At 42.2% G+C, this 72,089-nt stretch overlaps 3 non-coding genes across 3 annotated transcripts; 1 reads left to right on the top strand and 2 right to left on the bottom strand.

Moving 5' to 3' along the window:
- Positions 1–7,669: 7,669 nt before the first annotated feature.
- On the bottom strand, positions 7,670–7,776 carry LOC112089430. The gene has a single exon (XR_002901068.1). It is a non-coding gene; the product is annotated as a small nucleolar RNA R71 (small nucleolar RNA).
- A 44,826-nt stretch (positions 7,777–52,602) lies between these two features.
- LOC112089465 lies at positions 52,603–52,709 on the top strand. Its single transcript, XR_002901103.1, has one exon. It is a non-coding gene; the product is annotated as a small nucleolar RNA R71 (small nucleolar RNA).
- An 18,564-nt stretch (positions 52,710–71,273) lies between these two features.
- Positions 71,274–71,380, bottom strand: LOC112089564. The gene has a single exon (XR_002901200.1). It is a non-coding gene; the product is annotated as a small nucleolar RNA R71 (small nucleolar RNA).
- Positions 71,381–72,089: the final 709 nt, after the last annotated feature.

Below are 72,089 nucleotides of genomic sequence, written 5' to 3'. Positions count from 1 at the left end.
CCAAACTAGTCCATTAATCCGTCATGCAAAAATCTACACACTTAGATCTAACTTCCAGTCAACTAGCTCTCTACATTCATTAAGTGTAATGGTGAATTCTCATCAAAGACATTATTCAGGATAGACGGCGTTTGGCATTAAGGGCTATTTAAGTGGTGGAGTTTAAGTGTTTCGGGTTACCTGAAGAATCTGGAGGGTGCAAGATATTATGCAAACCGCAAGAGAGAGAAGGACCTGGTGGTGATTGCTAATTTTCAGTCACTTCTCCTTTGCCAAATGTTGTTGCATAATCTTCCTCCTTTGTTGTAAATAGCTGTTCTCCCAGACTTAGATATTTTCCGGGAATCAGAAAGATAATCTCCAAAACTCCAAATAATTCAAATCAAGTTGCCTCAAGTATAAAATTCGATCCTCTTAGACTCTCTAAGGTTTTTAATTTCCTTTCCCTTCTATTTTTTTTTTGTTTTTAGGAATGGGGAAACAACCTTTTATAGAGAGGGAGTCTAAGGGACGAAAATTTACCAAGATTTTGAAGTTTTTCCAAGGCAAACTGAGTTTTCTCCTTTTTTTGAATCATTCCGGTAATATCACAGGTCTTCGTTCAATGACTGAAAACCGCGTTGATCCTCTTTCTCTCCGACATTTTTGCACATATCTGCATATAGGACAATGAAAAACAAGAGTGCATGTGGTTTGAAAGAGGTTAGGTTCGGTGGGGAACTAGCTAATGATGAACTAGCCATACAGGATCAACAAAGAGTGGTAAAAGGGTAAAGGAGTCCTGAATGTATGATTCGTTTCCCTGATCTAAGGCTTCAATGAGAAAATTAAGTCAAAATTAAGTCCAGATAAAATGAGCTAGTATATCCTGTCAGAAAGAATCTCCATGAATAGAAGTCCTCTGGTGGGATTTCGTAATGCAAGTACTTAGCTACCGCCTAGTCTAGGCCTAAATCACAAAAAGAGCAAAAAACGAGGAAATAGCGTAGAATCACACTGGTCTAAATCATCATAGTATTGTTTATTATGTTCCTGGTTTGAAAACGTTTTTAAAAACATTTTGAAAACGATTTTTGAAAAAGTTTATGAAAAAGTTGCCCGGAAAACATTTTATGTAAAACATTTTAAAAAACTTTTTGAAAAATTTTATGTGTCCAAAACAAACTCAAAACAAATCAAATTTCATTAGTAACGGATGAACATTCTCCCCTAGACTTATTTCACATTGTCTTCAGTGTGATAAATCTTGGAAAGAATGGTAAAGAAAATAGAAAAGTTGAAATGTTTAAGAGTACTTATCGTGCTGGAGAGTGCTGCTCGTCTTTTGTGTTTGTTCTTCCTTATTAAAAACCTGAAATTAAATGAAGCAGAAACAAAGCAATGGAAATAGAAAATAAAGGTCAAAAGGAAATAGATAAAATACCAAGTGGGTTGCCTCCCACAAAGCGCTTGTTTTAAGTCATTAGCTTGACATTGTTGCTCGATTAGACTTATCTGGGGTTGTGACACTCCTTGAGCTCATCATTGGCCGATGATGGATCAATCAAAAACATCACTTCTCTTTCGTCTTCTTCAGCCAGATATGGCTTGACGCGTTGTCCATTCACTGTGAATGAGTTTCCGTTTTTGTCCCATAGGACGATGGCTCCGTATGGTTTGACTTCCTTTATCGTGAAGGGTCCGGACCATCTTGAACGTAATTTTCCTAGAAAAAGCTTAAGACGATAATTAAAAAGAAGAATCTTATCGTTAGGAGCAAAAGTTCTATGAATAATCTTCTTATCATGATATGCTTTAGTCCTCTCTTTGTAGATCTTCGAGTTTTCGTAAGCATTGTGTCGGATTTCTTCTAACTCATGAAGTTGAATTAGTCTTCTTTCTCCAGGTGTTTTGTGTTCATGTTCATCTCCTTGATAGCCAATTGTGCTTTATACTCGAGTTCTACTGGAAGGTGACATGCTTTTCCGTAAACTAGGTTGAATGGTGTTGTTCCTAATAGTGTCTTGAATGCTGTTCGATATGCCCATAATGCGTCGCAAGCTTTGTAGACCAATCCTTGCGATGAACTGCAGTTGTTTTCTGCAAAATGGACTTGATTTCTCTGTTTGAGATCTCAACTTGACCGCTGGTTTGAGGATGGTATGGAGAAGCAACCTTATGCGTAACTCCATTCTTTCTAAGAAGATTATCGGAAACTCTGTTGATGAAATGTGATCCCCCGTCATTTATCACAATTCTAGGAACTCCAAAATGTGGGAATATTACAGACTTAAACAGCTTCATGACAACTTTCGCATCATTGGTGGGACTAGCGACAACTTCAACCCACTTAGAGACGTAGTCTACTGCTACTAAGATGTATTGGTTTCCGAAAGAAGTAGGAAATGGTCTCTTAAAATCTATTCCCCAGACATCAAAAATATTGACTTTGAGAATAAAAATTTGAGGCATCTCATTCCTTTTGCTTATGTTACCCATCCTTTGGAATTTATCGCATCGTGATATATAAGTTTGAGTATCTTTGAAAAAAGTAAGCCACCCAAAACCTGCTTGTAAGATCTTTGAAGCAGTTTTGAAGGTTGCGAAGTGTCCTGCGTAAGACGAGCTATGGCATCCGAATAAAATTCCTTCCATCTGTTCTTCAGCCACGTATCTTCGGAATAACCCATCAGCACATCTCTTGTAGAGATAGGCCTCATCCCAAAAATAATGTCTTACGTCTTTCAGAAACTTTTTCTTCCTATAACCAAAAAATTACGGTGGTTCTACATCAGCTGCAAGGTAATTTTCTATGTGCCTAAACCATGGGGTGTTGAAAGCATCTGATCTTCGCATGAGTTGCCTTGGTGATGCGGTATTGGCATTGCTGGGGGTAGTATCTATTGCATAGATGTTTTCTTCTGGCAAACTATCATTTAAATGCAATCTTTCTTCAACTCGAATTCATGAAAGATGGTCTGCAACTCCATTATCTGCGCTTTTCCGATCACAAATTTCGATGTCGAATCCTTGCTGTAGGAGGATCCATCTTATCAACCTTGGTTTAGCGTCTTTCTTAGACATCAAATACTTGATCGCAACATGATCAGTATGAACTATAACCTTAGATCCTACGAGATAAGAACAGAATTTGTCAAATGCAAATACGACAGCTAGAAGTTCTTTCTCTGTTGTTGCATAATTGCATTGAGCTCGTCAAGAGTTCTGCTTGCATAGTAGATTACGTGCAGTTTCTTATCTTTTCGTTGGCCAAGCACTGCTCCGACTGCATAGTCACTTGCATCGCACATGATTTCGATTGGTAGTTCCCAATCAGGTGCTTGCACGACTGGAGCGGAGACAAGAGCGTCTTTGATCTTATGAAACATGGCTAAGCACTCATCATCGAACTCGAAGTTCGTTTCCTTGAAAAGCAAACGCGTAAGAGGTCTGGCTATTTGAGAAAAATCTTTTATGAAGCACCTATAGAATCCTGCATGTCCTAAGAAACTACAGATGCCCTTAACGTTTGTGGGAGGTTGTAGGCTTGTTATGACTTCAATTTTAGCTTTGTCAACTTCAATTCCTTTTCCCGAAATTCTGTGCCCAACCACGATTCCGTCTTGTACCATGGAAGTGCTTATCTTCACATATTTGCAGAACTTTACCAAGTTGCCTAGATATTTTTCAAAAGAAGATCCATAGACGGAGAAATCATCCACGAATACTTCCATGAAGTCCTCAATAAAATCTGTGAAGATCGACATCATGCATCGCTGGAAGGTAGCAGGTGCATTACACAATCCAAAAGGCATACGTCGGTAAGCGAACGTGCCATATGAACAAGTAAATGTCGTTTTTTCTTGATCGTCCGTTCGAATAGGAATTTGGAAGAATGTGGAGTATCCATCAAGGAAGCAATAGTAGGGGTGATTAGCTAACCTTTCTAGCATTTGATCTATGAAGGGAAGTGGAAAATGATCTTTCCTAGTTACTGCATTCAGTTTCCGGTAATCGATGCACATATGATGTCGAGTTACTGTTCTTGTAGCGATCATCTCATCTTTATCATTTTGAATGACAGTGACTCATCCTTTCTTCGGGACAACATGAACTGGGTTAACCCAGCTTCTAAAAGCTTCATAATCTCTTTCTTGACAACATCCATAAGATTAAGGATCAGTCTCCTTTAACTTTCGATTGAGTTTTTAGCATTATCCTCTAGATTTATCTTGTGCATACAAAGATCTGGAGAGATTCCAGGTATGTCATCAAGTGAATATCCTAAGGCTTTTCTATGCTTTCTCAGTTCAGACAACAGCATTGTGGTTTATTCTTCTGTCAAAGCAGAGTTTATAATGACAGGATAAGTAGAATTTGGTCCAAACAAAAGCGTACTTAAGTCTGACGGGAAGAGGTTTAAGCTCGACTTTAGGGGCTTTAAGCTCGCTCCAAGGATCATTTAAAGCTGCAGCAGTGTCTTTAGGAGGTGTAGGAAGGTTTGTTTGGTCCTTGAGATCTAGATAGTTTAGAGGTTTTGTATAAGTTTCGGAGTTATCAAGCATACGTGCGCACTCACTTGAAATTTCTTCAAGAAAATTGCGTTCATCTTTTGCGGGTGAAAGCGTGACACTTAAAGGGTCGTCGAGAAGTAGATCATCATAGACTTTCTAAATAATTCTATCTAACTCATCAATCCAACAAATTTTGCCATCCAAAGTCGGTTTACCAAAACTTTTGTTCATGTCAAATTGCATAACTAGACTGGCTAGATGAAGGTCAATTTCTCTTTCTAGTTCTAAAAATACGAAATCTGTTGGTATGGAACGTTTTTCGATTTCGACGGGAACATCTATTAAGATACCTACGAGTTGTCTAACGGAGCGATCAACTAATACTAAAGAAATTTTGGTGGGCTGGAAAGTGTGATTTCCTAAACGTTTTGCTACTGAAAGAGGCATCATGTTTATGCTAGATCCTAAATCACAGATAGCACGCTCAAAAGCTACATCATTGATGGTGCATGAAAGTACGAAGCTTCCAGGATCGTTTTTCTTTTCAGGGATTCGGCTTTGCAAGATAGAAATACATTCATGGGTTATCATCATAACGCCTTCGTGAAGAGTTAAAGAATTTGTTAGAATACCCTTCATGTATTTTCTTAAAGCAGGAATTAGATTGAACAGCCCAGATTGGTTCGGAAGATGGTTTCCCGCGGCCATAAGGCTCGCGACCGTGGTGAAACAGGTCTTGGCCGCGGTCAGAACAGACATAACCATGAAATTTATTTTGTTGAACTAAATGGATATAGAGTACCTTGATTTCGGTTTTGCCATCCTCTGGTAAGGCTGGTTGAATAGCTCTTCGATCTCCCATGAACTTTTCGAGTGAATCAAAACTTCCAATCAGTTCATCATGATCATCATGTTTTACCGATCCGATTAGCTCATTGTCATTATAGATCGGTTCTTCAAACTCATCAAAAGTCAGGTCATCGTCGCTTGGATCACCATCCACACGATATGGTGGATCACCAAGAGTCCCAGGAACATGTTCCCAGTCTCCCATTGTAGAGAAATCTGAAAATTCAAAAGAAAAAGTAAAAGTAAACAAGTGTTCTAATGGATCTAAGCTGGTATTCGCAACCATTATTATCTCCATAATGCGTCCTGGTTGTGCGAGTTTAAGAGAAGGAAGCCTGAGCAGCACAAACATTCGCTGTTTACACCTAGATAGGCATGCGGCTGAGGCTAAGGGATTTATGGCGCACAAGGCTGCTTCTATGGCTGTGCGACTTGGGTATGCGACTTGGGAAGCACCTGACCATGTCGCACACTTGAGACATGACCCATTTGAAGCCGGGTCAGTACCCAGTTTGTCCTGGGCTGACCCGGTCTGCAAGAGACACTATATATGCTTTCTAGGGTTTTTTCCAAGACTTAAGCTTTGTTTTCTCTTGTTTCTCTTTCCCCTTTTGTTAAAAAACGAGTTTGTTAAGAGATATCTCAAGGATTTAATCATTCTAAGTCTGTTTCTTATCATCTCATCTTCTTATCTTTGCTTCTAATCATGATTAACATTACTTCTTGCAAAGGAAATGGTGTGTTCATCATGATTAGTGAGTAGTCTTCTTTTAAGCTTCTAGGTGTGTAGATTAGGGTGCTTTGATGTTTGATTTATGATGTTTAGGTTCTAGATTCTCATTTCCTCTCCTTAGTTAGCTGCTCTTAATGCTAGATCTCTCATTATAAGCTTGATCTAGAACTTAGGCATTTCTCCACCCACAAGGTGTTTGATGAAATGCCTGAATAAGCTAACTTAAGGGTTTATGCCTTTTTCATCATGGGAATAATTGTTAAATGCATGAATGACATATTAGAACTGTTTCTTAATGCTCATTGATTCATATTTCACAAATGATGATTTGGTTTGAAAATTGATTAGTGTAGAGGTTAATGCCTTCATGAGAGGATTAATCTAGATTAGAGTTCTAAGTTAATTATAATTTGAGATCATATGATGCTTGCTTTATCTTTCTGTATAAGATTCAGTCTTTCTTAGCTCTTATATTGATGCACAAAGAGGCTGTCTGGTCATTTTAGACTTGGAACCTTATGCTTGTTGATTGCTTATTCATCTAATGGGAATTAGTCTTGATTAGGTAATTAACAAAGAGATTTTTGTCATGAGAATGAATTAATCTGATTGGGAAGTCTAGACTAAAGAATTGCAAGTGTTGCATTGTTTGCTTAGCATCATGAATTCACATTTAAAGCACCCTGATCAATGATCACATCTAGAGGTTTAGCTTTCTCTTATTTTGAATTTGAGTCTTTGTTTTGTTTGTCTAGTTTGCTTGATAAATTCTTAATTATTGCTTGTTCTTGTTTGCTTTATGGTTTTTTAGATCAACTTGTTACCAACTCATCTGCTTATTAGACTTAAATTAAGAATTGATCTTCATAGTCTTAGTGCCTAGAATCTCCCCATTTGGATTGATACCTCAAGTGCTACAATGACATGAGTAGTTGAGGAATTGATCAAGGATTGAAAAATTCCTACTATCAATTTGGCGCCATTGCCAATTGGAGATTCATTCTAGCATTAGGACTTTGCATCTTCGTGAGATCAAGTCATTTTCTTTTGTTTTACTGATTACCTTTCAAGTGCTGTCTTTGTTTTCAGGTGTATGAACACCAGAAGTCAAGCAAGGAGACAAAGAGAAAGAGCTGAGCACATTGAGAGATTGGGTATGGATCAAGGGCAACAGGCTCATGGTGGTAATGGAAACCACCAAGCTCAGCAAGAGGGTCCAGCACCACGTCCAAGAATAGTTGTGGGAGCTGTTGATGAGGCCAATACTCAGGGTCAGAGATATGGGATTCAAGCTCCTACACCTGAAAACGATTTTGAGATCAAATCTGGCTTGATCAACATGGTGCAATCAAACAGGTTCCATGGCTTGGCATTAGAAGACCCATTAGATCACATTGACAACTTTGATAGAGTTTGTGATCTAACTAAGATGAATGGAGTGAGTGAGGACAGTTTCAAGTTGAGGCTATTCCCTTTTTCTCTAGGAGACAAAGCTCGTCAGTGGGAAAAGTCTATACCTCAAGGATCAGTCACAACTTGGGAGCAATGCAAAAGAGCATTTCTAACCAAGTTCTTCTCTTCATCAAGAACAGCAAGGTTAAAAAATGAAATCTCAAGTTTCATTCAGAAGAACCATGAATCATTTTGTGAGGCTTGGGAAAGATTTAGAGGTTATACCATGCAATGCCCTCACCATGGATTCTCAGATTGTCAACTGCTAAGTACCTTCTACAGAGGTGCTTTACCAAAGGTTAGACTTCTCTTGGACACAGCTTCAAATGGTAATTTCATGACCAAGGAAGTCAATGATGCCATGACCCTAGTGGAGAATGTAGCTCAGAGTGATGAGCTTTATGGATCAGACTTTGAAAGGAATTCAAGAGGAGCTGTGAGTGCTGAAGAGGAAAGGACAAGGAAAGACATCAAGTCTCTCAATGAGAAGCTAGACACACTTCTCTTAGCTTCTCATCAGTCAGCCAACTTTGTTAGAGATGTGAATCATGTGTTTCAAGACACATTTCAAAGGGAAGACATCACAGCTGAGGTGAACTTTGTAGGTGGCCAACAAGGTTACCAAAAGGGCTTTACCTACTACAAGAATCCCCCAAACCAGAAATCTATCCTCAAAACACTCAACAACAAGGTTTTGTCTCTCCCCAACAACAAAGTCTCCAACAGAACTCGGAGAATAAGGATCAAGAAGTGCAGAACCTGCTCCAGCAAATCCTCAAAGGTCAAGCAAGTGGTGCCATAGACTTCAACAAGAAAATGGCAGAGATTAACAACAAGGTGGATTGCACTTATTCTGATCTTCTAACTCAACTTTCAACCTTGGCTTCCAAAGTCAAGACTCTAGAGAAAAACAAGGGCCACTGCAGTTCTCAAGCTCAAAGATCTTTACCAGGGACATCAATTGCACATCAAACAGAATACTGCAATGCAATCCTCTCAAATGATGAGAATCATGCTGCTGTCCAAGAAATTGAGGACCTTCTCAATGGCAATGTCTCAAGTGAAAAATGCCTGACGAAAGATGATGAGAACGCCATCATAGATGAGTTTGAGTTCCTGTTCTATGATCTCAATGAGGACATTGAGAAAGAAGGTGGGGAGGCAGCTTGTTTTGATATGAAAAAGAATGATTCTGAGATTGCTGAAGGAAAGGATCAGAGAATGGTTCAAGGAAGGACATATGATGGAGTCTCTAGCACTGGCTCAACAAGGGTGAAACCCAAATCTATTCCCAAGCTAGGCAACCCAGGAAAGTTCTCTATCTCATGCTCTCTTGGAAATTTGAAAGTGGACAATGCTTTGTGTGATTCTGGATCAAGCATCAGTGTAATGTATTTAGACATGGTGGAGAGACTAGCGATCAAGAGTCTTAAGCATCACCCCATGTCAATCACCTTTGGAGATTCATCATCAAAGAAGCCATATGCAATCCTTGAAGATTACCCAATGAAGATTGGTAAATGCACTGTTCTAACTGATTTTGTAGTCATGAAGATGAAAAAGACCAAAGAGCTACCTCTTCTGCTTGGAACTCCATTTCTGAACACCACAGGAGTAAGGATGGACTTTGATACTCAAAGAGTGGTGCTTACTAAGGTAGATGATGAAGTATCTTATCCCTTAAACCTCCTCTTGCTGGATTTTGTGGGGTTATATCTGATGATTCTGATGATTTGAAACACTATGAGATGAAGTATGTGGGGAGTATTGGAACTATAGAAGAAGCTCAACCCCTTGCATCAGTTGAGAAGAAGAAAGAATCCTTAGTAAGACCTGATCTTGAGTTTGAAGGAGATTTCTTTAGTGATGATGAAGCTTGCTTGGAATCTTTTTCTCCCACACCAAGTGAGAAGGAGGTCAGCAGCAACAAAAGCAACGGTTCAGGGTCTCAAGACAAGAACCCAACAAGCACCAAATCATTCACTCTTGGGTCGTCTTCTCAAGTCTTAACTCTCACTCCATGGAAGTTTGATGGTGGAGCTGTGGAATACAAGGTTAAAGGCATTGGAGGATCAAAACCTTTTGCAAAAGTCAGGGCAATCCTCACACAAGAGCTCATAGACAAAGGGTCATCTGGTGTTCAAGAGCTGATGAACAGGGACCTAATGCTTGAATTCATGGACAAGACAAGGAGCATCAAAGCTCCTCCTCTCACTTACTAAGAAAAGAGTATGAAAAGTCAAACTTAGTGACTTAAAACAAAGTGCTCTTGGGAGACACCCCAAGCTTATCCTTGTGCACAACTCTTTTTATTTTTTTCTCTTCTTTTTCATGTTTTAGGATATTTTGATGGGTTTTGTGAAGTGTTTTCAGGTCTAAGGTAACTTAGGGATGTTGTGGTCCAATGACAAAGTGAAAAGGAGTGTGAGAACAAGCTGAGGAAGGTCTTAAGGAATGAAAACTGGTGAGCCGCCTGGTGTGCTACTTGGGTGTGCGAGTTGGACAAGGTCAGGTCCCATCTAGCACACCTGTTCGCAAATCACACCTACATGGGTGTGCGAGTCAGTTCTCCCCTGGTCCAAGTAGCACACCTGTTCGCAAATTACACCTACATGTGTGTGCGAGTCAGTTCTCCCCTGATCCAAGTAGCACACCTGTTCGCAAATCACACCTACATGGGTGTGCGGGTTGGTGCCTTCTAGGGCCATGTAGCAGCAACAGAGAAGGCCAGAACTTTCAAGAAGCTTTATGTGCGACTTGGGTGTGCGAGATAGGAAGGAGAGCAGCCCATGTCGGATAACTGCAGAACACCAAGCTTTATGTGCGACTTGGGTGTGCGAGTTGGTCCAAGACAAGTCCATGCCGTACAAGGGAGTTCAGGCCAAGCCAAACTCATCTCCAGTGATGTCTGGCCTCATCTGATGCAGATACTCACTCCCCTTTTGCATAAGAACCACACCAGGTATCACTCCAAACACTTGTAAATGAGCATTTAGCATTTTTCTTTATCTTTTGCATTTCATGTTTGATTTTTCCTCTTTCTCATGCGTTTATAACACAAGGGACTGTGTTATTTAAGTGTGGGGGAGAGGCTTTGTGTTTACTAATCATGTTTTATATGTTCTTATTTTTTCTTTTGCCTTTTTGAGTCTCATTTGATCATGCATAGCATTTAGTGCATATAAAAAATAAAATAAAAACCAAAAAAATTGAAATATCTGAAAATTTTAACACAAAAAATGATAATGTAGTTGCATTTCACATTTTTAGGATTGAGTCTAGTTGCATCATATAGGTTGCATTGTGCATAGGAGTAATGATAGTTTTTTTTCTTGAGAGTACATCACTTTGAGAATTTGGATTAAATGCTTGTGAAATGACTTCTGTGCTTGCAAGGCTTGAAATGATTTGAATCTGAGAAGCAAGTTTGAATTGAACTCAACTCTAATAAGTGAAAAACCTGAACTTGACTTGAAATTATCATTTGGTGCATTGTTTGAACAAGCTTGTGGATACCAATATACATATTGGAGCTAGAATCCTGTTTTTACCATCCTCTTCCTTAGCTCAAATAGCTGAATCTGCATAATAGATCAGTTTTCCTCACCCTGAACCCATCCTTCTTTCAAGCCAATTGTTTGTGTGTGATTGGGAGGCCACTTGGACCAAAATTAGCAGAAAGTATTAGGTTTAGGGCGACAAGGGCAAGTCTCATTGAGTGCTAAGTTCCATCATTAAGGAGCTGAGAGATTTGGTAAGAACTAGTGTGGGGGAATACTTGTTGGTGAGTGGAAAAAGGAGAGATGAGTGGAAATAAAAGGAGAATGGTGAGAACTAGGGGATAGAAAAAGGAAAGAAATCAGTCTTGGAGTTTTGAGTCAAAGAAAGTGAGCTCAAGTGTTTTGAAAAGAAAGAGTCTAGCCTCTAAGTGAAAAGAAAAGAAAAGAAGCCAAAGAGCTCAAATGTTTTAAAAAGAAAGAAAAAGAGGCTAGAGGTTACAAAAGAAAGTGAAAAATAGCTATGGAAAGCTTGAACTTCAAGACTTGTGTATGAAAAGGAAAAGTGAATCCCCTAGTGAGAGAAGAAGGAGTGTGAAAAGTAAGCAAGTGAGGAAACTTTGAGTAGAGTGTGGGGTGGGATGAGTTCTTGCCCTTGTATGCATAGGTTGCCTTTTACCTTTAGCATTCTGCTAAATTTTGGTCATTCATAGAGAGATCCTTTTGCTGCATTGAACCCACTCAGGCATTGATGAGATAATTTTAGTCTCATAACCTTACCCTAGCCAAACTCTGTTTGTTTAAACAATGCATCATTTGGTCCACTTGGTAAAAAGCTTAATGAATGTTAAAGAGTTGAGGAATAAGATGACTTGTGGAGATTACTGTTGAGTTGATACACCAAAGTATGGTTTTGCATTGCATATTGAGCATGAACTTGAATTCTCTTAGTGGTCACTTCTCTCAAAGGAAATATAAACTCCCATGCATTCAACCTCTCTCTATCATTTGTTCTTGTTTGCTTGAGGACAAGCAAAGGACAAGTGTGGAGGAGTTGATATCTTCATGAAGAATCAAGAGCGTCGAGTCTAGTTTCCAGAACACTTTAGATCGTCCTATTTGCAGTTTTGTGCCGAACGTTACGGCGATAAGAAGCAGTACATGTCTCGGAGCGGATAAAGGACCAAAGCAACGCGCATCAAAGAACCGGTGGAACGGAGCCCTTGCCGACGTCACCTGAACCCGAACCCTTCACCAAAGTTGGAGATGATCGAGTCACTGTCCCAGAACAGGTCGAATCAATGGATTTGGAGTCGTTAGATGAGATTTAAGCTCACCGGAAGATATACCTTTCTCGCGACAGTTTCAGGACCGACCCGATGAGCTCTGAAGATTGCGAAGGACGATGCGCTTCAGACCGATTCAGTCTACAGGTCCGTCATGAAGATTTGAGATATTTTAGTCCTCTTTAAAATTCAGTTGAAATCATGCCATTTGGATCCATATCCTGGAAGTTACTCTCCCATGAATGCAAAGTGGTCCGAGAAGGCTTAGGTTGTGCGATACGGTACTGCGACTTGATTAATTCGCACCCATGAATGTTCAACGCTCTGGAAACAAGTTGAGACTTTAGAGATGAGTGGAAGGAGACTCTGAGCAAGGTAGAGACTTCCAGAATCAAATCTGACTAAGTCCACAATGCTGTGCGAGATAGGCCTGCGAGTCGGACATGAAGTGGAACCATGTAGAATATGTGTTCGCAATTTACACCGACTTGGGCCTGCAACTTGGGACTAAAGATGACCAACTCGCACACATATTATCTCCATAATGCGTCCTGGTTGTGTGAGTTGAAGAGAAGGAAGCCTGAGCAGTACAAACATTCGCTATTTACACCTAGATAGGCATGCGGCTGAGGCTGAGGGATTTATGGCGCACGAGGCTGCTTCTATGGCTGTGTGACTTGGGCCTGCGACTTGGGAAGCACCTGACCATGTCGCACACTTGAGACATGACCCATTTGAAGCCGGGTCAGTACCCAGTTTGTCATGGGCTGACCCGGTCCGCAAGAGACACTATATATGCTTTTTAGGGTTTTTTCCAAGACTTAAGCTTTGTTTTCTCTTGTTTCTGTTTCCCCTTTTGTTAAAAAACGAGTTTGTTAAGAGATATCTCAAGGATTTAATCAATCTAAGTCTGTTTCTTATCATCTCATCTTCTTATCTTTGCTTCTAATCATGATTAACATCACTTCTTGCAAAGGAAATGGTGTGTTCATCATGATTAGTGAGTAGTCTTCTTTTAAGCTTCTAGGTGTGTAGATTAGGGTGATTTGATGTTTGATTTATGATGTTTAGGTTCTAGATTCTCATTTCCTTTCCTTAGTTAGCTGCTCTTAATGCTAGATCTCTCATTATAAGCTTGATCTAGAACTTAGGCATTTCTCCACCCACAAGGTGTTTGATGAAATGCCTGAATGAGCTAACTTAAGGGTTTATGCCTTTTTCATCATGGGAATGATTGTTAAATGCATGAATAACATATTAGAACTGTTTTTAATGCTCATTGATTCATATTTCACAAATGATGATTTGGTTTGAAAATGGATTAGTGTAGAGGTTAATGCCATCATGAGAGGATTAATCTAGATTAGAGTTCTAAGTTAATTGGAACTTGAGATCATATGATGCTGGCTTTATCTTTCGGTATAAGATTCAGTCTTTCTTAGCTCTTATTTCGATGCACAAAGAGGCTGTCTGGTTATTTTAGACTTGGAACCTTATGCTTGTTGATTGCTTATTCATCTAATGGGAATTAGTCTTGATTTGGTAATTAACAAAGGGATTTTTGTCATAAGAATGAATTAATCTGATTGGGAAGTCTAGACTAAAGAATTGCAAGTGTTGCATTGTTTGCTTAGCATCATGAATTCACATTTAAAGCACCCTGTTCAATGATCACATCTAGAGGTTTAGCTTTCTCTTATTTTGAATTTGAGTCTTTGTTTTGTTTGTCTAGTTTGCTTGATCAATTCTTAATTACTGCTTGTTCTTGTTTGCTTTATGTTTTTTTTAGATCACCTTGTTACCAACTCATCTGCTTATTAGACTTGAATTAAGAATTGATCCTCATAGTCTTAGTGCCTAGAATCTCTCCATTTGGATTGATACCTCAAGTGTTACAATGACATGAGTAGTTGAGGAATTGATCAAGGATTGAAAAATTTCTACTATCAAGATGTCGGAAAATATCCCATGAAATCTATTTTACAAACATCAAAAACTTCAGCTTCTACGATGAAGTGATGTGACATCTCATTTTTTTGCTTATGTTCCCATTCTTTTGATAAGCATCAGACTTTAAGATAAAAAACTTGGGAATCCAAGATTTTAATTATGGCTTGAGTGTCTAACTAGTGAAGCCAAATGCCTTCCAAACGTTCGTGCTCACTTATCGCCATTGATCTTACACTCAAGTTTGTGGGCATACTTCATAGCTTCAAAGATCGTCTTAGGTTGGAGATACTCATCTTTATTCTGCAAACTGCCAGTTAGTCCTGCCATAACTGCTGATCTTCGGTCAGTCTTGTTTGTCGTCCCAAGCATATTTTCAAACTAATTGCAATACACATTTACCATCTGTTGTTGATGTGTGCCTTAGAATGGACAACTCTTCCACAAACTGTTATTGTGTCCTGCACAAAACTGCCACAATTATTGAAATAGTCTTGTTTGCCGTCCCAAACTGCGAGCAAGTCACTGTTCTTATTACCCTTCGACAATGGATTTTTTTCTCCAATCGTCTTATTCAACACATCTATTCTAGCGAGTGTCTTCTGTGTTGCTTTTATTACGATTTGTTCTGCCTCTAGGGTCTTTCGATCATAATTCTACTTGTTCTTCACAAAATTCTGTTTCAGTGGTCAATTTTTGGGCTTCTCAAATCTATGTCCAACTCCCTATTAGTATGATATTGTCTGTTTTGAGCCTAAATGACAAAGCCCACACGGATTTGCTTTTGGATTCCTTTCTAAAAGCCTCATACTAATTAGTTTTGGATATGACCTATATACTAGACCATTTGGTCTAAACTTCCGATATGGGACTTTGATTGATATCCCAACAATCCTTCCCTCAAAGCAAGAACAACACAAACTCGTCGCCTCCCAACCTCCTGCGAAACTTGGCACCCATCTTGTACCACCGTATGCACCAATGGAACTCTTCTCCTAATCTTTATGCAACCGTTAGGAAGACTTTCAATACAAGGCACCAGCACCCCAATCGCAAGGTCTCCTTGAGGATTCTCTTTCCCATATCGAACACACAGACCAAACCCACTTTTCTAGGTCCATCTTTTCCAGAACCTTGCTTTGATTCCAATTGTTTGGATAACAATCCAAGTCCCACATCAGAAGTTTAGACCAAAATGGTCTAGTATATACGTCATGTCCAAAATTAATTAGTATGCGGCCTTTTGGAAAGGAACCCAAAACAAATCCGTGCGGGCTTTGCCACCTGGGCCCAAAGTGGAAAATAACATACTAATAGAGAGTTTGATATGGGTTTGAAAACACAACAGGCTCCACATCCGTATGCCCGATATACGATGGAGGATCTCTTCGTCCAACCGGGTCGGGAAAACTTAGCGAGGTTGGTCCCGACCCAACCACTTCAAACGTATTGGTTCGTAATTATTTTAAAATCATATTTATCGTAATTATAGATACTTTTTGAGTTAAAAATCAACTTTTAACTTAAAATTGATTTGTAGGTTCGACATTGATTCTTGCATTTCACGGAGTATTGCTGACATTATCAAGAGCTACTTCATGGAACGGCATTACAACTGGAGGCGTGTTTCACAACAGATTTGCAAGACTTAGTTCAAGTGCTTTGTGGTAATCTTTTTTTTTATTGCTATTTATTCTTATTTATTTCATATATATCAGAAATAATAATATATATTTAATGTTTTCTATATTTTTTTGTGTTTACAGCAAAAGTAGAACTGGGACCCCGAGATTACTGAGACGGTGAAGACAGCTTTCAAGAAGAAGGCGATGAAGCGTCTCGTCAACATCGTCTCAGACTGGAAGCACAAGTGCGAGGTTTTGGGTGATGACGCCAAGCCCAGTGCCATATCTACAACATGTTGGAACGGGCTGAAGGCATACTGGATTGACCTGCACGCACAGAACACAGCCGCCATATGTTCGGTGGTTTGGAACAAAGTTGGACCAGATGGTCAGAAGAGGGTTACACCCATACCTCTGGCCAGACTTCTTTTGCAGAAAGACGCCTGATGATGGTAAGTTAATTAATTTTTCTTTGAAATTAATAATTATCTTTATATGATTATCTAATTTTGATATATTTTTTTCAGGCTGAAGCAAACGTAGGAGAACTTCCTCCTATGACCAAGGTCTTCGAAGAGACTCACCGGAAGAAAGACGGCTCTTTCGTGGATGCTCGATCGGAGCAGGTCTATAACGAGGCAATGGCACGAATCGCGGAGCGTCAAACTTAAGTCTCACCAGACGTTCCTTTGACCGTCCTCGAGCAAGATGAGATATTCGAAGAGGTATAATTTCCTTTTTAAATTTTTTAAAATATTTTAATTAAATTTTTTCAATTCTATAACATTAATTACAAATTTCCATAGGTTTCTCCGAGGAAGAAGGGCCGGATTTTAGGGATGGACTCAATCCAAGATTGCCCGGTCGCATTGTCTGGACGGATTCACGAGGATCCGATGGTCTTGCGGCAACAGCTCGAGGTCGCCAACACGGAGATCACGAACTTGCGGGCTGAGCAACTTGTCGAGATGAACAACCTATTCAATATTAACGCAGCCATTGATGCCACATTGAAGGAGAAGGAAAGACGTAAGCTGGAGGAGCACGAGCAGCAACAGCAGCAACAGCAGCATTAGGCGTCTTCTTAGGCTCCACGGAGTGGTACCGGCGAGGAGCAGACACCGTCTACCATCAATGTTGACAGGAATATTAGTATTGATGATTTTGTATTGTAAATTTTAAAATATTATTTTTGAATTAATTTTATTATTTTAAAATTTTTTATAAAATAATGATTTTTTAAACCGACGTAAAATCGTTGTAATTTTCCAACCACTTTACATCAAAATATTTACGTTGACTTTCGTCGATCTGATTTACATCGAATTCCACTCGATTATTTACGACAATTTTACATCGATCCTAAATATATAATTTATTATTCTCGGTTTATTAATTATCAGAAATCGATGTAAATTTACATCAAATTTACGTTCGGTTTTTATGGAACATAATCATCGTAAAATCAACGTAAACGCTGCATCACGTTTACGACAATTTCGTTGCATCGAATTTACGTCGATTTTGGGTCGTCGCTAATTTACGTGGAATTTACGACGATCCTGGATTTACGACGCTCGATTTACAACAGACCAGAAATCAATGGTAATTTGATGCAAAGGCCTATTTGCGACAAATTTACATCGATTTCGGCCGACGTAAAACTGCTATTGTCTTGTAGTTCTAGTATATACGTCATGTCCAAAAGTAATTAGTATGAGGCCTTTTGGGAAGGAACTTAAAAGAAATCCGTGCGGGCTTTGCCACTTGGGCCCAAATCGGACAATATCATATTAATAGGGAGTTGAATATGGGTTTGAAAAGCCCAACAATTGGTATCAGAGCCACGGCAATAGAAAACCCTAAAAAAAAAATACTCAAAGAGATAAAAGAAGAGAATAAATGATGGGGAAAACGATGGTGACAACAATGATTGTTGAAATGCAGCTACAGAAGGCGTTGCAGGTGGGTCGATGGTAACAGATGAGGCAATGTTGTCACCGTTATATCTCCATCCTTCAGATAGACCAGGAGACTTGATCACGGCGGTTCAATAAGATGGGAAAACTACAAAGATTGGCTAATCATGTGCGGAACGCCTTGCGTTCGAGAAAAAGTTAGGTTTTATTGAAGGTACCTTGAAGAAACCTACTGCAGCGAAAGAGCTTGAGCAGTGGGAGGTGGTGAACTCGATGTTGGTGGTGTGGATTATGAACATAATCGAGCCGAATCTTAAGATCTCGATCTCGATGGTGGATGAAGTCAAGGATCTGTGGGATGATCTAAAACTGCAGTTTTCAGTTGGAAACGGGCCGCGCATCAGCGAGCTTAGAGCAGACATCTCTAACTGCCGACAGGATGGAGACTCTGTCATGGTGTATTTTGGAAAATTTAAGAAGTGCGGGATGAGTTGGCGATATACAAGCCGATAAGAACATGCTCTTGTGGGGAACTTAAAGCACAGCTGGTGGAAGATTGTGAAGAAGAATGGACGAACACGTTTCTCACGGGACTAGATGCAAACAGGTTTGGGACAGAGCGCTCTACTATTTGAAGCTTGGAGCCACTTCCTAAGCTCTCTCAGGTCTATCAACACATTGTGCGCGAAGAGAGACAACTGATGATGACAAAAAATAAAGAGACTACTATGTGAGCCAAAACTCGCACAACCAAAATTTTTTAAGTAACTTCTAATGGATCGGAAATCTCAAGGGTTTTTTTTTTGACAGAACTCAAGATCAAAAGGGGATTTACAGCTGTTAAAGTGTTTAAGTGTTATTGCTCTAGGGTTGCAAATGTTACATTACAAATAACATAGATTGACTATTTATACAAGTTTTGTAAACCGCCTAAATCTCGGGAGAGATTCACGAAATATTTCCTTATCTCCTTGCGCGGCCTCTGCCTTAACGTTTTGCCAAGGGTTTTTGCATGGGCTTCATCCTCCGTGGCTAGGCCTGCTAGACTTAGCATCAGCTCGACCCACACGTCTTGTGATGCAGCTCGCCTACATTTCCTTTCAAGCTCAGCACACTGTCCCTTTCACACGGCTCAGCCCAACTCACACCTTAGTAAGGCTCGGCCCACTTGCTCGTTCTCACGGCTCGGCCCAACTTGCCCCTAAACGGGGTTCAACCCATCAAAAAGGGGGCCCAGCTCGGATCGGGCATAGCTAGTCATAATATTTCAAACACTTAGTCTTTCTTAGAGGTGGGTAAACTTGCTGGGGTAGAAAATGACCCCAACTGTTAGCCCCTTAGCTCGTTAGCTTTGAAAACGAAGATGACGAGATCTGTTTCAAGTTTAGCCATTGATCCGAGCCGTTACGAAGCAGCTCGTGCCTAAGCGCTACCGAATCGTGAAGAAATGTAAAAATTCTCGAGGCTCACCGGTTTCATGTTTGTTTTGTTTTTTATTATTGGCCGAGGGGCTTTCATGAAGGACTATGGTGAGGTGTTTTAAATGAGGTAAGGGAGAGGCGTTTCGGTTGATAATGCCAAGCCGTTTCATGACGAGGCGCCCATTGTGCCGCGGTGCCCAGAAAAATTGATGTAAATGCATTTCCAGAAACTATAATTTCGTGGTGTGTGTTTATGCCGAGACGTGCGAAGGGCGACTAACACCAAGGCGTGTATACAGAGATTAATGCTGAAGCATTTTTTATATGGGATATAACGCCGAGGCGTGTGCAAGATGACCAACGCCGAAGCGTGTGTTGGGAGAATAACACAGAGGCGTTTTCATGGGATGTAATGCTGAGGCGTGTAGAACATGACCAACGCCGAGGCGTAACGTCGAGGCGTGTACTAGATGATCAACGCCGAGGCGTGCGTAGAGAGATTAACGCCGAAGCGTTTTTCATCGGATATAAAGTAAAGGCGTGTGCTGAGAGAATAACGCCGAGGCGTGTATTATTTCTTCTTAATATTCTGTTTTTAGGGAGAGTTTTCAGCCTGAAGTTTGTCGGCGGGACGTGTTTTGCGAATGACTCGTTCTTCAATAAGTGACCGTTGCGGATTTCACGCGTAATTAATATTTTGCTATTTCCCGAGGCTCACGCAGACCCCATGCACCTCAAAAGTTCTATATAATTGGAAATTTCCCTTTGCTTATCTCTTGTTTCTCTCTCTAATTTATTTATTATCCGACTAGGGTTTTTTTCGTCGCCGACGAATCTCCGCCAAACCGTAAATATTTCACGGCGACCCAAAACGCGCCACCGCCCCTTTCTCCTCTCCAATTTTGTTGAGCTGTAACTTCAGTAACTCCCATAACCACATGTAAATTATGTCGAGCCATTCAGTTAGTATGTTGGATATTTTATTCAATTATGAGATGTTTCGCCGAAGCGACGAGGCGTTGACATCAACGAGTCCCCAAAATCCTTCTAACAAAGAAGACAAGGCGCTGAATTCGCCAAACTCCCGTGACAGCGCCACCGGGGTTGACGAGGCGTTAAACCACCATGACGACTTCATTGGGGACGATGAGGCGCATGCTTTGACGAGCTCTTCTTGCGGTCCCATTGATAACTAAGAATTTTTAGGTTCTTAACGGGTTATCAATTCCTTCGCTGTTGCAGCATAAAGGGTATCAATCCAAATGTGTGGTAGTTAGGCACTAGTTTATGTGATAAACTCTTAAGTCAAGTGATCAAAGATGAGTTTTGGTGTGAACAAAGTAACAAGAAAGCATAAAACAAGAAACAAGAAAAGAAATGATTAATAAACTAAACAAGGCAACAAAACAAGATGATGGTGCTTAAGCAAATGATGGAAGATAAGCCTCTAGGTGTGATCATTGATTAGGATGCTTTCAATGCAAACTAATGATGCTAAACAACAATGCAACACTTGCTATTCTTTGCAAATCACTTAATTAAGTCTAACAACCATTAGAGATAACCAAGCAATCAACAAGCATAATGTTCCAAGCCTAATTAGTGACCAAAAAAAGAAAGACTGAATCTTATACAGAAAGACATAGCAAGCAATCACATGATGTCTTATCCAATCAACTTAGAGTTTAAAGCTATACTAATCCTCTCATGGAGGTATTAATCTCTATACTAATCCATTTTCAAACCAAATTCCCATTTGTGAAATATGAACTAGTAAGTATTAAGAATCAACTCTAATATGTCATTTATGCAATTAACAAACATCATCATGGCATTAATGCATAAACCCTTAGTTAGCTTTCATTCAGGCATTTCATCAAACACTTTTGGTGCATGAAAAAAAACAGATTCTAGATCCAAGTGATATGCAAGGATCTAGCATTAGGATCACCTAACTAAGGAAAGGAGAGGAGAATCTAAGCCTAAATAAGCATTAATCTACATCTAAGCACCCTAAATCTACACACCTAGATGCTTAAAGAGAGACTACTCACTAATCATGTTGAACACACCATTTCCTTTGCAAGAGGTGATGTTAATCATGATTAGAAGTTAAGATGAGATTAAGAAAAGATAAAAAAATAGTTTTAAGATGATTAAATCTGCTAGATATCTCTTTATCAAACTCGTTTTTACACTAAAGAGGCAAAGAAAACAAGAGAGAATAAAGCTTAAGTCTTGGAAAAAACCCTAAAAAGCATATATAGTGTCTCTTGCGGACCGGGTCAGCCCAGGACAAACTGGATACTGACCCGGCTTCAAATGGGTCATGTCTCAATTGTGCAACATGGTCAGGTGCTTCCCAAGTCACAAGCCCAAGTCGCACAGCTATAGAAACAGCCTTGTGCACCTTATATCCTTCAGCCCCAGCCGCATGCCTATCTAGGTGTAAACTGCGAATGTTTGTGCTGCTCAGGCTTTCTTCTCTTCAACTCGCACAACCAAAACGCATTCTGGAGATAATATGTGTGCGAGTTGGTCCTCCTTTAGTCCCAAGTCGCAGGCCCAAGTCGCACAGCCATAGAAACAGCTTTGTGCACCTTAAATCCTTCAGCCCAGCCGCATGACTATCTAGGTGTAAACAGCGAGTCTTTGTGCTGTTCAGGCTTCCTTCTCTTCAACTCGCACAACCAGGATGCATTCTGGTTTGGTCATCTTTAGTCCCAAGTCGCAGGCCCAAGTCGGTGTAAACCGCGAGTCTTTCTGCGGTTCAGTTCTCTGCTCGGCCATCTCGCATTCCTAAGTCGCACTCAGACCATTTCGAATTCAGGAGAGCGTAACTTCCAGGATATTAATCCAAATGGTATGATTCCAACTTTAATAGAAAGAGCACTCAAATATCTCAAACCTTTGTGAAGAAACTATCGGCGCTTGGGAAGTGGAAGGTTCCCCGGAGGGCTCATCTCTGCAGTGCATTGAAACGATCAAAAAGAAGCTCTTGGACCAGTGTTCACTCCGAAGATTGTATCTTTCAGCACAGAGCTCCAAACTGGATGATGTTAGACGTTATGGAATTATAAATCAAAGACCTTCAATCTTGATGAAGATCCCAGCAACTGAATCAGAAAGGAAACGCATCATCCCACGCAATCTTTGTGACTTATCGGATTGGTCTTGAAACTGTAGCGAGACAGGTGTGCCTTCCAGTGAGCTTACCTCTCTGCTCACGACTCCAAATCCAATTATTTCACCTGGTTTGGATTTGTGACCTAATCATCTACAACTTTTCGGAAGACCCTGTAATTTGAATCGGACGTTAAAACTCCCCGGACAGGCGATCTTTCCAGACGTATCAGAGCTCTGGAATGGACTCGAGAGAGGTCTGTCTTCCGGTGGCCGTATCTTTCAGCTCGATGCTCCAAACTCATCGATTCTAACTGTTCTGAGATCTAGACTCAATTATCTTGATCTTTGCTGAAGACCCCGGAGGATGAATCGGCCGGAAAGACCTTCCGGTAACCCGATTGCGGAGATGTATCTGCACCCGGGAATTTTGGCCGAGAAACTTGAACAGCCGGTATGCATTTTGGCTGAGAAATCCACCCGCGGTACATGAAAATCGCCGAGAAAAAACTTCCTGCGGTACAGGCCAGCGCCGAGAACCTCCAAAAGGCTGTTTTCACCATTTTTAAAGCTCTGATCACCATTTCTTTTCCTGGTTTCACCTTTTCAGCTCCAAATAGCTCCAAATACAGCTGATAAACACTCCAAACGAGGCAAAGACTCATGGAGACCTAATGCAACCCCTAAGCCCTAAAACAATACCTAAAGGCCTAAAATGCATGAAATAAAACATGATTTAGAATGAATTATACAACCTAAATGCTGCAAATTATTAACATATCATCCATGCCTCCCCAGGAAGAGGTAGACTTTGCTACAATTAAACCCGAAGAGGAAGTGTTTCCATTTGATTCCGTCGAAGCGAAATTGGAGCTCGAGTGTTTGATGGCGAGCCGAGGAGCTTCTACATTTGGGAAGAAGAGGGTCCGCCGCAGTAAAAGGCAAAAGCTCGATCAGCCTGGCTCGACTCTCTCAACCCCAGAGTCCCTTGAGGCATTGCGATGCCGCTTCGGAATTTCTGAGGCAGTGGAATTCGTCCTGCCCGCGAAAACTGACCGAGCTGATAGACCTCTTGCGAACCATTTTATCGTGTATGAGGCTTTCTTCGAGCTATGCTTTTTATGGTTCCCAATACCCGAAGTGATCCTTCAGTATCTATGGAAGCACGTGATTTCAATTGGGCAAATTATGCCGAGGTGTTTGCGGCACATGATTGGTATCCTGGTCAGGAGCTTTGAGTGCGGGACTGATGTCAAGCTCGACCATCTACTCAACTTGTTGGAAATTCGAAAGGCCTTGGGAGGGAACATATTTTCTATGTTTTGGTGATCGAAGAGTTGGTGGGCGACGACTTTGTACATCCGATGTCTTATCTCGGCTCGGGAATTTTATATTTTTCTTGGTTTTTGACTTTCGTTTTATGCTTTTTGTTTTGCAGTTCGGAATATTCTCCCTCCAGTTTCCAACGATTTATTCACTGTTCAAGATGCTTTAGCTGCCGAAGAGTTAATTGGAAACGCCAATTCTCGCTTGAGAGAGTTTAGAGGGCCCGATCCATTCTTGGCGGAGTTCCCATTAGTTCAGAATCATCTAACTTTTCTGGAGACACGTGAGAAAAGATGGTCATCATTACTATCAAGGAACAGAAAAGGAGAGAAGTTGAAGAGGCTGCTAAGCAAGCCGCGGAGCCTTCTCCCCGAGGCGAGGAAACGTCCGTTCAACCTAACTACGAGCCCCAAACTGTCAACGAATGAGGCACTAAGGAGGGAGCTGCCGAGGTAGAACAAGGGGAGATTCTCCCTGAGCCGTGTTAGGCAAACATCGAACCGCAGAATGCCGCTGCACTGACCGCCTTGGCGATCCTCGCACTTCCTCGCTCGGAGAGGCCTCCCGCTTTGGTCCTAAGAATAAGCGTTCATCCATTGATAAGGGAAAGGGAATCGTCACTGGTAAGGATGAACCATCTAAAAAGAAACGCAAGGTGACAGACGAGCCGAGCCCTCAGAAGCAGCTGGTGGATGTTATTCTCGGAGGTTAATAACGCGAATGTCCGATTCCCACCCCCCGAGAGATTGAGGAGGAAAAAATCATATGCCATGATGGCGCAGCGCAGCACTAATGTAGTCTTGTCGTTATTTCATATTAGTTTATTATTATTCTTGCTGGCTAAATGCTAACTAGAATCCTCTGTATTTCCACTCTTCTCTCTTTTTTGTTTTTAGTCCATTACGGCTATTAACGAGCTGATGGCCGGCTATGAATTGGATGTATGCAAGGATGAGCACCATTTCGACGAGGCGCTGGAAGAGGTGGAATCGGGTAAAGCAAATGGGATGAGGCAATGGCTGGGGTCAACGAGCTGGAAGAGGAAAAGAGGGTTCTTCGAGAGAATCACGAGAAAGCAGCAAATTTGGCTACCTCCTCAAATAGTCTCGGAGCTAGAAGAATGCCGAGATTGCTTCCCTCAAAAGGCGTATTGTGGAGAAGGATGCTCTATTTGATTCTCGGATAAGGCGGGCTCGGAAAGAAGAGAGGCGCGAGGCTGTGCTTAAGTACAAGGAGCGTCTGTCTAAGGTGGAAAAGGCGCTAGATGATCTTGTGAAGGCTAAGACCAACGAGACCAAGCTTGATCAGATTAAGAGCAACCTTGCAATAATCGAGGAGCTGCAGAAGCCTGATGCTCTGATCCATGAAGTTGAAAAAGAGCAATTGAAGGGTTGGGAAGCCGAGCTTGTAAGAACTGACAAGGCATTTGAGCGCATCACGACTGGCCTTAGGGGATTCTGTGGATTCTCGCCTTAGGAACAGAGCTGACCTCGGGGTCTCGGATCCTACAGGCTCGAACGTCAGTACTCCAGGTGTCACGAATCTTCTTGCTGAGAAAGTGCCGCACGCCGAAGCCTGAGCCTTGAGTGATTCCATGTTTTTCCTTTCTCTTGCCCATGTACTTGGATGATGATGTTTTGTTTGTTGTCTTTTGAACCTGGTGCCTGGATGGCTTTATCTGCTTTATTTGCTTTCTTTATTTGTTAAACCTTGAGCCTGACGGCTTTATTCAGTAACGACCTTGCTTATTTACCTTAGTTTATTCTTGGTGTTTATTTATCCTGAACCGTTTTAAGATGGATCTTTATTGTGACGAGCCGTTTTGGATCGTTCTTTCCTTCAGAATGAGAGCGGTGTTAGATGGATTTTTCTGAGTTGTGATGATTCTATGTTTCGTTTTTCTGAGCAGATGAACATGTTTCTAAGCAATGTCTGTTATGAGAGACTATTCGTCTGTGACGAAGTGATAGGCTTTATGTCATAGAGTTCTTAGCGTAACCGAGGTGTTAAAATTTGAGCATGACAAAGCATTAGGAATAACTAGACATTAAGCCAGAATTAACGTAAATGTTGCTGTGACGAGGACGTGTTATTCTTTTGTAAATATGACTAAGGACTGATGTTTCTGAGCTGATAAGTAACTTTAGTCGGGTTTCTAGAGCTTACTTCGGTCTTTTTTGGATTGCGATGTAGTCTCGTTCCTGTGTACGATAGTGGACTGATAAAACCGATGTGTTTGGTCTAAGATTTATATAGTGCGCTTTATTCTTATCCATAGAGGATGTAACTTGCACCCTTGTCCTAGAAAATGTGGTAAAAGTCCGTTTATAGAACTTTGTGTGTGTTGTCTCGTTGTGGCCAGCAACCAGGCGAGGTGTTTTAGTGTTTAAATACCAAAGTGAAATGGCAAGATATCGAAAATTTGCCGAAGTGATATAATCATGAGTGTTTTTCCGAAGCAAAGATAAAGAATAATGAAACTTTTAAGATAAGGGAAAAGCCTAAGTAAAATGAAAACTAGTAATAGCTAAGTCAATGAGCCGAAATCTTAAAGAAAATGTGTAAGTATAATGTATACATACCCACTCCGAAAACGGCTGCCTACGTATCCTTTGCAGGGATCAAGCTGTTCTGTAGTTCATGTTAGTCGTGGTGTGTCCTTAGTGATAGTACTTCTTCAAGTGCATGGCGTTCCACGATCTCGGAATTGCTTCACCAGCCATCATTGCGAGTTCATAAACCCCTGGAAAAACCACCTTAGTGATTTTGTAGGGTCCTTCCCAATTTGCTCCGAGCTTCCCTGTGTTCCTCTCAGCGGTGTTCTGGAATACTTTCCTGAGGACGAGCTCTACTTGCTGGAATCTTCGGCCTCAAACGTTTTTGTTGTAATACCGAGCCGTTGCTTGTTGATAGTTCTGAATCCGAATCAGGGCTTGGTCGTGCTTTTCGTTGATCAAGTCGAGCTCGTCTAGCATCATTAAGTAGTTTAAGCCTTTTTGTCCTGGCAAAAATCTTTGTCGTATTCCAGAGAAATCCATCTCGGGGGAAATTATGCATTCTGTTCCATAAACAAGGGCAAATGGCGTCTCTCTGGGTGCTCAGCGCGGAGTTGTTCGGTGCGACCAGAGGACTCCTTCCAGTTTGTCTGTCCATCGACCTTTCTTGGCATCGAGCCTTTTCTTCAATCCATCTAAGATTTTTTTGTTGGCCGCCATGGCCTGTCCATTCCCTTGAGGATATCTTGATATGGATTTAATTAGGCGAATTTTCCACTTTTCGCTGAAAGCTTCGAAATGGGTAGATGTAATTGAGATCCGTTGTCGGTGACTATTTTATAGAGAACCCCGTGCCGATAGATGATGTTCTTCCAGACAAAGTGTTTGACTTGGGCATCCTTTATGCTTGCATAATAGTCTGCTTCCACCCACTTTGAGAAGTAATCCGTGAGAACCAACAGGAATCGCTTCTGCTTAGAGCTGTGAAGAGGTCTGGCTATATCTATTGACCATCTCATAAAGGGATAAGGCGATGAAATTGATGACAACAGCTCGGTTGGTTAGTGTATGGTCGGCGTGTGTCGTCGGCATTTTTCGCACTTTGCGGTGAACTTCTCGTAGTCTTTTATCTACGTCGGCCAATAATATCCATATCGCTTTATCTTGATTGTTAAAGACCTTCTCCTGGAAGATTTCTGCATGTGCCACCGTACACTTCATACATTATTTTCCTTTCCTCGGCTCCTTCTACGCACGTCATTAATAATCCCGAAAGCCTCCACTTGAAGACTTCGCCAGCAATGAGGACATATTGCACAGCATGGGCCTTTAGTTTCCGAGCTTTCCATATGTTGGATGGGACTTCACCGTCAGCGATGTAAACGTGAATCACCCCAAGCCATTCCTTGTCGCACCCGTACTCCAGTTCGGCTGACGAGGCATCCTCCGCCAGTGTTTTCGCCTCGTCGCCGTTTCTGGGATTTTCGCATCCTTCTACGACTTCTATGTTTGGTCGTTCAATAAATTCGAAAGGTATTGTCCTTCCAAAACCCGGATCTGAAGTCGAGGTGAGGGCTGTTTGAGCGTCTGCCGAAGTGTTTTCACCTTGGGATATGCGCGTGAGTTGAATTCATGAACTGTTTTACTAGGCTCTGGACGACCCCGAGGTAGGCTTCCATTCTTCCATCCTTCGCGTTGTACTCCCCGTTGAATTGATTTGCTACTAGCTGGGAATCGCATAAAGCTCTTATCTTCCGAACCTCGATTCTGAGTGCCAATCGTAGACCAGCGATCAGTGCTTCATACTTTGGCTTGTTTTTCGAGGCATGTAACTTGAGACGAAAAGATTCCGAGTGCCAATCGTAGACCAGACGAGGAAGTCTGTGAGAACCTGAATCTTTGCGGATGATCTGTTCCAGTATTCAATGTTAAACTCGCTGAGTTTGACTTCCAATTTGTCGAGCCGGCCTGATTGGCTTGGGCTGTGCAGGATTGAGCGTAATGGCACTATCGTGAGTATTACGATCGAGTGGGATTGGAAATAAGGTCTCAATTTCTGAGCCGACATCACCACGGCTAGGGCGGCCTTCTCTATTTGGGGGTAATGAGTCTCGGCATCGGTTAACGTCTAGCTGACGTAGAAGACTGGCTTTTGTTCCCCGCGCACTTCTGTTTTCAGCACTCCACTAACTGATGTCGTGGATACTGCAATGTAAAGGAAAAGCGGTTTTCCAGCTACTGGTTTTGCTAAAACCGATGGGCTTGCCAGGTAGGCCTTCAATTACTGAAAATCTTCCTTGTATCTGTCTTTTCATTCGAATTTCTTGTTTCCGTAAAGAGTATCATAAAAGGGGAGGCACTTATCAGTTGATCGCGAGATGAAACGAATCAGCGCGGCGACTCATGCTCTTGAACTTCCCGCTTCGTCCTTGGAGATGGCATCTCGAATAATGCGTTGATCTGTTTAAGATTTGCTTCAATACCCCGGTGCATCACCAGATAGCCTAGAAATTTGCCCGAGGTCACGGCAAATCGGCACTTCGCTGGGTTTAGCTTCATGTTATGCTTATTCAGTTTCTTTAAACATTCCCGTAAATGTTCGACGTGGTCCTTTTCCTCCAGAGACTTGACTAACATGTTGTTGATATATACCTCTATGGTTTTGCTGAGCTGGTCTGCAAAAATCTAATTGACAAGCCATTGATAAGTTTCCGCAGTGTTTTTGAGGCCGAAAGGCATCACCTTGTAACAGTATATTCCGCGGTCGGTTACAAACGCCGTTTTTTACTCTACAGTTAGGATGCACGAGGATCTGGTTATATCTAGAGATGGTATTCATGAATGATAGTAGCTTATTCCCTGTTGTGGCTTCTACAAGTCGATCGATATGCGGCAATGGGAAACTGTCCTTGGGGCACGCCTTGTTGAGATCCGTGAAGTCCACACAATCTCTCCATTTGCCGTTCTTCTTTGCCTCGGCAATCAAGCCTATCTTTGGCAGTCTTTCTACCTCATCATTGACCGCTTTAGCTCGTTTGGACCGAGATTCCTCCTATTCTGTTTTACTGGTTTGAAAGTTGGATCGATGTTCAGCTCATGACAAGATATGTTGATGCTTATCTGCGGCATGTCTTCTGTGCTCCAAGCGAAAGTGCCGATGTTCTCCTTGAGGAAGGAAATGAGCTCGTCTTTCAAAGGTTCTTTAAGTTTGGTTCCGATTTCTGCACACCTCTCTGAATGCACTTTGTCTATACACACCAAGACTACCAGATCACCTCAGTTCACGTGTCGCAGATCTCCATGATGTGTAATTGCTATAAAAGTTTAGAGAGTTTATTCGTGGGCTCTCGGTTTGTCTTAAGCTTTTTGCGATCCACGTCTATGCATGCGTCGGTAACAGGATTCCTCAGCTTGTGCTCTGTCAGGAAACACATCCGCTGACTCTTTCTGATTTTCCCAAATCATCTTGATACCTCCTGGTGTCGGGAATTTGATGCATAGATGATAGGTGAAGGGAATAAATCTCATGGCGTTAATCCATGGGGTTCCCATAATCACATTATAAATTGCGAGGTGATCTGCTACCAAAAATTTGACGATCTTGGTGACTCCTCCAGCTAGGACGGTAATCCTGATCGTTCTCATAGTCATTGTCGTTTCTTCCAAAAATCCGGTTAGGGGCTTAGGAGTGGCGGCCACCTCAGAGAGGTTGATTTCCATCCTTTTGAGTGTCACCCTAAAGATGACGTCCACCAAACTCCCAGTGTGAATTAACACTCTTGCCATGTCATGATTTCTGATCGTTAGTTCGATCACCAGCGGATCGGTATGTGGTCTTTCTATTCCCGCTGTCTCCTTTCGGCAAATGAGATCACTGTGTTTGGAAAATATATGGGTTCGGTCTAATTCTCCTTGGCTTCGGCCTTGCGTTGAGAAGCTTTTATAGCAGATACTGTGTCTTGGCAATACTGGGATCCGCCCATAATCATATTGATCATTTGTCTCGTCTCGGATAGTTCTTCGGGCTCGCCTCTCATATAAATCATATTGATCACTTGGTGCTGTGCCGTTTGGCTCGACTCTCTCCTTTGGTTCGATGGGGGCGAGATCTTTCAGGCTAACTGCATTTTGGAGTTCTCCGGCTGCCATTTTGGCTGTGAGACTGGCTCCAAGGGTTCGGCATTGTGCTGTTGAATGCACGTGAGTTTGGTGGTACTCACATAACGCTTTCTCGTCGTAGTTGCTGGGCTTTCTCACCCGTGTTGCTTTTTGGCTTGCCTCTCCCACATTCAGAGTCTACTTGATAGTTGTGGGCACTGCCGATTTTCGGTTTTTCCGAACCCTGCACCATTGCATTATTTGCGGGGTTTTCTTTTCTTGCAGGTCGCGTCAGAATTGAGCTCCGGATCGGTGCTTTCGTCGCTTCATATGGCTCATCTAAAATCTTCATTTCTTCTTCGTTTGCCACAAAGTCCGACGATCGATGTATGGCATCCTGGATTGTTTGCGGCCATCAAAATTCGGATTCATACCACATAAATCGTTTTAGGGCTTCAAGGGCGGCTTTATCGCTTATTCCTTCTACTTTGGATACGACGGCTTTGAACCTTGCCATGTAGTCATGTAGCGGCTCGTTCGGTCCTTGAGATAGCGTCCACAGATCAGCGTCAGAAGTTCCTCGGTATATGAACATCGAGTACTGCTTCAGGAATAAAATGGAGAGTTGGAAGCTATTGATCGAATTTCGTTCTTGTCTTGAAAACCACTCCAACGAGGCTTCTTTGAGGTTTTCTACGAACAGTATGCAAAAAATGGCATCTCTCTCCTGCTCAGTTAGATTGGCATTGTTCCTTGTGAAAGCTCGTCCCATTGCTATGCGCAAAGTCGTGATATGTGCTTTCAGATCTGTGGTTTTTTCGTAAAAAGGTATTCTGACCTTTCCCAGCTCGGGAATCCTAGCCTCCGTGATCCTCGTTGTGAATGGAGTCCTTTGAGTCTCTTCTAGCATTCTGTAAATCTCCAGTGCGGTACTTATTGTATTGTGCACCTGGGATTTCACGGCGTGGATCTCAGTAACAGTCCGAACCATGGAGGCTCGGAGCTCTTCCAACTCATGGGTCTGAGCATGGGTCATTCTCCTAGGTACGTGAGGTTACTCCTGATCTTCCCTTCTCGGCTCGTCGCCATACTCTGCTTGCTCGACCCATCAGAGGTTCTCCTCTTCCTCAGCCGGATTGTTGTCGTGGGTCAGGTCGGTGACTCTATCAGTTTGGATACCATTAAGTGCCAAGGCGAGTTCTTCACGACTTTTCCGCCGAGCCGAGCCGTTTTGTTGCAAGTCTCTGGTACTGATGGGCTACGGGCCTAGGGTTGTTTTTCATACAAGCCCATTGGTCTGTAAAGAAAATTTTAAATTTATAAAACCCTAAAATCTGAAAGTGCACACATGTACGTTGTAGAACTTAGGGTGTCGATCCTTGGTGAGGATGTCTAATCTGCAAAAAACATAGACTGGGAAGTAAGCAAAGTCATAAACCAATAAACGTTTGGGTTTTTGGTTAAGAATCCTAAACTAAACGTAATCTAGTATTCACAGAAAATAAAATGCAATGCAGGATGAATTTTTAAAAGAATACCTCAAGCATATCGACTCAAATTAAAGATTCTTAGACTCATAGGTGGCGATTTAGACTTCTCCGGTTTACTCTAATTAATGTATGGTGGCATTTCCAATTAGCTTCCAGGCGATTTATCTTCATCTGTTTCAGGGAATCTGCATGGAACTAGAATAGACATATGTATGTTTAACCAACTCTCGTCATCTTAATCAACTAATCACTTAGATCTAGCAATTAACTCTCGCTCTCATGCTAAACTTAAGATCATGCAATGGACATTGAATTCGTCTGCTCACATCTTCTCTATAGGTAGATTTCGACCCCTATAGCGACGATATTCTTCTGAATCTAGGTACGGATAATCTGATACAACACTCTCGTGGCTCTGATCGATCCTAAGCTCAGGGAATAGGTTATGAATCTACTCTCATGGATTATGAATTAGTTAGAAGAGATGAGATCCAGAATATAGTTTAGAACTATAGAAATCATAATCGATATATATATATATACTTGTCGATGACTCTTAAAACAACTTGACTCTCTGGCACTAATCTACATGATGCAATGAATGATAAAAGACATAGAAAAATGCAAAAAAATTAAACAGAAAAGTTAGTAGAATAGAAAGGAGAAAGAACAATGGATCTGGGGAAGAATCTCCATCTCCATCGCCTAACCCTATGATAACACCTGATTTTGACAACTTTTATGGATCACATTCAGTATCTTATGCAGGTGTTTTCACTCAGTTTTAAAGGTTTTAAGTGTTTTCCATGTTTTGGAGTTTGAAAAGCCTTTTCAGGAAATTTGGGACTTTGGAGTGCATTTTGGAGCAAAAGTACATTTTTGGATAAATTCAAACCGTCAGAAGTTTGGCAACCAATGAAGACCTTCTAACCATCCGATCATACCCAAATTTGGAGACATTATATAGGAGACAACCAGCTTTCCAACACACTTTGAATCAAATCAATCCAACGGTTAGATATCCAGATATCATTAATGCACTGAAGACCTATCAACACAAGACCAGTCAAGCACAAGTGCTTTCACCCGCGGCCAGCCTTCTTCCTACCACGCCTCAGGAGGTTTCACCCCCGGTGGACCTCTGTCCGAACCTCAGGATCCCAACTAAGGCCCAAGACACTTCCTGCACCCATTTTACAAGCCCTAGACGCCCAAGACATGGAGAAACACTATAAATACTCATTTTTAGGTCTTTTGTAAGAGAGCCTCTTTCTTCTCCTTCAGAGAGAACTCATTTGTAGTTTTAGGTTTTATTTTTATGCATGTGTAGAAGCTCTCCATCGCCACTCTGTCTTCAATAAGAGAAGTTTTTCTGCAACTTTGTTTCTTTTACTATTCTTCTTCTTAGTTCCAAACCGATGATGATGTCTACCTCAGCCATGTCTGAGTAGTCACCTAGTTGGGTGAAAGGGTAATCCAAAGGGACCTCATGTTCAAATGACATCTAGGTTTTTAGGAAAAAGGATTTCAATTTTTAACATGATTCTCCCATTCATCCAAATCTCAAAGCGATAATTCTGAATTGATTACCCAGAATCTGATCCTAGGTTTAATCCGAGCCACGAGAGTGTTGTATCTGGGTTGCCTGAACTGGATCTTATGGACGTCGCCGTCGTAGGAGACGAAAGCTACCTATGGAGGATACATAAGCAGAGATGGATTCTGATCTACAAAGCATGATCTTGTTCTGGCATGAGAGCGAGAGTTAATTGCCATGAACAAGTGATTAGATGATTAGGGTGACGAGAGTTGGCTAATCTTACATGTGTCTATCCTAGTTTCAGAGTCATAGAAAATCCTTGCCTAAATTCCTTGTGTTGTAGAACATGAACCCTAAAGATTAACCTTGAACCCAGCGCCCTTTTTCATATAGTTTTCAACCGAATTTTACTTCCAGCTTTTTAATTCCCTGCATAATTAGATTTAGTGACAAACCAAAACCCTTTTTTATTAGATTAGGTTTACGATTGTTTTTAGCATCAGTTAGAAGTCCTCAATACACAGATCTCTGTGGATTCGATCCCTAAGTACTACTATGTTTGCTGTGCACTTGGAGCTTGTCTAGGGTAAAACTTGTGTTTCCCACTACACGCACATCACCCTAGAAAAACAAAGGTTGGTGGCTCAAAATCTCATTACAGGAGCACACACCTGTTTAGGGCTGCTAAAAAATGTATTTATAGGTCCTAAGGTCTTCCAAGTCTCATTTAGGGCTTCTCTAAAGAGGAATGGCAAAGTGGGCTTTGATGTTGGGCCTTGTGGCTCGTCCTAAGGTCCACCGGGGGTGAGAGTCTTCCAGGGCAGGTAAAACATGTGTTTTCCGCGGGTGAGAGTCTCCCGGGACTAGTGAACTAGGTCAACTTGTTCTCCATGTATCTTTTGATTGCACCGTTGGATCTTTGTGATGTAAAGTGCTGTGGAAAGATGGTTATCTCCTCTTGATTGTCTCCAACTTTGGGCTGGATGGGACAGTGAGAAAGTCTTCATTTGAGGCTGAATTTCTGACGGTCTGACCTTGAGTTAAAAATGTGGATTTCTTCCATTTTGCCATCATTTTTCCTAAGTTTCCTGAAAAGAGCCTTGAAACTACAAATACATGGAAATCATAATAAAAGTTCGTAAAACTGATTAAAACCTTTGAAAAAGCATTTGAAATCAATGGTGAAAATGGGTCAAAATCAGGTGTTATCAGTGATTCTGGAGTTTGTCTCAACATGATGTCCAAGGCAATTTCTTTGAGGCTTGGTATTAAGCATTTGAGCAGGACCAGAATAAAGATGAGCCTAGCTGACGAAACCAGTGCCACACCTAAAGGAGTAGCTTATGACATTCCTTTGAGGATAGGAGACTGCATTGTTCATGTCGATTTATACATTGTTAAGACCAAAGATGATTCACATCCTGTCATTCTCAGATGGTCTTTTATAGCAACTCCCGGAGCCATCTCAGAAGGACAGCTTCATCAATGCTGTTCTTTTGAACAGCAAAGCAGGAAAACGTCCTGCAATAGAGGTGTTTGAATCAGAACTTTGTAGTGACGAAGAACCTGCTAGGCAAAACAAAAAGATTTCGAAAAAGACTTCCCTCAGGACAAGGTCTTCATCGGACTGAGTCACTTCCTACACCAAGTCGAGCTAAACCACTTAAACCACAAGTGCATAATGGGAGGCAACCCATTTAGGTAATGTTTTCTTTAGGATTTTTCTATCATAAATATTGATCTTTTTCTTTTAGTTTCAGGTGTTTCTTATAAATCAAAAAAGCCAAGAAATAAAAAAAAACAGAAAGACCAAAAATAAAGATGGTTCCTAACTGCTCGGCCCAAGAGGAACCAAGGAGAATCAGGAAACATGCCGCATTTAAGTCCCCGTGGTCGGGTACATTCAGACCACGGGAAGGGAAGAATCGACCGTGGCACCGAATTCCTAGCCGCGGCCAGGCATAGCTTCCCCCCGGTCGCGTGAGCCCATACCGCGGGAAATAGTCGTTCACATGACCCCCGATCCCAAGCCACCCTTTTCACCTCAATCCACCTCAGCATGTCCCATTCCACCCCACCCACAAATTCATACCACATCACGTCATCCCCTGTTACCCTCCAGCATTTTCCCGAATCGATCCAGTTAATTCCCGTCAGCATCCCAGATCCAGGTAAGTTCCCTTTAGCTTACCTATGTTGATAGATTTATGCATTTTTCTCGTCCAATCTCGACGTCTCACACTGAGCACAGTGTGATTCAAGTATGCGGAGGGTTTCATCCCTCTCTAACCACTTTTCTTTCACGAGTCTTGCATTATCTACACTTTTTGGATTTTCTTAAATGTTTTTCAAAAAAAAAATACGTTTTAAAGGGAATGGTGAACATAAATCGATGATAGTTAACAGTGTGCTTTTAGACTCTCCTAGTGACATGCTCATTCAGGATTTAGGACTAGACTAGACAGTAGTTAAGCACACTCGAAACGAAGTACCCCAGAGGAATTTTAATGATTTCGATTTAGATGAAGGAATACACTAGCTCTGCTTTATTTGGAATTAATATTGACTAAATTTTCTCATTGAGGCATTAGATCAGAGAAACGAATCATACATTCAGGACTTCTTATCCCTTTTACCACTATTTGTTGATCCTTACTGGCTAGTTCATCTTTAGCTAGTTCCCCACCTCAACCTGACCTCTTTCAAACTACATGCATTCTTGTTTTCTAGTGTTTTTTATGCAGATATGTGCAAAAACATCGGAGAGAAACGATGCAGTTTTCAGTCACCCAAGACGAAGACCTGCGTTTTTCCGGAAACTTTACCGGAAAAATTCAACATCTGGAGAAAACTAAGTTTGCCTTGGAAAAACTTCAAAGTCTTGGTATAATCTCGTCCTTAGACTCTCTCTCTAAAAAAGGCATTTCCCATTTCAAAAAAAAAAATATCCGAAAATAAAAAAGGAAAAGAAATAAAATCCTTAGAAAATCTTAAAGGATCGAATTTTATCCTTAAGGCAAGCTTGAGTCCGATTATATGGAGTTTTGGAGATCATCTTTCTGATTCCAAAAAAAGATCTAAGTTTGGGGGAAGTAGCTGTTCACAACAAAAGAGGAAGGATTATGCAACTGATAAACAAGAGTTTATTGGACTCTTATGGTATCAGTCTCTTTATCTATTGTAGCATAAAGGGTGTCAATCCCTTGATGGTAGTCGATACCCATAAAAACAAGTCTGATTTCCAATGTCCTTTCTGCTTACAATAATTACATAGGTCATCTGGTTTAGGACCCTTTGAATGCAACTTCTTGTATCCTTTACCCTCGCTGACAAATAATCCAGCAGCTTGCTTGTATGTATCTGTATCAGGTGCCTTGTGACGAAACTCCCTGCTGTGAAGAGACGATCTGACTTCTTCTAGTGAAACTGTATCTTTACCGAATAAACGATTGCACGAAGTTTTCGTATGATGGTGGTACGAAGTTTTTGTCCTCCACCTTAACATCAATATTATGTAGCTCTTGTAATAAAGTGTTCAAATGATCTATGTGATCCCAGAGTTTTTTACCCTCCTGGAATCTCAATGCGAATATGCGTTGTTTGAGAAGCAACTTGTTCGTTAGAGATGTTGTCAACTTTCCCCACAGACCGGCAGCAGTTGTTTCGTTAGAAACCTCGATGATGATTTCATCTACAAGACAAAGCAAAATCATTGAGTGTGCCTTCTCCTCCAGACTTGCCATCGCAGTAGCGTCACCCTTATTGTCAAGCCTTGCTGCTTTAGCAACGCTTGCATCTTGATCTGCCAGAGACTGAAACTGTTCTCCCCTGTGAACTTGTTTATACTTGTGTGAGCCAAAACTTGCACAACCAAAAATTTGTTAAGGAAAACTTAAGGGATCCGAAATTTCTAGGGTTTATCGCAAGAACAGTAAGATCGAAGGAAGGTTTTTGTTGCTGTGAAAGTGTTTAGTCTTTATTGCTTAGGGTTGCAAAAAGTTACATCATGAATTGTTTACAGCGACTATTTATATAGAGTCTATGAATCGCCTAGCCAAGAATCTCGGGAAAGATTTTAAGAATATTTCCTTATCGCTTCGTGCGGACACCGCCATAGCACTTTGCCTAGGGTTTTTATGGGCCTACGTCCTTTACGATCTTGGCTCATCTCATTGAAGAAGGACTGGATAAGCCCAACACGAAGAAAAGCGGCTCAGCCCGTTCTTCCTCTTGCTCAGCTCGGCCCACTCTTTGTTCCTCTCACGGCTCGGCCCATTTATCTTTTTCCATGGCTCAGCCCACTCGTCTTGGTGAGCACAGCTCAGCCCACTTGTTTCATGGGACGGCTCGGCCCGCCCATATTCGGCGGGCAGCTGTTTCTTCTTGCCAAATCGGTTTTTCCAGTACTTAGTTATTTTTGAGATGGTTTTATCCGCTTAGGGTGAAACCGACCCCAACAGTTAGCCCCCTAGCTCGTCAGTTTTGGCGACGAGAGTGACGAGGTTCATTGCTCGTGGCCATGGGATAAACCATCGAGTTAGGCCGTTGCGAAACAATTCCAGGTGAGGCGTTTTGGGAATAAAAATGCCGAGCCGTTCTTCGATGAAGCATAATAGCGAGCTGTTTTTTTTTTGTGAGGCTGTTTGAAGGAAAATGCCGAGCCGTTCAAAAGATGAGGTTACTTTGACAAAGATAGCGCCGAGTTGTTTTCAACGACGTGGTGTTTACATAGTGCTGAGCTATGTTTAGCGACGAGGCGTTAAAAGATAATGTCGAGCCTTTTTGTTCACGACGAGGCATGGCGCAGTCTGTGCTGCTTGATGAGATATCCTTGGGAAAGAGTTTGTACGCAAGGCGATTTGATAACGGGGACAGGCGAACTGTTTTTCCCCAAGTTTCTTTTAAAATGACGAGGCGTTTTTGTGAAAACTGTATCGAGCCGAATAAGCAATGAGGCGTTTTGCGAAAACTGTGCTGAGCCGAATAAGCGACAAGGCCTTTTGTGAAAACTGTGCCGAGCTGAATAAACGACGAGGCGTTTTGCGAAAACTGTGCCGTTCTTAATGACAACACGCCCATAGTGCTATGGTGCACAGAAAGACTGATGCTAAAGCTTTTCCTGAAACTACAATGCCGAGGCGTGTTAGATATTTTCAGGGGAGAGTGTTACGCCGACGCACATGATCTAGATGCGGCTTGTTACTGGATAAAGTCAGGAGATGCCAAACCGACAAGGTCAAAAGATGCCTAGACTACAAGGCAAGACAGTGCCTAGAAAATGAGCCGAGACGATGGCTAGGAGACAAGGCAAGAGGATGCCTAGGCGACGAGGCAAGGTGACGCCTAGCCGACAAGCCGAGATGATGGCTAGGTGATAATGAAAGAGGATGCCTAGCCGCTAATCCGAGTTAATGGCTAGGCGACAAGGCAAGAGGATGCTTACGCGACGAGGTAAGATGATGCCTAGCCGGCAAGCCGATGATGGCTAGGCGATGATACAAGATGACGCCTAGGCGACGAGCCAATGATGACTAGGCGATAATGAAAGAGGATGCCTAGGCGCTAAGCCGAGTTAATAGCTAGGTGACAAGACAAGAGGATGCTTACACGACGAGGTAAGATGATGCCTAGACGACAGGCCGATCATGGCTAGGCGATGATACAAGATGACGCCTAGGCGACGCGGCGATGATGGCTAGGCGATAATGAAAGAGGATGCGGCTAGGCGACAAGGCAAGAGGATGCCTAGGTGACAAGGTAAGATGATGCCTAGGCGACGAGCCGATGATGGCTATGCAATAATACATGATGACGCCTAGCCGACAAGGCAAGATGATGCCTAGACGACGAGTCGAGATAATGCATGGTCGACAAGCCGAGATAATGCCTAGGCATTGAGCCGACATAATGTCTAAGAGACAAGGCATGGTGATGCCTAGGCAACGAGCTGATGATGGCTAGGCGACGAGATGATGCCTAGCCGACGAGGCAAGATGATGCCTAGGCAAAAAAGGCAAGATGATGCCTAGGCGACGAGCCGAGATAGTGCCTAGGCGACGAGCCAAAATAATGCCAAGGCGACGAGCTGAGATAATGCCTAGGAGACAAGGCGAGGTGATGCCTAGGCAATGAGTACAGTAAAATGATGCCTAGGTGACGAGCGAAGATAATGCCTAGGCGACGAGGCGTCTTTGTTTAGATGACGCCGGGCCATGTTTAGTGATAACGACGAGGCGTTTTTCGTTGGACAATGTCGAGCCGTGTTTAATGATAACGATGTGGCATTTTCATTAGATGATGCCGAGCCGTGTATAACGACGAGGAATTTTGTTTTTTATTAACCAAAGACGATTTCGGGCCGTTCATTGAGATTTATCCATTCTATCCCTAAGAGAGGTCCTCATTGAGGTGAGCTGTTTTAGATTGTTTTGAGAAAGGATCTCCGACTAACGCCGAAGTATTTTTCAAGTAAGTGATGTGTTTTATAGGCCTTGTTCTCTTTGAGAGACTGATCGTTCGTGAGGAAAAGTCGGGAGTTGCAGTCAAAGTGTTTAGCTTGAGCCTGTTTTTTCTTGCCGAGTCGTTAGCTCAGGGTTTCTCATTGACGAGGCAAAAGTTCAAGAGGATATAGTGTTCTCTTTGGAATATGACTACGGTGTTCCCGAGAGGGTGAGTGTGTTTTGCCGGGTTTTAGGAGTTCACTTCGGTTTTAGAGAAAGCGATGTAGTCTCGACTTATAATCTCGTGTGCGATAGTGAACTGTGGCGACCGATACATTTTTGGTCTGAAATTTGTATAGCGCGCTTAATTTTTATCCATAGTTGATGTAACTTGCACCCTCATCCTAGGAAAGGTGGTAAAAGTCTGTTTAGAGAACTTTTTATTTGTTGTCCCGTTGTGGCCAGCAAAGAGACGAGGCGTACGGTGTTTGGATACCAAAATAAAACTTTGCCGAAGCAATGCAAGATCAATGAAAATAAAGTGCTTGTAAAACAAGTAAAATGTTTAGCCGACGTAAAACAAGTTAATAAAAGACTAGCCGAAGTGAAAGCAAGTGATAACTAAGAGTTTTCAAGGCTCTTTGTAGAGGTTATCAATCCCCTGTCTTGTAGTACAAGGGGTTTATCAATCCATATGTGGTGTTAGGCACTAAACTATATGATCAGATTCTTAATTCAAGCAAACAAGAGTGGTTTTGATTATCTGATGACAACTAGAAACTTAAAAACAGGATTGAAGACTAATGACAATGACAAATGATATGAATATGATATGATGGAGGCATGAGATTCTAGACATGATAGTTGGTTAGGATGCTTTGGTGCTAAACTAGAAATGCTAATGACAATGATGAGACATGATTGAAATGATTAAGAACTCTAATCTAGGTTAATCCTCTCATGAAGGTATTAACCCCTATACTAATCCACTTTTAAACCAAATCATCATTTGTGAAATATGAATCAATATGCATTAATAAACAGTTCTAATGATCATTCAAGCAAATAACAATACATCATCATGCAGCAAAATGCTTAAACCTCTAATACAACTCTTTCAGGAATTTCATCAAACACTTTTGGTGCATGAAATTCCCAGAATCTAGATCTCAAGTGATATGCAAGGATCTAGCATAGAGAACAGCTGTTTAGAGAAATGAATCAATGAATCTAGCCCTAAGCACTCCTTATCTAACACTTTAGCACCCTAACCTACACATCTAGAACCTCATTAAGGTGACTACTCACTAATCATACTAATCTCTCTTAAACCTTTGCAAGTTGAGAAGATTGGCATGATTAATGATGATAAATAGAGATGGAGATGATAGATAAAAGGGAAAACACTTCTTTAAATCGATTTTAAACTCAAAAGCAAGGTATAACAAGTGGTTTTTCACCAAAGAAGGAAAAGAGACTAAAAATGGGATAAAAGTTCTCTCCAAATTAGGTCTAAAAACTATTTATTGGAGCCTTAAACGAACCGGGTCAGCCCGGAACAAACCGGGTACTGACCCGGCCTTGGTGGGTAATAGATGAGTTTGCCACGGTCCAGCATGTTCTTGGTCAGGCCGTGGCAAGTGACCGTGTCAAAGTCTTGTTCACGTGTTCTTGGATAAATCTTGGTGCCACGGTCTAGCAAGTCTGGTCCAATACCCGTGGCAATTGGTCGTGTCGAACGCCGAAAGTTTGTGAAAACTTGCCATGGTCAAGTCCTAGACCGTGGCATTCAGACCGTGTCAATCGCCGAAAGTATGTAAAAAGTTGCCACGGTCAAGTCCTAGACCGTGGCATTGAAACCGTGTCAAGTGCCGAATGCTTGTAAAGTCCTTTCCAGCCAAATGTTACTTTGCCACGGTCATGTGTAGACCGTGGCATGAAGATCGTGTCAAAAACCGAATGTATGTAAAAAGTTGCCACGGTCAAGTCCTAGACCGTGGCATTGAAACCGTGTCAAGTGCCGAATGCTTGTAATGTCCTTTCCAGCCAAATGTTATTTTGCCACGGTCAAGTGTAGACCGTGGCATGAAGATCGTGGCATCTTTCACTTAGCTCGCATCGTTAAGGGCTGCTTGGACCACTTCGCATTCCAGAAGGCTTAACCTCCAGGATATTTGTCCGAATTGTGTGATTCTGGTTTCAGAGGACAGAAGACTCATATATCTCCAACTTTGGTGAAGGAAGCTTCGGTGCTTGGGAAGTGGAAGGCTTCCTGGACGGCTCATCTTCGCAGTATATTTACACGATCAGAGAGAGGCGTCTAGACATGTGTCCATTCCGGAAACGTTATCTTCCTGCTTATAGCTCCGAATTGAATGATCCTGGACGCTCTAGAAAGAGGACTCAAATATCTCTGATTCTCATGAAGGCCCCGGAAAGTGAATCGGCCTGGAAGTGCATCGTCCTTCGCATTCTTCAGAGCTCATTGGGTCGGTCCAAAACGGCAGCGAGACAGGAGTTTCTTCCGACGAGCTTAACTTTCTGCTCACGCGTCCGAATTCCATGATTCTACTTGCTCTGGAACCGTGATCCAATCCTCTCCAACTTTGATGAAGCACGCGACAACTGAATCGGACCGGAAGGTTCCCCGGACAGGCGATTTCGGAAACATGTCTGCACCCGGAGATTTTGGCCGAGAAATCCTTTAGCCGGTACGCGTTTTGGCCGATAAAATCCACTCGCGGTACGTGAGAATGGCCGAGAAAAACCTTCCTGGTGCGCGAGAATGGCCGAGAACCTCTAAAAACCCAGTTTTGCCATTTTTCAACCCTTGATCACCATTTCTCTTCATGGATCCATCTCTTCAACTCCAAATAGCTCCAATTGCACCTGATAAACACTCAAAACATGCAAAGACTCATTGGGACCTAATGCATCTCCTACGTCCTAAAACAAACCCTAAGGACCTAAAATGCATGGAATAAGATATGCTTTGGAATGGAATATACAACCTAAATGATGCAAATTATGAACATATCAACTCCCCCACACTTGTCCTTTGCTTGTCCTCAAGCAAATAAGAACAAATGAGAGAGAGAGGTTGAATGCATGGGAGTTCACATTTCCTTTTTGAGAGAAGTGATCACAATGAGAATTCAAGTTCATGCTCAATTATGCATTGCAAAGCCATACTCAGATATATATCAACTCAACAAGGAATCTCCACAAGTTCTTCTCTCTCTTAACTCTTTCACATTCATTAAGCTTTTATCAGGTGAATCTCATGATGCAATGTTTAAACAAGCTAGCTTGGCTAGGGAGAGGCTATGAGATTAAAATGATCTCATTAGTGTTCAAGTGGGTTTAATGCAGCAAAGGGATCTCTCTATGAATGATCAAACTTTGGCAGAATGCTAACGGTAAAAAGCAACCTATGCATACAAGGGCAAAGACTCATCACACCCCACCCTCTACTCAAAGCTTTCTCACTTGTTCACTCTCTCAAGAACCTCACTTTTCACACTTATCTTCCTCTCACTAGGGGCCTTACTTTTCACTTTCACTCTCAAGTCTTGGAGTTCAAACTTTACACAGCTCTTTTTCTTTTGCAACCTCTAGCCTCTTTTTTTCTTTCTTTTCAAAACATTTGAGCTCTTTTGGCTTCTTTTCCTTTCTTTTTACTTAGAGGCTAGACACTTTCTTTTCAACACACCAGAGCTCACTTTCTTTAACTCAAAACTCCAAGACTGATTTCTTTTTCTATCATTCCCCTAGCCATTTCCACTCTCTCTTTTCCACTCATCTCACCTTTTTCCACTCACCTCTTTTCCCCCACACTTATTCCTTGCCAACACTCTCAGTTCCTTGATGTTGGAACACAGCACTCAATGAGACCTGCCCTTTTCGCTCTAAACCTAACTCTTTCTGCTAAGTTTGATCCAAGGTGGCCTTTCAATTCACACACAAACGTTGGCTTGAAAGAAGGATGGGTTCAAGGTGAGGGAACTGATCCATGATGCGGATTCAGCTACTTGAGCTAAGGAAAAAGGGTGGTAAAAACAATGGTTCTAGCTCAAGTATGTATGTCGGTATCCACAAGCTTTTTCAACAATGCATCACAAAGATATTTTCAAGTCAAGTTGAAGGTTCTCACTTAATTAGAGTTGAGTTCAATTCAAACTTGCTTCTCAGATTCAGATAGTTTCAGACTTTGCAAGCACAGAAAAAGATTCACAAGCATATTCAGTTCAAGTTCTCAAAGTGATGTACTCTCTAGAAAACCTATCATTACTCCTTGCAAGATGCAACCTACATGAAGATGCAATCTAGACTCAATCCTAAAAATGAGAATGCAACTACATGATCATATTTTTTGTGAAAAGTTTTCAGATTTTTCAATTTTTTTGGTTTTTTTATATGCACTTAAATGAGACTATATGAATGCATGCAAGAATGTGACTCAAGACTTCAAAGTAAAAAATAAGAACAGAGAAAACATGATTAGTAAAAGATGAAACTCCTCCCCCACATTTAAATAACACAGTCTCTTGTGTTATAAAAGCATGAGAAAGGAGTTAAAAACAAAGCAAACAAGTAAAATGCAAAATGGAAAAGAAAATCTACATGCATATATACAGAGTTTTGAGTGTTTACCTCAATCACTGAGGTCTGATCCCAGGTAGTGGGATGGGTTGGAGGTGGAACATGATGGAGTTGAGTATATAGGTGGGATGCTCTCAGGTGAGTCTGGTAACAACGCTGTGGCCGGGTTCACCCAATCTTCTTTTCCTGGTGGTAACACAAGGTCACGAGCAGCTGAGCTTTCTCCCACATCTTCTCTTGTTTCTTGTTTGGGTGAGGTGGCTGGGGCTGTGAGTTTCTTAACCTTCTTCTTAAGCTGCCTAACACAGTCAACGAGCTTGTGGATCGTTTTGTCTTGCCATTTGCACCATTTCTGAAGGCTGTTAACTCTGGAATACAGCTTCCTTGTGTGATAATCAGGCTCACCCCAAAAGTAAGGATCAAAGTGATACCGGCCTGCTCCCATCCTTCTTTCAAAATCTCTTGGCTCCTCATTCTCACAACCAGCGGTCCTAGTTGTGTCCTCCTCTTCAACTGGCTCTTTACCCTTGGAACTTGCTGTCCTCTTGCATTTGCGGATTGGAGGGTGAATGGCTGGGTTGTAGAGCTGATCCTTTAAAATAATAAAGGAGACATTGTGCCGTTCTGTGAGAGTTGTGATGGCTGGGTATGGCAACAGAACTTGAACTTTCTCATCTTGTAAGAGCTTGAAGTTGTACAAGAAGTTGTCACCATTGCTTTCTTCCAAGAACTTAACTTTGGTGAGTGTAGCTTCATCAATCAACTCATGCCTGACCTCAACATCATCAAAGACAAAACCTCTTGCTTTCAGAATCTTTGTCACTAGCCATCCATTGTGCAACTTAGTGAGCTTCTTTCTTTTACCCTCACTCCAAGCAATGTCCTTGTATATCAGCATATGGCGTGCCAAGAATGCACCACCAGTAGGGATGTAGTGTGGGAGATGATATTTTCTCTTGCTCTTCAAATGACTGATGAGAGGATGTAAGCCCATACCCAGAAGTTACATATCAGCTAGATGCACCACACCATCATTGTGCTTGGTAAAGAACATTTGGCAAAGCACCTTGTGAGCATAGCGGATGGCTGAGTTTCTTATCCATGAACTCTTGCATCTTCCTCCCCTGAGGCTCCCAAAAGCAATTGTATCCCACAGGTCAGTAATCATGTGATCAGGGTATGTGAACTTCAATGACTCACCCTGTGTAGGTCTTGAGAATGCAAAGATCTCATCTAATTCCTTGAAGCTCACTTGGTATTGTGTACCATTGATTGTGAACTCTATATGCCCAAGATCATTTCCCTCCATGATCCTCTGATCTCTTGGGCCATATCCACAAACTTCAAGGGATGCAAGGAACTCTTGTGTTACACCATCATGAGCCACATCTTTCATCTCAAAGAATCCACCAAATCCCATGTTGTTAAAAATGAGCTGAACCTCTTCAAGAATCCCCATCTTTTTCAGCAGCTCCATGTCAGGGAACTTGGTTTGCAGCACCTTTACATTCTTGAACACAGCAAAGTAGTCATCAAAAGTTGGTTCTTTGTCCTCAGGTTCTGCATTGGGATTTCAGGATCACTCTCTGTTTCTTCTTCATCCTCAGCCACAGCCACCTCTTTTCCTGCCCTGTGAACAACCTCAACCAGTGCCAGTTCTTTACCAGAAGTCTTTGAAGTAGAGGCATTTGTTTTCTTTGGTGCAGCCACACTCTTTGCCTTCTTCTCAGCGGGATCCTTTGGCTTCCTCTGTTTCTTCTGTTTCTTGAAAACTTTATGCCCAAAAGGCATAATCTGATCCTCTGAAGCTCCTGCTTTCTCTTTTTTTGGTTTCTCTATGGCTGTTGCTCTTTTTGTTCCTCCCATCCTGCTTTTTCTCAAATAGCTGTGAGCACCAAAACAAGAGAATAACAAAAATTTTCCGAAAACTTCACCGAGTTCATTTTCACTAGAAAAGAATGTTTCTTAGGCTGATTAAAAACTCAATAAACTCAAAGAAATGGCAAGAAGCAATGCACACAAAGAGTTCAGCTTGAAACACAATTTCTAAAAAATCGAGATACTTGGTGAATTTCAAGAAATTTCAAAAAAAAAATTCCAAGAACAGGTTATTCTCACGCAAGATCCATGCATTTCCTATCCATTCTACTTGCACAATACTCACAAAATGATTCCAAGGTATCAAGGGGCCTATTAAAATCGATTCCATTTATTTTCCTGTTCATGAACAGTACACTAAGACATGGAAAACGTGAGTTTTAACAGACTAAATTTCTTGGAATCTTCAGGTTTCGAGTGAAAAACGATTGTGCAGCAAGAAACTAGACGGATTACGAGTTCAATGCAGTTGGAATTTCTCAATTTGGTGCAAGAACGAGAGAGATATGAGTGTTTAAAGCTCAAGAAATGGTGAGAAAGGAAGCAAACTCGTGAAGAAGAAGACTCGGTGGGACACAGCTGTATTGGCGCGTTCTTTGACCGGTCAACGTCCGTACGGTCAACATTTTTCAAAATTTGGTCGCGCCCTCGTTGACCGTGGCACGTGACCGTGTCAAAAACGTGTGTGTGCTTCCTCTTTGCCGCGGCCTGGGTCGTCTCGTGTCTCTTGACCGTGGCAATCCCTGAATGTTGGCTTCTTTTCTCCTTGCTTTGCCACGGCCTGGCTTCTTCCCGTGTCATCTAACCGTGTCAAAGTCCGAGCCTTTGTCTTTCCATCCTTGTTTTGCCACGGCCAAGTCCCGAACCTGTGTCTAGTAGCCGTGTCAAAACCCGAGCCCAAGGTTCATTCTTCTTGCCTTTGCCACGGCCTAATCTTTAACCGTGTCTTCTAACCGTGGCAAACCCCGAAGGTTTGCATCTTTTTGCCACGGCCGCCTGCGTTCCATGTCTCCTGGCCGTGTCAAAGCCCGAACCAGGTCCATTCCTCATTTCTTTTTGCCACGGTCACCTGTGATCCGTGTCTTCCCACCGTGGCAATCACCGAACTCTTGCTTCTTTTGCCACGGCCAGGCTTTGAGACCGTGATTCATTCCCTGTGGCTTAGCTAAGAAGCTTGCCACGCCCTGGTATCTGACCGTGGCTGGTGACCATGCTCAGGGCCGAGCCTAGGTTTGTGCCCACTCATTCATTTCTTTTCATCTTTTGTTCACTTTCCAAGGGTCCAAACTCAAACCTGTACCCTGTAGACACTAAACAAACCCATCAAAACATCCTTAAACATAAAAAAGAAAGAAATCAAAAGATCAAAAGCATATTTACAAAAGGATAAGCTTGGGGTGTCTCCCAAGAGCACTTTGTTTAAAGTCTCTAAGTTTGACTTTGGAAACCTGTTTAACAGGCTGGTGGTGGATCAAGAAGGTGAACTGATGTAGCTTCCTCCTTCTTTTGTGAAACCAGATAAGGCTTGATCCTCTGGCCATTCACCACAAACTGTTGACCATTCTTTCCTTCTAAGACAATAGCACCATATGGTCTCACTTCAAGAACTTTAAAAGGTCCAGACCATCTAGACTTAAGTTTTCCAGGAAACAACTTAAATCTAGAGTTGAACAGCAACACCAAATCTCCTTCCTTGAACTCCCTTTTCAGAATCTGTTGATCATGCAGAGCTTTGGTCTTCTCCTTATAGATCTTTGAGCTCTCAAAAGCTCCAAGCCTTATCTCTTCAAGTTCATGGAGTTGAATGACCCTTTTTTCTTGAGCTGTCTTGATATCAAAGTTCAGCAACTTCACAGCCCACAAAGCCTGGTACTCCAACTCAACAGGAACGTGGCAGATCTTCCCTTATAGCAGATTGAAAGGTGATGTCCCAATAGGAGTTTTAAAGGCAGTCCTATAGGCCCACAATGCATCATCTAGCCTTTTGCTCCAATCTTTTCTGCTTGAGCTAACAGTCCTCTCAAGAATGGCTTTGATCTGTCTATTAGATACTTCAACCTGGCCACTAGTTTGAGGATGATAAGGAGTAGCTACCTTGTGTTTCACTCCATGTTTTCTCAGCAAACCCTCCAAAGTCTTGTTCACAAAATGAGATCTTCCATAAGAGATAACAACCCTTGGAACTCCAAATCTTGGGAAGATAATGCTCTTGAACAGCTTCACCACAACCTTGGAATCATTGGTAGGGGAAGCAATGGCCTCAACCCATTTGGACACATAGTCCACAGCAACAAGTATATAATGATTCCCATAGGATGAAATGAAGGGCCCCATAAAGTTAATCCCCCAGCAATCAAAGATCTCAACTTCTAGAATTGGGTTTTGAGGCATCTCACTCCTCTTTGATATGTTCCCATGCCTCTGACAGGCATCACATGCTGAAACAACTAACTGAGCATCTTTGAACATTGTGGGCCACCAAAACCCATTCTGAAGAACCTTTGCCACAGTCTTGAATGCTCCCATGTGACCCCCAAAAGCTGAACCATGACACTCCTCTTCAGCAAGACACCTTCTATACAGCTGATATTTGTTTAGGACATAGAGGTAAGGCTCATCCCAATGGTATCTCTGGACATCTCTGAAGAATTTCTTCCTGTGGTAAGCATCTAATTCAGGTGGCTCCACCCCACAGGCAAGATAGTTCACTATATCAGCAAACCAGGGCATCCTCTTCTCTTGAATGCTATCTACTTCTTCAAACTCCAAGTAAGAATGGAGGACCATCAGTGATTCCTCAGAAAGACTGTCATCAAGAGGCACTTCAGAATCTATTCTCAACCTAGAGAGATGGTCTGCAGCTCCATTCTCTATCCCCTTTTTATCTTGTACTTCCATATCAAACTCATGAAGTAGAAGGACCCATCTCAATAGTCTTGGCTTAGCATCCTTCTTTGTCATCAGATACCTGAGGGCTGCATGATAAGTATATACAATGACTTTTGATCCCACCAGGTAGCTTCTGAATTTATCAAAGGCAAAGACTATTGCCAACATTTACTTCTCAGTGGTAGCATACTTATCTTGGGCAGAATCAAGTGTTCTACTGGCATAGTAGATGACATGAAGCTTCTTATCCTTCTTCTGGCCAAGTACAACCCCAACTCCAAAATCAGATGCATCTGTCATAACCTCAAAAGGAAGGGACCAGTCTGGTGCCTAAACTATTGGTGCACTGACTAATGCATCCTTGATCAACTTGAAGGCCTCTTCACATTCAGCATCAAAGATGAACTCAACTTCTTTACACAACAGCCTTTTCAAGGGCCTGGCAATTCTTGAGAAGTCTTTGATAAATCTTCTGTAAAACCCTGCATGCCCAAGGAAACTCCTTATCCCTTTGACTGAAGTGGGAGTTTGCAGATTCACCATCACTTCCACCTTTGCTCTGTCAAAATCTATGCCCTTTTTAGATATCTTGTGCCCAAGAACGATTCCTTCCTGCACCATGAAGTGGCATTTCTCCCAGTTCAACACCAAGTTATGCTGCTCACATCTCTCCAAGACCTGTGACAAATTAGAGAGACAATCCGAGAAGGAGGAGCCATAGACACTAAAGTCATCCATGAACACCTCCACCGTCTCTTCAATGATGTCAGATAAGATATGAATCATGCAACGTTGAAATGTGGCAGGGGCATTACAGAGACCAAAAGGCATTCGCCTGTATGCAAATGTGCCATAAGGGCATGTGAATGTTGTTTTCTCTTGATCTCGGGGATCTATGGGAATTTGGAAGAACCCCGAGTACCCATCGGGAAAACAAAAGAAGGGGTGGTTTGCAAGCCGCTCTAACATCTGATCAATGAAAGGCAAAGGAAAATGATCCTTTCTAGAGGCTGCATTGAGCTTTCTATAGTCTATACACATTCTGTGTCCTGTGACAGTCCTAGTAGCTATCAGCTCATCCTTCTCGTTTTTAACCACTGTGATCCCACCCTTCTTGGGCACAACATGAACAGGAGACACCCATATTGAGTCAGAGATTGGGTAAATTATCCCTGCCTCAAGAAGTTTTAGTATCTCCTTCTTAACCACTTCCTTAAGGTTGGGGTTAAGACGTCGTTGATGCTCAATAGAGGACATAGATTGGTCCTCTAGGTGTATCCTGTTGGTGCAAATGTCAGGAGAGATCCCTCTAATATCAGCCAAAGAATATCCTATGGCTCTCCTGAACTTTCTTATCTCACTAAGCAATGCACTCTCTTGATGCTCTAATAAGCTATCATTGATGATTACTGGATATGTGGAATTTAAGCCCAAGAATGCATACCTGAGCCCTGTTGGTAGAGGCTTGAGCTCAACAAGGGGTGCATCAGCCTCATTCCAATCCTTTTCCAAGCTGCATTGGCTCATTTCTGCTCCTTTGATATCCAAGACCTCAGAGCCACTTTGTTCCAGTTCCAAAAACCTTGTCTCAGGACCCAGCTCTCTAGCATTGTCCAAATACAACTTGTACCCTTCACTTGCTTCTGCTAAAAGCCCATTGTCTCCTTGTTCTTGAGTTAGAGCAGCTTGAAGAGGATCCTCAGTGTTCAGCTCCTCAAGCAACTCATCAGCCAACTGATCCATTGTCTCCACATAGAAACATTGACCTTCAATGGTGGGTTTCTTCATCATCTCATTCACATCAAACTTGAGCTTTTCAGACCCAAGTTGAAGCTCTATTATCCCACCTCTCACATCAATAATAGCTCCTGCAGTTGCCAAGAATGGCCTGCCCAAGATAAGAGGATCAACTGGTTCTTCATCCATTTCCAGCACAACAAAATCTGTTGGAACCTCAAAACCACTTATCTTAACAGGTAGATCTTCCAACATACCAACAGGCAATCTAACAGATCTATCTGCAAGGATAAGAGAAATCCCTGCAGGTTTGAAGACTCTAAAGCCCAGCTTCTTTGCTATGGAGAATGGCATCAAGCTCACTGATGCTCCTAGATCACAAAGACATCCAGAGAATAGAAGAGGTCCAATGGCACAAGGCAGTGTGAAACTCCCTGGATCAGTTAACTTTCTTGGTATGGACTTCTTCTGAATGCTAGCACTGCATTCATGACTTAGTACCACCATGCCTTGAAGTTCTTTAGTCTTCTTCAAAATGGCATCCTTCAAGAACTTCCCCATCTTTGGCATCATTAAGAATGCATCAATGAGAGGCATAGTGAGTGGTGTCTCATTGAGTGCCTTCTCAAATACAGCTCTTGCCTTGTCCACAAGCTGCTTCTTAAATCTCCCTGGAAATGGGAGCTTGGGTTGGTATGGAGGTAATGGCACATATACCTTTTCTGGTTCAGGTTCCTTTGCTACCTCTTTACCCTTTTCTTTCCTTGGTTTCTCAGCAACTTGATCATCTTTTAAGGCTGTCTCCCCCTCAGTTTGATCATTGTCCTCAATGATCACATTGTTGTTCTGAATACCAGGTAACTCCTTTCCACTCCTCAGTGTAATGGCCTTAGCATATTCCTTGGGGTTGGGTTCTGGTTTTCCAGGTAGGTGACCTTGGTTCCTTGAGCTTGAGGCCTGGTTCTGCTTTAGTTCCTTGATTTCCTACTGCATGGCTGCATTCTGGCTTGCAAAGATCTGTTGACCCTGAAGTAGTTGTTGCAGAATACCAACCATATCTGTCCCCATCTATGGCTGCTGAACCTATGGTGGTTGAAACTGTTGTTGAACCAGGGCCTGCTGTTGGAACTGTGGAGGACCAAACCCTGGTGGTGCCTTTTGCTTCTGTGAACTGAAACTAGGACCTTGAAATGGTTGCTGTTGCTGACCAAAACCTTGATTCTGAGCAAACTGATTTTTGGGTTGAAAAGACCCTTGAAAATTGTTCTTGAGAACAAAGTTCTGTGGAGCTTGAGAATTGGGATAGACTTGATCTTGTGGGTTAGCTTCATTGGTGTTCCTGTAAGAAAGGTTAGGATTGGCATTACCATACCGATATCTCCGGAACCTCTGATTCCCAATGTAGCTAAGCTCCTCTTGGGTAAGACCTTCTTCACTTATGTTCTCAAAGATTTGAGAAGGTTCCTCATATTCTCCAACAAAATGCATTGGCTTCTGAGTGGTGTATTTCAGCTAGTCCAATTCACTTCTCAACTCCTTAACTTCCCTAGTGAGCCTCTGTTCTGAGCTTGAACCTTCAGATCTATTTGATCTGTCATAGTCTTCACCATAAGTATCATTGCTCAATGCTAAGTTCTCCATTAGCTCTAAAGCAGCATGTATCTCCTTTCCTAGAAATTTCCCATTGGAGGCAGTATCCAGCTGGTTTCTAATCTTGGGAAGAGCTCCTCTATATAGTGTGCTGAGAAGGGAAGCCTCACTAAACCCATGGTGTAGGCATTGGTTTGTGTAGCTCCTGAATCTCTCATATGCTTCACCAAAACTCTCATTGCTGTGCTGAGTGAAGCTAGAGATTTGGTTCCTCAGTTTTTCAGTTCTTGAGGTGGAGAAGAACTTAGATAGGAAGGCTTGCTTGCATTGCTCTCAGGTTTGAATGGAGCCTCTTGGAAGATTCTTCTACCATTGGTGAGCTTTGTCACCAAGACTGAAGGGAAATAATCTTTGCTTGAAGCTGTCTTCTGAAACTCCATTAATCTTAGTCAGGTCACACACCTTATCAAATTGATCCAAGTGTTCCAAGGGATCTTCCATTGCTAATCCATGGAACTTTGAGTTCTGGACCATATTCAACAAAGATGCCTTCACTTCAAAGTTGTTGTTTTGCACAGGTGGTGCCTGAATTCCAGCTCCATATTGATGAGCATTGGCCCTGTCATTCTCTCCAACATAGACTTGTGGTTGCTCATATCTTCTTTGCTGGTGTTGGAAGGGCTGGTGTTGGTGGTGCACCTGTTGTTTTTGCTGTACATTGGCCTGATGCCTCTGTTGATGAGCTGGAGCTTGTCCCTGGTGGACATAAGCTTGTTGTTGATGCACCTGTTCCTGATGAACATTACCCTGATGTAACCCTTGACCAAATCCATTACCAGCTCCATTACCCTGAGCCTGTTGCTCCTGAACCGGTTGTTCTATATCCATCACATGCTCTCTTTGTTCTTCCATATCAGCCTGATCAATCTGTCTTCCACGTCTGTCCCTTCTCCTCCTTGGTACCAAAAGATTGATGTTGTCGTTGAGAGGGAAAGGTGGACCTCAGCTTCTTGATCTAGACCTGGTGTTCATGCACCTGAAATCACAAACAGAACTTGAAAGTAATCAGTAAAAACAAAAAGGAAAGCACTTGATCTCAAGAACAGATCAGAGCTTAATGCTAAACAAACCACAATTCGGCAACGGCGCCAATTGATAACTAAGAGTTTTCAAGGCTCTTTGTAGAGGTTATCAATCCCCTGTCTTGTAGTACAAGGGGTTTATCAATTCATATGTGGTGTTAGACACTAAACTATGTGATCAGATTCTTAATTCAAGCAAACAAGAGTGGTTTTGGTTATCTGATGACAACTAGAAACTTAAAAACAGGATTAAAGACTAATGACAATGACAAATGATATGAATATGATATGATGGAGGCATGAGATTCTAGACATGATAGTTGGTTAGAGTGCTTTGGTGCTAAACTAGAAATGCTAATGACAATGATGAGACATGATTCAGATGATTAAGAACTCTAATCTAGGTTAATCCTCTCATGAAGGTATTAACCCCTATACTAATCTATTTTCAAACCAAATCATCATTTGTGAAATATGAATCAATATGCATTAATAAACAGTTTTAATGATCATTCAAACAAATAACAATACATCATCATGCAGCAAAATGCTTAAACCTCTAATACAACTCTTTCAGGAATTTCATCAAACACTTTTGGTGCATGAAATTCCCAGAATCTAGATCTCAAGTGATATGCAAGAATATAGCATAGAGAACAGCTGTTTAGAGAAATGAATCAATGAATCTAGCCCTAAGCACTCCTAATCTAACACTTTAGCACCCTAACCTACACATCTAGAACCTCATTAAGGTGACTACTCACTAATCATACTAATCTCTCTTAAACCTTTGCAAGTTGAGAAGATTGGCATGATTAATGATGATAAATAGAGATGGAGATGATAGATAAAAGGGAAAACACTTCTTTAAATCGATTTTAAACTCAAAAGCAAGGTATAACAAGTGGTTTTTCACCAAAGAAGGAAAAGAGACTAAAAATGGGATAAAAGTTCTCTCCAAATTAGGTCTAAAAACTATTTATTGGAGCCTTAAACGAACCGGGTCAGCCCGGAACAAACCGGGTACTGACCCGGCCTTGGTGGGTAATAGATGAGTTTGCCACGGTCCAGCATGTTCTTGGTTAGGCCGTGGCAAGTGACCGTGTCAAAGTCTTGTTCACGTGTTCTTGGATAAATCTTGGTGCCACGGTCTAGCAAGTCTGGTCCAATACCCGTGGCAAGTGGTCGTGTCGAACGCCGAAAGTTTGTGAAAAGTTGCCACGGTCAAGTCCTAGACCGTGGCATTCAGACCGTGTCAATCGCCGAAAGTACGTAAAAAGTTGCCACGGTCAAGTCCTAGACCATGGCATTGAAACCGTGTCAAGTGCCGAATGCTTGTAAAGTCCTCCCCAGCCAAATGTTACTTTGCCATGGTCAAGTGTAGACCGTGGCATGAAGATCGTGTCAAAAGCCGAATGTATGTAAAAAGTTGCCACGGTCAAGTCCTAGACCGTGCTATTGAAACCGTGTCAAGTGCCGAATGCTTGTAAAGTCCTTTCCAGCCAAATGTTACTTTGCCACGGTCAAGTGTAGACGGTGGCATGAAGATCGTGGCATCTTTCACTTGGCTCGCATCGTTCATCGCTGCTTGGACCACTTTGCATTCCGGAAGGCTTAACTTCCAGGGTATTGGTCCGAATTTTGTGATTCCGGTTGCAGAGGACAGAAGAATCATATATCTCCAACTTTGGTGAAGGAAGCTTCGGTTTTTGGGAAGTGGAAGGCTTCCTGGAGGGCTCATCTTCGAAGTGCATTTTCACGATCAGAGAGAGGCGTCTAGACATGTGTCCATTCCGGAAACGTTATCTTCCTGCTTATAGCTTCGAATTGAATGATCTTGGACGTTCTGGAAAGAGGACTCAAATATCTCTGATTCTCATGAAGGCCCCGGAAACTGAATCGGTTTGGAAGTTCACCGTCCTTCGCATTCTTCAGAGCTCGTCGGGTCGGTCCAAAACGGCAGCGAGACAGGAGTTTCTTCCGACGAACTTAACTTTCTGCTCACGCGTCCGAATTCCATGATTCTACTTGCTCTGGAACCGTGATCCAATCATCTCCAACTTTGATGAAGCACCCGACAACTGAATCGGACCGGAAGGTTCCCCGGACAGGCGATTTCGGAAACGTGTCTGCACCCGGAGATTTTGGCCGAGAAATCCTTTAGCCGGTACGCGTTTTGGCCGATAAAATCCACCCGCGGTACGTGAGAATGGCCGAGAAAAACCTTCCTAGTGCGCGAGAATGGTCAAAAACCTCCAAAAACCCAGTTTTGCCATTTTTCAACCCTTGATCACCATTTCTCTTCCTGGATCCATCTCTTCAACTCCAAATAGCTCCAATTGCACCTGATAAACACTCAAAACATGCAAAGACTCATTGGGACCTAATGCATCTCCTAAAATGCATGGAATAAGATATGCTTTACAATGGAATATACAACCTAAATGATGCAAATTATGAACATATCAGCAAGTGAATGAAAACTAGCCGAAGTGAAAGCAAGTGAACAAAAAAAACAAAGTGAAATAAATCTAGAGATACCTGACTTGACGAGCTAAAAATTTAAGAAATGGTGTAAGTATGGTGTATACGTACCTACTCCCCCCCCCTTTTTTAGGAAGGGGGATAGCTGAACCCATCCGAGGACGGGGTGCCTACGTATCCTTTGCAGGGATCAAGCCGTTCCGTAGTTCATGCTGGTCGTGGTGCATCCTTAGTGATAGTATTTATTCAGATCCGGAGTTAAAATTGAGCTCCGGATTGCTGCTTTCGTCGCTTCGTACTGCTCGTCTAAATTTTTCATTTCTTCCTCATTCATGACAAAGTCTGATGATCGATGCAGAGCGTCCTGAATTGTTTGCGGCGTATTCAGCGCCATTTCCCGTCGAAACTCCAATTTGTACCATAGGGATCGCTTTAGGGCTTCAAGGGCGGCTTTGTCACTTATTCCTTCTACTTTGGACAAAACAGGTTTGAACCTTGCCATGTAATCTCGAAGCGGTTTGTTAGGTCCTTGAGATAACGTCCATAGATCGAGTCCATGAACATCGAGTACTGCTTCAAGAACAAGGTGGAGAGCTGCTGGAAGCTGTTGATCGAATTACATTTTTGCCTTGAGAACCATTCTAGTGCGACCCCTTTGAGATGCTCTTCAAACAGCAGACAATAACCGGCGTCTTTTTTTTGCTTAGTCAGGTTAGCAGAGTTCCTCATGAAGGCTCGTCCCATTGCTATGAGGAACACCGTGATAGAAAAGGATCCTGACTTTTCCGGGCTCAGAGATCCTAGTCTCTGAGATCCTCGTCGTGAACGGGGTTCTTTAGGTTTCCTCGAGCATCCGATCAATCTCCTGCGTGGCACTTGTTGCATTATGCACTTGAGATTTCATGGTGCAACTCTTTGATCTCCAAGGTCTGCACGCGGGTCATTTTCCTAGGTGGGCGAGGTCGATCCTAGTCTTCTCTCCTCGGCTCGTCTTCATACTCTGCCTGCTCGACCCATTGGAGATTTTCCTTTTCCTCGGTTGGGTCGTTATCGTGAATTAGGTCGGCGACTTTGTTAGCTTGAATTCCATTTAGTGCCGAGGCGAGCTCTTCTTAACTTATCCGCCAAGCCGAGCTGTTTTGTTGCGAGTTCCTGGTTCTGTCGCTCTGCTGGGCGTCCACATCGATCACGTCGTTCTCCTCCTCATCGCCTCGTCGCCTTGAATTCTGACGAAGCGGGGGCGGCTCGGTCATGTTGACTCGGGTAGCTGCAGGAGTTTGTTTGCCGAGGGGACGAAACATTAGCGGAGCCATGTCATTTCTTATGCCTCTACCGGATGCTCCTGCAGGTGTCGAGAAATCGAAGCGTCTCCTGACTTTATCTCTCGGATCGGAGATCCTGGCTCTCTAAGTTGGGTGCCGTCTTTCGGCTGTCATTACGTCAAGTCTCTCCGTAATCGCCTCGTTCCTCTTGTCCTGCTCGTCGATTTTCTTCATCAACGTAACCATCATGTTTCGCATCTCTTGGGCTTCGGTGGTTGTCGTTGTCGTGCTTGCTGGTGGAGCGTATTTCTCCGCGCTGTTGTTGTTGTTGTTGTCGTCTCCGGGTGCGTCAGTTGCCATGTTCTTCGGATCTTTAGCTCTTGACGATATTGAGTAAAAAATTTTTGAGTCCCCACTGACGGCGCCAAATTGTGTGAGCCAAAATTCGCACAACCAAAAATTTGTTAAGGAAAACTTAAGAGATCTGAAATTTCTAGGGTTTATCGCAAGAACAGCAAGATCGAAGGAAGGTTTTTGTTGCTATGAAAGTGTTTAGTCTTTATTGCTTAGGGTTGCAAAAAGTTACATCATGAATTGTTTACAGCAACTATATATAGAGTCTATGAACCGCCTAGCCGAGAATCTCGGGAAAGATTTTCGGAATATTTCCCTTATCGCTTTGTGCGGACGCCGCCATAGCACTTTGCCTAGGGTTTTTATGGGCCTACGTCCTTTACGATCTTGGCTCATCTCATTGAAGAAGGACTGGATCAGCCCAACACGAAGAAAAGCGGCTCGGCCCGTTCTTCCTCTTGCTCAGCTCGGCCCACTCTTTGTTCCTCTCATGGCTCGGCCCATTTATCTTCTTCCACGGCTCGGCTCACTCGTCTAGGTGAGCACAGCTCGGCCCACTTGTTTCGTGGGACGGCTCGGCCCGCCCATATTCGGCGGGCAGCTGTTCCTCTTGCCAAATCCGTTTTCTCCAGTACTTAGTTATTTTTTAGATGGTTTTATCCGCTTGGGATGAAACCGACCCCAACAATACTCATGTTTAGCCCAGACATCTTCTTGCCATACGCGGAAACTCCCAGAACCTGGAGCTCTGATACCAGTTTGTTGTAACATATGCAAGAAGAAAACAGTAAACACAAAGATTGCACACCGAATCAACGTGGTTCACCATTGATGTGTTGGCTACATCCACGGGCAAAATAGACTGATTTTATTACGGAGACAGAAAGTTTTAGTATAAATCAGAGATTAGGTTAACATGGTTATTTATAGCATAAACCTTAGTTATACCTAATAGCAATAGGGCTCGCTCATTTAGGCCTATGTAAGAACCTTCATGCAGTGTGTAAACTTACACATGCAACCTCAAGATGCAGCATGTAAGCTTCAACATACTGCAAGTATCCTGCATACTTGATCGTGCAACCTGCATGCTTGATCGTGCAGGCTGCATGCTTGATCGTGCAGGCTGCATGCTTGATCGTGCAGCCTGCATGCATCAACGCCAATGCACCTTTCATGCATCTGCACGCATCAACGTTAGAAAGCTTCTACGTTTCAGGATTCAAGGCAAGTGCAGCTTGATGATGGACTAGTATCTACATGCAGCCCTATCTCTGTCGCTCTAAACTCAATACTTTTGACCGTGTCTACTAGAAAAAAGGCCTCACACATATGCACACACAAAGGGCTTTTGGGTTCAAAGACGGTTTGGTTAAAGGCAGAGAACTCTCTCAAGATGAGAGAACAGCTATTTGAGCTAGCAAGAGTGGAATAAAGGGATAAGAGAGCTCAAAAATTTTATGGTACCCATGAATTCCCAATGATATGCACAAACATGATAATTGGATTGTCAAATTATGGTTTTCACTTAAGCAAGGCTGGAGTTAATCACAACTTGATCCAACTAACACAGAAGCATTGAGACACTAGTTCCAAGCATGGTTCACCCTTGATTTGGAGCCCATTCTCTTGACAGCGCTAGCCAACACCTTCACTGTCTTCACCAGCTTCCTCATGTATTTTTCCTACCACTTGTTCCACCCATGAAGGTTCTTGGTTTGGTAATGAGCTCCTATGGTGGCATCATCAGGCATTTTACCATCATGAGAGTAAAAGTGGTATCTCTGATTCCCATAGACTTGGTGTGGTAAGACGGGCTCCTCATTGATCTGCTCTTGATCCCCATTAGCATCACCAGCTTGCGGTTTGAGAGTTCCTCTTCTTAACTTTTTGATGGGAGGGACGATCTCAGGGTTGTAGTGCTGCTTCTTGGTGACAATGAAGCTGATGTTCTTCTTGTCAGAGAGTGAAGTGAGAGAAGGATTAGGCAACAAGACTCCCACCTTCACATCTCCTGCAAGTGTGAGATTATAAGCAAAGGAATTTCCCTCAACACCTTCAACGTAAGTTGTCTTTGCAAGGTGAATCTCATCCATCAACCTGAAAGCTATGGGTTGTCCTCTCATCTCAACCCCCATGCGCAACAAGATGGGAGTGATCGAGCCTCCTATGTTTGCATAGATGGTTTCTTTGCCTTAGTAGTGAGAGCCCATTTCTTGATGGAAAGAAAATTCCTGACAAGAAGAGAGCCATTGTTGGACCTTGTGAGTCTCGATGGAAAGGCTATCCACTTTTGAATACTGGCATTAGGTGCTTGATGCCTTCATCAATAAGCATCAACTCCTCATCATAAACTGTTGAAAACTTCTTCTTCCCATAGAATGTCTGAGCCACAACCTTATGAACCATTCTTATCACTGGACTCTTGATGTTAACTGCCTTGCTTACACCACTAGAGTAATCACTTTCCAACAGCCCACCATAGCTGCATCATATCTGTCCCATAGTATCTCAGCTTCTTTGTGAAAGTTTTCCCATCCACTTGAAACCCAAAGCATTCGCTGATCTCTCTAAATGTCATCTCATATCTCTCCTTGCCAATATTGAATTGGACCCAAACCCATCTGCTCTTTCAGCTGGTCCTTCATCATTGTAGAAATTCACTTGCAAAGATGCAAGGAATTGGCAAGTGAGCTCCTTGTAGGAGGGATGAGGCATCTCCATCAGATTTCCAAGACTAATGTTGTGGAGCACAACTCTCACCTCTTCATAGATCCCAAGTTTTCTTAACACATCAACATCAGGGAACCAAGTCTCTTCAAGAGTCACACCTTTGAGCTTCTTGAGATAGTCAGAGTAAGTGGCTGGCTTTGGTTTGTGTTTCTTCACCACCTTCTTTTTCTTTTAAGAAACAACACTGATCAAGCAACATTGAGCTCTTCTTCACTTAGCTCCTCAATTGAGATCCTCTCAGCTCTTTTCTATTTCTCTAGTGCTCTTGAGCTTGCAGCCGCAGCTTTTCCCTTGCTTTTAGACCTAGCAACAAACGCCTGAGTCTGTTCTCCTAAACCAGAACCTATTGCTTTCCCATTGGCTTTTCTTGGAAGCTTTGGTAGCAATTCTGGGTTTCCTCTTCCCATGGTACCTGATTCAAAAAATTTCTCAAACAAAGCAATGAGTCTTTAGAGAAATAATCTCTTGGTATTTTGAAAATAATTTTTACTGGCTATGGAATCAGTATAAACAATTCAAGCAAAATCAAATCAAGCAATCCCAAGAAACACCAAGAGATCTCACTTCAAAACAATTTTCTAAAATCCACATTTCAGCTCAAGAACAACAAGTTCTAAAGAGAGTCTAAAATCAGGATTCAAGAATCAAATGAGCACAAGTGCGTTCATTCATCGCTACCCACAACCTAAAATCCAAGGTTCTAACTCAAATTCAAGCAAATTCTCATTTCCAGAAAACATTCTTCAAGAAGCTTGATGAGTAGAGGTTTTTAGGCTCTAGCAAAGGTCATCAAACCCTTAGCTGTTGTAGCATAAAGGATTTATCAGTCCAATGTGTGGTAGACACTAGAATGTAAGACAATCTCTTAATTCAAGCAAAATGGTGAAGTTTGTTGGTAACTGATGCTTAAAACAAGATGAAAATTACAACGAAGACAAGTGATTAAGTAAACTAAGCAAGGAAAATACTTTGAGCAAGATGAGATGATATGAAATGATGGAAGCATGAGATTCTAGACATGATAGTTAGCTAGGGTGCTTTGGTACTAAACTAGGAATGCTAATGACACTAATGAAACATGATTCAAGTGATTTAGGATTCTAATCAAGCCTCAATCTTTCCCAAGCATCAAGACACAAATCAAGCCATTTCACATACCCAATCATCATTGGAGATCAAACAACAAGACAGCATTAAGAATCAATCCTAAGTGATCATTTATGCAAATAATAAACATTATTATGGCATTAATGCATCAACCTCTAATATAGTTCTTTCAGAAATTTCATCAAATACTTTTGATGCATGAAATTCTCAGATTCTAAATCACAAGTGATGTGCAAGGATCTAGCATAGAGAACAGCTATTTAGAGAGATGAAAGCATGGATCTACCCCTAAGCACTCCTAATCTAACACTTTAGCACCCTAACCTACACATCTAGAACCTCATTAAGAACACTACTCACTAATCATACTAATCTCTCTTAAACCTTTGCAAGTAGAGTAGATTGGCATGATTAATGGATGGAAATGATGATAGAGAAGATAGATAAGATAGATTGCAGCTTTAAACACACAAAAGGTCTTTGATTTCTCTGGATTCAAACTCTCAAAAAACAGATATTTCTCTTCAAAGGAGTCTTTCACAGAAGAGGCAAAGAAATTAGGGAGAATAAAGCTTCGTCTTGGGAAAAAACCCTAAAACATATTTATAGTAAGTAACTTGGACCGGGTCAACCCAGGACAAACTGGGTACTGACCCGGTTTCAAATGGGTAAAATTCCAAGTGTGTGACTTGGTCAAGTGCTTCCCATCCCGCAGGCCTGAGACGCACAGCCATAGAAACAGTCTTGTGCGCCTTAACTCCTTCAGCCTCAATCGCATGCTCATCCCGGTCTGTTCTGCGCGTTTGTGTGCTGTTCAGGTCACCTGTTCTTTAACTCGCACACCAAGACGCAATCTGGAGAAAATATGTGTGCGAGTTGGTACTCTTTAGCTCCAAGTCGCATGCCCAACTTGCACAAATATGGGAGCAAGATCTTGCGAGTTAAAACTTTGTAGGTCAAGCAGCACTCCCTTCTCGGTCTTAACCGCGAACATATGTGCAGTTCAGATTCTTTTGGTCTCTAGCTCGCACACTCATGTAGCACAGGATTTCAAACATGTGTGCGAGATGGTCTACTTCACTCCCAAGTCGCAGGCCCAACTCGGTTTGATCAGCGAACATATGTGCGGTTCAGTCCATTGTTCGGCCATCTCGCATGCCCAAGTCGCACAGCTTGTGGACTTAGCCTATTTCAGCTTTATGGTCTTTTGTCTTACTCAGGGTTGCCTTGCCCGCACATCTTTAGTCATAGCTCATTTCCAGAATTCAATCTCTAAACGCTGCGAGTTAACCAAGTCGCAGAGCCGTCTCGCACAATCCAAGTCTTCTCAGACCACTTCGCATTCGGGGCAGCGTAACTTGCAGGATATGGATCCAAATGGCTTGATTCAAATACCATTGGAAATAGAACTCAAATTCATAAAATGGTGAAGAAACCTTTAGCGGTTGGGAAGTGGTAGGTTCCCCGGACAGCTCATCTCTGCAGTGCATTGAAACGATCAAGAAGAAACTCTTGGACCAGTGTTTACTCCGGAGATGGTATCTTTCAGAACACAGCGCCAAACTGGAAGATCTCAGATGTTCTGGAAAGAAGACTCAAATATCTCAAATCTTGATGCAGGCCCTGTAAACTGAATCGGTCTGGAAGGGTATCGTCCCTCGCAATCTTTGTAGTTCATCGGATTGGTCTAAAGTAGTAAAGAGACAGGCGTGTTTTCTGGTAAGCTTAACTCTCTTCTCACTACTCCAAATGCGATGATCCCACCCGCTCTTGAACCATGACTCGATCCTCTCCAACTTTGCTGAAGAACCCGATAGCTGAATCAGACCGGAAACTTCCCCAGACAGGCAATCTTCGGCGCGTAATGGCAGAACAGGTTTTAGCCTAGAACTTGTGTGCCGTGGTAAGAGGTTTGGCCGAGGTTCCAGTAAACTGCTTGTGATTTTTAGCCGATGATTCTGTAGCCTGCGGTATGTACTGGAACCGAACCACTCCATGTCCTAATCAGCACTTTTGCCCGATAAACTTCCTTCCCGTGACCGAACTGGCACCAAACCGGTATCGACCAAGGCCTGATTTCCACCCTATAAACCTCTCGACCTACGGTAAGCATTTTGGTGGACGGGAAACCTTCCCGGCAAGCTTTTTAGCCGGTAAAACCTTTTGTACGGTACAGTCTGATGCCGATAACACCTGATAAGTGATGTGGTGTGTGTCGAGGGTTGTCAAGTTTTACCCTAAATGAAATCAATAGCCGCAAGTGCACAGCTGATCGATTGTAGTACTTAGGGATCGAATCCACGGGGAAGGAGGATCTTTTCTGCAAAAGCCTTCGAAAGAAATATAAAGTAAGGAAGTCTAGAACCAGGCGAGTTTGGTGAGGGTTTTGGTGGTGTGTTTAAAACGTAAAAACGAATCTTAAAGAGAAAATACGGGAATTAGAATGACCTGATAACTAAACTTAACAAAAACGAGTAAAAACGAGAAAAACGGCTAAACCTAATTGCTTATATGAAAATCGATTGAAAGAGTAAAGATACTAGACTAAAGCTTGAATGAAAATCGGTGTAAATCTATAAGAAAGAAAGTGTTGGGGTTCAGGGAAGTTTTTTCAGGGGTATGAACGATTCAAAACATTGCTAGAGAGTAAATTTGATGAGATCTTAGCTAAAATTTTCGAACTTGAGTCACAGACGTATGAATACGCCACTGTCGTGATCATAGACAACTATCTCTCTCAACCCTGACCAGTAGGTTTCCACTCTGGCCCTGGAAAAGAAGAGATGCATTTTGTTTAAGACTCGTCAGCATTCACAAATCGCCCATAGGTAGATTTTCACTCCTATGTTTGCTTTGCTCTCCCAAACTAGATCTGACACCGGATGAACACTTTCGTGTCACCAAGCATCTGGATCAGATTGTAGTTCATGACGCTACTCTCATGCAGTACAAACGAATTCAGAAGAAAAAGTTCTAAGATTCGGCTCAATAGCTCATGGAATCCTCATCGAACATATATATCCCCATCAAAAATCCCTTAGTCCCAACAATAAAACTACTCAGACATGATGAACAAAATAAAAAACATAGTATTAAAAAGTAGAGCAAAAGTCGAAACTGAAAAACAAAGAACAAGGGTTCAAGAGATAGATCTCTCTCTCCGTAAAACCTAAAAACAAAGCTTAAAGTAAAATTTATGTAAAGTATTTCGTCTCTCCTCTTCTCTTCTTAAAAACGACCTAAATGATATGTATTTATAGTCTCCAATACTCTTTGGTGTCTAGGGTTCCGGAATTGAGGCTGAGAAAATGATACGGGCTTCAGAAATGGGCCTTTGAACTCGGAGTTAGCTCGCCGCGGTCAGGATGTACGTGACCGCGGGGAATGTGTTGCTGGCCACGGTCGGGATGGTTGTGACCGCGGGGAATGGCCTGTTGGCCGCGGGTGGAAACGCTTGCCGGTTGGTTTACAGGACATCTTGCTATTCGCGTATCTTTTGATTGAATTGTTGGATTGCCAAGCTGTAAAGTGTGCTGGAAAGCTGATACTTCCATCTTTGAGATCTCCAAATTTGAGCTGGATCAGATGGTGAGAAGGCCTTCAATCGGGGGTGAACTTCTGACGGTTTGACTCTGAGCTGAAATCTTGTCTTCTATCCATTTTGTTAAGCTTTTCCCTAAGTTACCTGAAAAGAGTCTTGGAACTACAAATACTAGAAAAACATAATAAAAATAATTGAAAGCAATTAAAAACATAGAAAAAGTATTTCAAAACGATCCATAAAAGTGGTCAAAATACGGTGTTATCAACTCCCCCAGACTTAAACCTTTGTTTGTCCTCAAACAAAGCAAAAGTCTAAACTGGTTAAGTGAAAACAAAAAAATAGGGAATGCACAAATCTCAGAGACATGAACTCCTAAACTATGACCAAAGATTGTGCATCAATCCATAACTTAGTCTAGAAAATTCTCACCAATACAAAAAAGATACTAGTCCACTTTTCCGTCATGCAAAACTTAAACAATCTAAATCTTGATTCCAGTCAACTAGCTCTCTACATTAATTAAGTTCAATAGTGAGTTCTCATTAAAGACATATAGACGGCGTTTGGCATTAAATGGCTGTTTAAGTGGTGGAGTTAAAGTGTTCTAGGTTACCTTGTGAATCTGGAGGATACAAGATAATATGCAAAACCGCAAGAGAGAGATAAGGACCTGTTGATGACCGCAATTTTCAGTCACTTCTTCTTGCCAAATGTTGTTGCATAATCCTTCCTCCTTTGTTATAAACAGCTATTCCCCCAGACTTAGATTCTTTCCGGGAATCAGAAAATGATCTCCAAAACTCCATAAAATCGAACTCCAGTTGCCTTAGGACTTAAAATTCGACCTCTCTAGACTCTCTAAGGCTTTTATTTTCTTTCTTTTCTTATTTTCGGATTTTTTTTTTTGAACGAAAAGGAAATGCCTTTAAAAGAGAGAGAGACTAGAAGACGAGACTGTACCAAAATTTGAGATTTTTCTAAGGCAAACTGAGCTTCCTATTGTGTTGAATCCTTCCAGGAACTTTTCCGGCAAATCGCAGGTCTCTGTCTTTGGTGACTGAAAACTGCGTCGTTCCTCTTTCTCTCCAACGTTTTTACACATATCTGCATATAAGATAATAGAAAACAAGAGTGCATGTGATTTGAAAGAGGATTGGTTAAGGTGGGAACTAGCTAAAGATGAACTAGCCATTCAGAATCAACATAGAGTGGTAAAAAGGGTAAAGGAGTCCTGAATGTATGATTCGTATCCCTGGTCTAATGCTTCAATGAGAAAATTAAGTCCAAATTAAGTCCAAATAAAACAGAGCTAGTATATTCCTTCATCTAAATCGAAATCATTCAAATTCCTCTAGGGTACTTCGTTTCAAATGTGCTTAGCTACCGCCTAGTCTAGTCCTAAATCATGAATGAGCATGTCACTAGGAACAGTCTAAAAGCACACAGTCAACTATCATTGATTCATGTTCACAATTCCCTTTAAAACGTATTTTGTTTTGAAAACCGGTTTTGAAAAACTTTAAGGAAAATGCAAAAAGTGTAGATATTGCAAGACTCATGAAAGAAAAGTCGTTAGAAAGGGATGAAATCCTCCCCCATAATTAAATCACACTGTCCTCAGTGTGAAACAAGTCGAGATTGGATGAGAAAAATGCATAGATTATCGAATTGGTAAGGCCAAAGAGAACTTACATGGATCCGGGATGCTGGTGGAGATGAACCGGATTCATTCAAAGAGGTTTGGGAAGGTGATAGGTGGTGATGAAGGTGGTGGGAAGTGATGAATGAGGTGGAGTGGGGATTGGTGAGGTGGAATAAGGTGAAGTGGGTGATTTGGGGTCGGGTTTCGTCTCAACGATCATTTACCTCGGTTAGAGGTCACGCGATCGCGGCAAACCGGTGCTCGGCCGCGGTTAGAAAGACGCGGCCGCGGTCGAACATGTGTTTCACGCGGTCAGAACACCTGCGACCGCTCGGGCTTATATCGCGGCCTGTTTCCTGCTTCTCCTTGGTTCCTGCTGGGCCGAGCAGTCAGGAACCATCCTTCTTTTTGGTCTTTTCGGTTTTTTTATTTTTTTTTGGCTTTTTTGTTTTATAAGAAACACCTGAAACTAAGAAAAAGGAGAAATCCTAAAGAAAACAATACCTAAATGGGTTGCCTCCCATTATGCGCTTCTGTTTTAAGTCGTTTAGTTCGACTTTTGGTGTTGGACGTGGCTTAGTCAAATGAAGAAGATCTTGTCCTGAGACAAGTCTTTTTCGACATCTCCTTGCTTTGCCTAGCAGGTTCTTCGTCACTCCAAAGTTCTTCTTCAAACTCTTCTGTTGCAGAACGTTTCCTGCCTTGCTGTTGTATGGGACAGCTTCTGTAAATACATCTTTGTCGATATTAGCAAACGAAATCCTCAGGTTTGGCTAGTCTATTATAGCTCCGGAAGTCGCTAGAAAAGACCATCCGAGAATCACTGGATGTGTTGCGTCTCTCGTTTTGACAATGTAGAAGTCGACAGGCACGGTGCAATCTCCTATTCTCAAAGGAATGTCATGAGCTATTCCTTGAGACATTGCATTGGAATCATCAGCTAGACAAATCTTAGCTCTAGTCCTGCACAGGTGTTTCATACCAAGTCTCAAAGCAATTGCCTTGGACATCATGTTAAGACAAGCTCCTGAATTACAAAGCACGTTTTTAAACATTTCTCCTCTAATAGAACAATAGATGAGAAACTGACCTGTAGTCTTGACCTTATGGAGAATTCGAACTTGCCTCTCTCTGTAAGTGTTGGCTGGTGTTTCAAACGCAGAATAGGACTCACAAAAGAAGGCTGCAGCGTCGTATTCAATGATTGAATCGATGTATGGCATCTTTATCTTGCTGCATATCGGGTCTTCTTGGATTGAAGAGTCAGCTGAATCTTCTACACATTCCTTTGCCATCATATAAGGTAATGATTCCTGCCAATCTGTTTCTTCATCTGAAACTTGGTTTTCTTTTTCCTGAGTTGCTTTTTTAGGTGTTGGAGGTTGAAGTTGGGACAGAAGATGTATTATTTTTCTTTCAAATCTCGGAGGTGAATCTGAACGACCAATTCCCGTGGTCAGAGGCCTCGCGACCGCGGGAAAAGGGACCTTGGCCGTGGTCAGGACAGTTGCACCCGCGGCTCCGAATGTGTCCTGCTCATAGTGTGCTTTCTCTTTCTCATACTTGGCACGGACCTCTCCAGTCTCTTTCCTGGGTCAACTAGCATCATTTAAACTCATACCGGGGTGTTTTTGTGCATCTTCACCAGGATCTTTGAGAGATTTCTTAGAAAATCTCACAATTTGCTCGATGTTGGGCATCTGTTCCATTCTTACATCAATCTCCCGTGCCTTGAGCTCGAGTTTTTCAGCATGTGCTCAATCTCCTGCAACTCTTCGTCTGTCTTCTCTCTATACCAAGAGGCGGATTCCCTGTCTTCTTTGATCTCCTACTTCGATTCGACAATATCACTTGAGTTTTGTATAATGTCATACCCTTGTCTTGTCTGCTCTGTTGCGACTTGGTGGATCATCCCAGCTAGTGTTTGTGCGTCCTTGTGAGTTTGTTCTTCCAGAACTCGAACATGATTGGCCAGATCATCGAATTTTCTGTTGAACTCTTCAGAGATTGAATCAATTCTCTTGAGCAGGGTGTTTTCGGTAAGAATATGCTGATGAAGGAACTGGTTTATCATTCCTTTGAGGTGTCCCAAACGTCTGCTGATCCTCAAGTTGTCCTCTTGATGATTAAGGTTCTGGGGTGGAGGATTATAAGCGTTTGGCTCGAAGTAGGTCGGAGGATGATAACACCGGATTTTGACCATTTTTATGGATCACTTTAATGTCTGTTACAGGTGTTTTTACTCCATTTTCAAAGGTTTTCAAAGGATTTGTATGTTTTCGGATTTTAAAAGACTTTTCAGGTAATTTGGGATCAAGAGGCACAAATTGGATCAAAAAGACTCTTTTGGATAAATGCAGACCGTCAGAACTCTCGTGGAGAGACAAAGACCTTCTCACCGTCTGATCACCCTCAAAATTGGATAACTTATAGAAGAATTAACCAGCTTTCAAATGCACTTGGTTTGGAGATATTCCAACGGTTGGATCTCAAGATATTCCATTAGCCCCGGAGCCACTCGAAGACGGCCAGCGAATCACGCGACCGCGGCCACCAACCCATTTCCCGCGGTCACAAGTCTCCCGACCGCGGCCAACCACCTATTTCCCGCGATCACGTCACTCCCGACCGCGGCCGGCCAACTCTGAATTAAAGCCCATATTTGTGAAGCCCAAAGTCATTTCTCAGCCTCAATTCCGGAACCCTAGAGACCATGGAGTATTGAAGACTATAAATACTTGTCATTTAGGTCGTTTTTTAGACATCACTTTCATACTTTACAGAAGCCCTTTTCCCTTAGCCGTTTTTATGCGACTTTTGTAGAAGATTGTTCAAGTCTGAGTTCTTCAATAGAGAAGCTTTCTTTCATCTCTTTTCTTTACTGTTTTTGATTACTTTTATTAAAACCAATGATGATGTCGACCTCAGCTATGTCTGAGTAGATCCCGAGTTGGGCTTAGGGTTCCCGAAAGGGGCTCTCATAATCAATTAAGACATCTAGGTTTATAGATCTGGGATTTTAATTTTGTTCTCTGTTTATTCTCGTTCTTATTGCATGTATGCTTGATTGATCACCTAGTATCTGATTTAGATAGTTAGTGTTGCGAAAGTTTTCATTAAGTATCAGACCTAGAATGAAACAGGCGATTTTTCCGTAGGAGTGGAAACCTACCTGCGGCGAGATCGTGAGTATTGATGAGTCTTGTGCAGCTCTTGCGTTCTCTCCCTTCCAGGGCCAGAGTGGAAACCTACTGGTTAAGGTTGCAAGAAACAGTTGGTTATGATCACGACAGTGACGTAGTCATACCGCCGTACTCTAGCTCTAGAACCCTATATATCGATATCTGTCAATCCCAATCTATCATCCCTAGTGTTAAAACCGATTATGATCCCTGTAGAGTTCCCGAAAGCTCAGTGTTTTTAGCCATAGTTTACAAATCAATCGATTTTACTTGCTTATTTAGATCTGCATTTCAGTTGCTTTAGTTCGATATTTTGCTTGCTTTATTTGCTTCCCATTCGATTTTTCTACTTGATTTGTAGGATAGATTTATTTGCTTTCTTTAGTTCTAGTTTAATCCGTGACAAACAACCAACCTCTAAAACCAATCTAGTCTAGACATAAAGTTAGAAATCGTAGAAGAATACCAGGCACACAAATCTCTGTGGATTCGATCCCTAAATACTACATCTGATTAGCTGTGCACTTGTGGCTTTCATTCGTTTTTGTTAAGGGTAAAACTTGTTCCCTCACGCAGTTGACACGCATCAAGTTTTTGGCGCCGTTGCCGGGGATTTGTTTCGCTGCCTTTTGTTATTTTTCTTGTTCTAATTTCTGTTCTACACACCTGATCTCTAGTTCTTTCTTAAAGTTTTGCTGAATTATCTTTCCCTTCTTTTGTTCTTCTCTGAATTTCATGAATACCAGCCATAGACCTGTAGAAAAAATTCCAATTCTAGACGAGATAGACAGACACGAAAGAGAACTTCGAAGAATTAGACGAACGCAAGGAATGGCCAACGACGACCAGCCTGGAGATCCTATTAACCGAGCTTTAAATATGGACCAAGACGGGTCCGCACATGGAGAAAATGAAGAGAACAATCACAGAGGAGGTGATTATGCTCGGCAAGATGGAGAGTATGATGAGGTTCCTCCAAGGCCGCGAGAGAGAAGAGCGTGAAGACCTTGATGCACCTATCAATGCAGCTGATGGTGACCACCAAGGGATGCAGCAGAATGGATGCGTTAACCGCCCTGTTCAGCCAGCAAATCAACATCGAAGACAAGCCAAGAACCATCGCATAGCTGATTTCGATGCACCTACTCAAATTTTTCAGAACCGATCTGCAATTCAAGTTTCATTTCCGAACCGGAATAAGTTTGAAGTCAAGCCTCAAATCATCTCATTGGTGAAACAAAACCAATTCCATGGAGTTCCTTCTGAACATCCAATGGACCATATCGAGCTCTTTGAAGAAATCTGCAGCATGATGAGATCAAACCAAGTTCCAGCAGACAACTTAAAGTGTAAGTTGTTCTCTTTTTCATTAGCAGACAAAGCTCACCGTTGGTTGAATTCTTTGCCTGCAGGATCGATTACTAATTGGGAAGAGTGTAAAACTGCTTTCCTGAATCACTTCTATAGTATCTCAAGCTTTCAGTAAGGACCGACTGAACTTTTCTATGAAGCCTGGGAACGTTTTAAGGAGTATGAACGTGATTGCCCACATCATGGATTTCCCGGATCAAGCCTGCTGAGCACCTTTTACCGAGGTTTGCAACCAAAATACAAACTTTCGCTTGATACAGCTAGCAATGAAGATTTTGGATACAAGACGATAGCACAAGGAAGAGCCCTCATCGAGAATTTGGCTCAAGCCAATAGCAATGATTGTCCTGAATACGATCGCTCGACGAAGCAGACCGGAGCAGCAACAAGGAGATAACCGAGTTGAAGAGCATGATGAGCCAGCTTTTGAAGAGCAACAATCGCTCAATCCATGCTTGTGAGACCCACAATGGCGCAGAAGATGAAGGACCTAGTGATATTGATCACATTAATCAAGCCCTTCAAGAAGAAGAAGTGAACTATGTAGGAGCACAAGCACCATATCAAAATCGCTTCAACAATGGCTTCAACAACAACTTCCGGAATGCAAATTACAACAATCTCTCTTACCGCAATCCAAATGTGGAGAACCCTCAGGATCAGTACTACCCACCACAACAAAAATCTTTCCAAAACAAGTTCCAAGGTGGGAACTTCGGAGGGACAGGAGCTTATCAACCGCGACAGCCATATAACTTTCAAGGTACGGGTTTTAAAAATCAATTTGTACAACAGCAAGGAGTCACGATGAACCAGCTAGCTTCACAAATCGGTAGACTTAAACAGTCCATCCAACAGCTCGTTATGACGAACGAAAAAACATCTAAAGACATGAACA

Source organism: Eutrema salsugineum, unplaced genomic scaffold (assembly GCF_000478725.1).
Source record: "Eutrema salsugineum unplaced genomic scaffold, Eutsalg1_0 scaffold_12, whole genome shotgun sequence".
NCBI lineage: Eukaryota > Viridiplantae > Streptophyta > Magnoliopsida > Brassicales > Brassicaceae > Eutrema > Eutrema salsugineum.
This window is presented reverse-complemented; position numbering and strand designations above follow the sequence as displayed.